Below are 72089 nucleotides of genomic sequence, written 5' to 3'. Positions count from 1 at the left end.
CTAAAAATACAAGATGAGCCTAAAGTCTCATACAGTAACAGGAAGAAAGGAAGTGCTAATATGTGGTAAGATCCACTGAAGAAAGCTGAAATTGGTGGGCAAAGCTTCAGAGAGAATAAGTATTTGTATGGTCTCAATATAGCTTGCTCAAAGTATTTGTTAATTACTATGGTAGTTTTAAAACATGTCCACAAATTATCTGATATTCTTCCCTTCAGGAGATAAAGCTTGATTCCTCTCCACTCAAGTGGTGGCTGGATTTAGCAGCTTTCTTCTAATGAATATAATATGAAAGGGAAAAAGTAGTAACTGCAGGGAAGAAACCTGGAAATACCATCTTAACCAAGTGATTAAGGCTAAAAATCAGCAAAAGTGATTCAAGTAGATACTATGTACTCATAACATAAAGTGATAAGGCCACTTCATCTCTGTGGTATTCTTCCGTAAAACCCATAACCCACCTAATTATGAGACGCATTAGACAAATCCACACTGAGAGACATTCTACCATACAAGTATGCTTCCAAAGTGTCAAGGTCCAAAAAACAACCAAAGATTGACAAACAATCACAGATTGAAGACTAAGGAATTATGTGAATCAAGGTAGCCTATATCGAATCCTGGATCAAAAAAAAAGGATATTAGTGAAAACACTTTTAAAATACAAGTCTGAATTTAAGTTAGTTAACAGTATTTTGCCAATGTTAATTTCTTGATTTGATATTTGCCAATGTTAATTTCTACATTTGATAAATGTACGAAATCATATGAATTGTGAACTTTAGATATGGATGGATGCAGGGCATATGGGAACTCTCTCTACTATCTTGGCAACTATTCATCAATCATTTCAAAACAAGCAGTAAAAAAAAACAAGTTCCTCTCTACCAGTAATTGTCGTCTGAAGTTCAACTTACTTGTATTTTGTTTTCTGCCTTATTTCATAGTGTTTCCATTTTTCTAGAATATAACTGCATTTGACAAACCTTTCCTTTAGGTTTCTTTATAAAACTTCTGACTTCTAGAAATTGACTGGCAAAGTTCAAAAAAAACTTATTCCCTGATCATTTCTCTATGCTGCCAATGTCACTCACATCCAAGAACTTTGACCTACAATTCTTCTAACTAAATTTCTACAGTGTTGACTGTCATTCAAAGAAACATAAATACCATCCTGTGGGAACTGTATGTGCTGTACAGAGAGAAATGCTATCTTTCAAATGATTCAGTTTGTTTTAAATTCATCATAAAATAAGTATACGGAAAAACAGTCTGAAATTCAGGCTGAGATAATATACTTATTGCGTCAATACAAGTCACACATATGACCACATCATTTAGTGTTCATTGCATACAAAGCAGTAGACATAATGCGGCAAAACTAGAAAAGTAAAAATGGCCATCCTAAATTATAGGATTAGATAGTATATAAGTACCATTGCAATTTTAATATGCCAGAAGTCTATGTATCCTGGCACAAAATGACTTCTAGTAATCCTATCAAAGGATGCTTTAAGTGCACTTGACAATTAACGCCAGTTGTTTCCAATGACTGGCCAGAGTACTGAAAAGAACTGGAATAGTTGTGACTTTCATATGATTAAGTTTCTGCTGATAATCACTCTTATCCCTGATCTATACACTAAGCATATGAATGAATCCCTGACTCGGACAATTCCATCCCCAAATGCTCACTCATACCCTCTGTTTACATAGAAAAGAAAATTACCAATGAAATGAATTGGCCTTACAGACTCATCCAGAATAGCTGTTTCTATCTTAATTCTATTTTGATGTTTCTTTATTATGTATCATATTATCTAAGAGTGAGGTATAAGCCTTATTTCTGGGCCAGAGGCAGTGATAGGTTAAGTATGAAAGGATAAAATCCAGAACCAGAAAAAACAAGATAGACATAGGGAAGAAGTAGTAATAAATAGCAAGCCAATGGGATGGTACAGATTATGAAGTTTGAAAAAAGTAGAGGTCAAGAAGGAAATATTGCTAAAAAACTGTCTAGCAATCAGATATCAGAAAGTATGCCCAAGCTGGAATCAATTGGTCAGTCAGATAAGGTTTTGGACATGAGAATCAGATATAGCACACAAGAGATTAGAGGACCTTTGGTTCAGGTAAAATCTAACCTCAGACATACACAGAATTTTCTATATCCTGCTCAAATAAGAGCATTACTGAGTATGGCTAATCAGGGTAACCAAAGTTCAGACTGCTGAACTCAAGTAATTCTCTTTTCCAAACCAATACTCTGAAATATATGAAGTTAAACTCATATTCATTCACAGAGTGCAATTTGTCTGTGCTTTTAGGGTTTTTTTTTCCTTTGGCAAAGCTACCAAAAAATAGCCAATCATCTGTACTTAAATCCACAAAATTCTTTTAATTCCTCACACCCTTCCACAGTAAATATATAAGGGATCTGCTCACAAATATCTTTGGCATTTATCCCCTTTCCTTTATGTTAGTTTCACCTCTCATCTTGTCTCACAGGAAATTTCAATAACCTCTTAAATGTTGTCCTTGTTAAATATCTTTTCTATATTTAAGTAATTCCCACAAAGCCTGGTAAAATCATATGAACCACAGCCCAAGAATCTCTGACTGCTTATAGAACGGGCTTAATCTTTAGAATGAAATTGTAGATCCTCCCTAAACAGGCTGTAACATATATTTTCTAGAAAATGTGCTGTTCATGCAGACTTTGTTGACCTATATTGGACCACTTAATCTTCCCAACACTAAACATTTCCCCATATCTACACAATTATTTACCTTGCTACTGCTCTAAGTAATTCTGTTCCCATCTCCACTTGTGAAAATCATCACCATCCTTTACAGTTCAAATGCCACCATGTCTATCATTTAATATCTCCTATCATATACTTTTTTCTCAGCTTCTATGTTACTATGCATAATATTATATTCTTACATGACACTAATCCTATTGGTTTTCTTCATCAATTGATTATCAGCCATCAAGGTAAGGAGCCTCTCTGGTTTTAAGCTTTGTATAAATTCAACAGCTATCTGGATTGAATAATTGCTCAACAATCAGGTTGAACAATTTGGAAGGACATTTTAATTGAAAGAGGAGCAAGAGACAAACAGAATAAGGACTGAATGTAAAATTTTATAGAGAGAGAACAACCTTTAGAATAGATAATTTCCTAAAAGACACCTAACCTTAACAAATAAAACTAATTGTGAATAGATAAAACTGATTTCAAGCATCTGACACTGAAAAAAATGTGTGTTCCCTCTTGTTGCTCAAATGGTGCTTCTCCTTGGACTAGCCAAAGATTCTTTGTATTTAACCCTCAATAAAAGTTATAAACTATCATTAGCCTGTGTATACCAAAAGCTACGTAGAGGTGGCTGCTCTTAACAAATTTCCTAAATGAATCATGCACTTTCATATATTTTCGTATGTAGGTACCAAAGTAACCAAGAAAGGAAAAATATAAATGTTCTATGCCTTTTACAGCTTTTTATTTTGAGATTATTTTCATCTAAGGGTACTAAGTACGAGATCCAAACTAACTCATCTCTACTATCATAGGCAATCACATTGGAATAATGTGAACCAACCCACCTGACTTTCATTCCCATGGACTTGACCTACACAGTTTTTGCTATCTGACTCACCTTGTGTTTATGGGGCTATATGCCCAACGCTAAGAGAAAAAACTGCTTGCTTTAACCTCACCCTTATGTAACTACAATCCTAAAAATTCTAGAGATAATTTTTCCAGGAAAGCAAACAGGAACAGAAAAAAAGGCCCATTCAGAGGGAGGAGAAAAGAAAGAAAAAGCATCTTCTAAAAACTTGTTCTTTCAGGAGAGTGAAGCTGTATGGGACATTTCAAAATTCTATTGTTTTTACTACTCTACATAGCCATCCAGCATCTCAACATCTATCTATCTCCTCCCTCTCTAATTAAGAGCAGATAAACCTAACCCTTTATTTCACTTACTGTGGCAGAAACAATGCTGTCAACCGCATATTGCATGTCACTACATTACCCAACATCCCTGAAATTATGTGAGGATTTATGAATAGTTCTAACAAATGGGCTATGATTAATCCATTCTGACTAACAGTGGAACTGACCTCTCCTTGTGATTTCTTTCCTCATCACAGTGAGTAAGGAGTCAATAAGACACAAGCAATGAGGTTCATCAAGTCACTGTATTGAAATCTTGGAAACTAATGGTAATCAGTGAATTTTGCATTTGTGAGAAATGAACTGTTGAGTTCAACTACTTAGATCTTAGGGTTTGTACTGCAGACTATATACTAGCCTACTCTTATACAGTTGCATTATGAGTTTTTAGACAGTAGGGAGACTCAACCTGTACTATTTATACATGGTGCTTATAAATAACTAATCAACATTTTAGAAAAATCTACCCAGCATTTGGAACACATTAAAAATTTTTGTAAAACGCTTCTTTTTTCTATTCCATTGTGTGCACATTTGTATTACATATGCAGTCATCCACAATCCTGGGAATTAAATATTTTAGATAAAGGAATAGGATAGATATGCCAATCTCTCATATCACACCAATGAAAACAGAATGCCTTGTCTGGAGTCTGAGGATCTAGATTTTTCAAAGCTTATATGATTCTAGTTCACAGTGATGGTTAAGTACTACTGTTGTATGGGATAAAGTTACAGTCTTCGGTTTGTTTGCCTTTGGAATAATATACCTTCACTGTAAGTCAAAATTTCAGGAACTTTTACAGTATATGTGTGTGTGTGTATTTTATTATTGTTATTTTTTTAACGTTTATTTTTGAGACAGAGAGAGACAGAGCACGAACGGGGGAGGGTCAGAGAGAGGGAGACACAGAATCTGAAACAGGCTCCAGGCTCCGAGCTGTCAGCACAGAGCCCGAAGTGGGGCTCGAACTCATGGACCGTGAGATCATGACCTGAGCCGAAGTCGGCTGCTTAACCGACTGAGCCACCCAGGCGCCCCTGTGTGTGTGTATTTTAAATAAACGACAATAGGAGCAGTAGCAGCAGTCATATAGGCATAAACATCAACAACTCCCCTTTATTTCTGGAATATTACCTAACTCATGTTTTTAGAAAGAAATTGTCTAAATCCAGTAAACATGCAAATCAGGAGGAAAAAATACAGATTGGGAGTTAAAGAAATCTATGTTTGGAGTCCTTCCCTTACTGTGTGGCCTCAGGCAAATTCCTTAATCTCTTTGATGTCAGATTCTTCTCCTGGAAACATGAGATAATACTTCTCTTATGGCATTGTTCTAGAACTACATGAAATAATTTGCATAAAGCCATAACCACTCTTCTTAAAATCGCTCAACAAAATTAGGTAATCTTATATAAAATAAAGGGTACCAAATTGGTATTATGACTCACGAATACATTTCACACTAGTTTGTCGATGCTGAAACTTCCAAAATTAAAGGCCTATTCTTTTGGTTAAGGATATACTCCTTGCTTGAATTTTATATACACTTCAGAATGGTAACACATTAATCCTGATCAAGAGTCTATTTCCTTCCAGCAGTGCCTCCATGTTCTCTCTAGGATTCCCTTTTGAGAACAGTCCTTGACATAAAAAAAAAAAAAATTGGGAAAAGCAAGTGGTCACTGGCCTCTTGGAAAACAGAGATTAAAAAAGCACTAAAGCAGAGAAATTTTTTAGAAAAAGCCAAGTGTTATCTTTGTTTTAAAAATCGATTTTATAGATATGGCCTACAAAAAAGTGTTCTCAAGGTGATCTGTGCATTTCATATATTATTCGTTCTCTTCAAGCCCTTGGCTCTTTGACAAACCTCCCTTCCATCTGAGACCCTTGTATGGTGCCATATACTGAAACCAAATTGGATTTGAAGAATACCCTGTCTTCAGAGAGCCCTTACTATAATTGGTGGGAGAGGGTCAATATAAAGCTAATCAGTGACAGGAATATGAAGGATTATGAATCGACATTTTAATAGAGGTTATCAGCAATATACTATGAGTAAAGAAAGAAAAATTGATAATGACGTTGATCAATTAAAGGAATGAGTTCCAGCAAGTAAATTTCCATTTCTTTTTACGAGACCTAACCAAATAAGAAAAGTGTTAAAGTGTTATGGGTGAGAAATTAGAGTTGGAAGAAAATATTGTTTTGGCTGCTCCAGATTCTTAATGTTAACATGAAATAGCTGACTCCACAAGATCATGCCAAGACACAGACCACCTGCTCCATTCATGGCAGATGCTCACACTTTTGAAAGAATAAATCAATGAGTAAATTGAATGTTGAGTCACCCAGCACGGGTCTTAGAGCCTGACCAGTAATTATTTGCCCCCAAATCTCCAACAGTTTTGTGGATTTACAGATTGTTCAATTAAACTGGACAGAATCTGCAACACTGGCTCTAGAAAAAAACCTGATAAAATTATGTTCTCAAAATAAAAACATTTATGAAGATAGAAAAAAATTTTGAGAAATATCGCAAAAATAACAAGGGTGAGTTTAAGGCTCCAAACAGGAGGTACTAGAAATTCACACACACACACACACACACACACACACACACACACACACACACGCATGCACGCATATATTCGTGATTCAAATTAAGAAAAGGACTACAAACATTTAAGAAAATGGTTCTTTATGCATTTTACAGAATACACAAACATTTTTTCTAGTCTGTTTCAATGTTTTAAAAAGTTTATGGCGCTCATTACAGAACAGGGTACAAAAATAACATTGCAATTAATATTCTTACAATGTGCCAGGTGGCTTCAAGAGTGCTAGTGAAGGTTGAAGAGATACCTGCAGAAGGAACTGGAGAGATTACTCATTTGGTTTGGTGTACACTTCTTCACACTACAAACGCAGGGAATAAAGGTATTTGTAGCGAAGACATATTTAGGATGCTACATTTATATGCATTTAATTTTTTTATGGAAAACTTTTCTCTAAGAAACTTGAACTGTTGCTTTTTGAGGAAGTCAAGTGATTAAAAGAGCCTAATGAGGAAAAGAATCAATGGCCCAGAAGAACTGGAATTAGAATTAAGAATTAATTGATTTTGAAAAATCAGATTCAAAGGGAATATTAAATGCAATTCCTCTAGAACCATTAAGCTTATAGTAATAAAATGAGTGGGTATTGCTCCTAAAGTGGAATATTTTGATTAGATAAGTTTCAAATTTCAAGAGGCTGGTTTTGAAGAAAGTTTCTCTGAGAGACATCAATAATGTCTCCCTTCATTAGTGAAAATAACATGAAGCCAATGAGGGGAAGCTCCTTCACTCAAGGAAGAGCAAACTCATCATTTGATATAATCACTATTTTCATATAAAAGTGTGCATATTGTCATGTTTTATAGGTACAGATACGTTCTAATTATAAATATAAAATGATTAATTTAGCCTTTCAACCTCTCCTCCCATCTTGTCTTTGCTTTGACATGTAAATTAGATTTCCATATTTTGCTCTTGCATTAAGAATCAGTCAGTTATAATCTAATATACCGCTATTAAAAGACTGAAACAAAGAGCAAAGCTGTTCTGCAAACACTTTCAAATTATTTCCTACTGGAAAGTATAATCTTGCCATTGTGCTCTAAAATCAGAGAATATCCACAATTAATGTTGTTGGGAAATTAGTCATCCTATTATAACCATCTTTACTGTTTATGAAGTATCTTAGATGAGCAGATGTGTTTACGTAATTTGGTTTGGTAATTTACAGAAAATATAAAATTCCATACAAGTACCAAAAAATAATAGGTGCTGCATAGAAGGACTCCAAGGAAGCTTTATGCATAGAAGGACTCCAAGGAAGCTTTTTTGAATTTTATGGATTTATCATTTAAAAGCCAAGGGTATATGATAGGATAAAACTGTAAGCGTTAATAAATGCTAAGAATCCTGACAAGCATACATTCAAAACAGAAAAAATAATCTGTAGAATCTATTTGGATAAGACTGAATACTATGGAGTTCGTTCTCCCTCTCTCCCCATACACACACATACACACGCGCACATTACACACACACACACACACACACACACACACACACACACTGACACGATCACACAAAGTTAGCTGCACAAGAGACTACCTGGGTGCAAGGCTGACTATTTCTAACCAAAATCACTAATGGCATTCAATGAAGTCAGTTCAAGAGTAATTCATGAAAATGAAACTACTATAACAATTAAAATATACAGCTAATATTCTATTTTCTTTTTTCTTATTTTTTTATGTTTTTATTTATTTTTGAGAGAGAGAGAGAACGTGTGTGCATGCGATTGGGGGAGGGGCAGAGAAAGAGGGACACAGAATCTGAAGCAGGCTCCAGGCTCTGAGCTGTCAGCACAGAGCCAGACGCTGGGCTCAAACCCACAAATTCTGAGATCATGACCTGAGCCTAAGTCGGACACTTAACCAACTGAGCCACACAGGCGCCCCAATATTTTCAAATTACATAGTTATATTAAGTCTGAAGGGTATCCAGAATGTAACTCAAGGTTGTATGGCTTTTTTTGAAAGCCCCTCTCTGAACTTTCCACATCTATACTACTCACATGAACACAACCCACTATACTTTATGACATTAAAACGAAGAGTAACACAAGAGACTTTCCTTCCCCACTTAAACAAAACTCTTATCTTATAGTTCACTTAATATGAATGGAAATGCTATGTTTAGAATGTTAATGTTAAGTTGTGTTTATTACAAATTTTATGCAATATGCCACCTGTGGAAACTAATATTTTTAAAATAGCACATTGCTAAACTATAAAATCCTTTCTACATGTTTAAGTAGAACTTCATGATACTGCTTTGCCTCATAGTAACAATTATCTGTAATCAATAACACGGGTCAGTTTTCAGTGAATCAATGTCCTGTATAAAGTAAGCCCAAGCAGTACTATTGCCATATTGAGTCACTAACTGTGCCTGATGGATGCTTCCAGCTAATTTTAAGGAAGAGAAAGATGATGTCAAAGTTTTGGATAAGCATAGTAATTCTGTATACTTTTATTCACAATACCTAAAAATAGGTGCCTATTTGTGTGTGTATTTTTTGTAGAGGCTGAAACTAATTCCTCTATTGTCTGAATTCAAAGGTGTCTTTGGACAATCTCATGTCTTCACATTCATCACTTTGCACTTTAAGTAGCCCAATCTAAAATCTCCCCTGCAAGTGGATGAAACTTTTCACCACTCCCAAAATACCACATGCTCAACCTGTAGTTTTTGCTTTGCTCCAGCTCTTTAACATGCATTGATTAACCTGAAGCCTCCTCTGTTGCCCAAAAATGTTGTACTTTGTGATTATTAACAACAGAAGGTCTTGTGTTAGACTCTGTGTAGTCCCAATCTTGCTGTAACCCTCTGTAACTGAGTGACTTTGGACAATTAGCTTTCTTAAGCCTCAACTTCTGCTTTTGCAAACTGAGAATATTTTTGCTTTATTTCTTGGGTCCTTATAATAGAGAAAAAGCCTTCAATGCCAGTTATTACTATTATCTTCCTTTTCTGGTTCACAATGATCTGTTTCCTTCTCTTAACCTCCATGTTGGTTGTTTCTTGCATCACTTGTCATACAAATATTTACTTGTGTCACGACTAGATTACAGATTTATTGAGAACATTAAATGTACTTTATATTTCACAGGCATTACTCTTAATGACAGTTCCTCCATTGTAAAAAATAATACACAGAATCTTAGCACTTTTTTTGCTAGTATCAACGTGGCTGTAAGAATGGCTTGAATAACTGGCAACAATAACTCTTTTTAACTAAGATATGAAAAGAAGTATGCCAGGCAATTTAAAGTATTTTATCTTATTTAATTCCCACAAAACTTACTATAAACCACACAGCTCACATATTGAAACTAGGGTAGAAATATGTATATCTGGCATTTTAAAACTAAAGTATTGTCTACCTAGATATTACAAAATTAACGTAAGAAAACTTCCTTTTCATTTATAGAATTATATGTCTTAACTCTGACTATGAGAAGTTTAAAGCACATTAGCCATGCCTTACAAGTTAAGACCTATCAGTTAAAAGTTACTATCCAGTGTTCATATTTAAGTCAAAAGAATCAAAGCCTGACTTTTACTTGTTTGTTTGTTTTTAATTTGGTAGAGTGGCTATCAGAGTGAAAGTCTCATTTTCTTTGAAAGCAGTTTAGGATAGATCAAAGAAATTTGAAGTTTAAAATATAGGGTTCATTTCCAAATTATTTATTGGCTGAGACTAAAGGGGTGTTTAAAAAAGAATATGAAGGCCAGTTTTTCACACCCTAGTTATACCTATAATGTCTAAGTGTATTAGTAAAGAAATAAAGAGTTCTTAAAAAAAAAAGAATGCAACCATATACATCTGTTTTGCATCTCTGAAATATATCTACATTAATACTGAATTTAGAAAGCCAACATTTATTGAAAGCATTAGATGCATGGGTTAGATATATTTGTAAGGCAATTTTATATTTGCCCCCAGAGGACAACTGGCTTTGTAACCAACATGATTCATCATAGAATGACAAGATGAGAATGAGCTTCAGGTTCCATCAACTCCATTTTTCCCCCTCAAAATAGAAACCAAACTAATTTATCTAAAGCAGATAAGAGTATTTCAAAGTAACCGAAAGGTTACAATATGGACTGCTACACTCTGTGGACTGCACGATCTTGCTGTTAAAGAATCAACTGGCCATTGATGTCATGACATGAAAAACTGGTTAGTTTAAGAATCCCTTCCTGGGGACCTAAGTCTTCATTCTACACAAGACACCCATCACTGGTGTGATTTAATGCATCAGTTACTCAGCAACTGTTTTTACAATGAAAATCAAAAGCAAAAACAAAAATATCATTGGGCTTCAATGAGCAAAACGAAGTCTCATGGTATCCATGTTTTTACTATATTGCCAATCCATTTTCTGCTCAGACTCACCTTACAAACTTACTCTTTTTTAACCAAAGGAAACCAACAAAAATAAATAAAACAACTATCACTGCATCACCATGCATACACATAGGATCCAGAATGCTCAGGTCAAAAATAATTAGTAAAAACAGACAATAAAAATATGTGCTAAGCCCTGGCCAAAAGCATTACATATTTTAACTGTCAATTTCTTTCAAAGAGATAGAAAATACCTTTATTATATAACAAGTATGCAATGACATGCATTTTATAGAGATTAACAAGAACTAAAATTCCCTGGAAATATTAGATATAAAAATGATGTTGTTTAATAAAGTTTGAGTAATCACATTTCTAATGCCTGTGAATGTGTTTCTATGTAAAAAAGTGACACCCACTTCCAAGTTTTTTTTTCCAAATTTTTACTTTTAAACATAGTTATGGTTATGTTAAATATATAGAAAATTCCGTATTGCATTTTAGGCCATCAAACTTTTTTTTTTAATATTCTCAAGTTAGTTAACATACAGTGTAGTCTTGGCTTCAGGAGTAGAACCCAGTGATTCATCTCGTACACACGACACCCAGTGATCATCCCAAAAAGTCTCTTCCTTAGTGTGTGTCACCTATATAACCCAGACCCAACGCTCAACACCCCATCAAACCCCAGAACCCTTTGTTCTTTGTATTTAAGAGTCTCTTATGGTTTGCCTCCTTGTCTATTTTTATCTTATTTTTTTCCTTCACTTCCCCTATGGTCATCTGTTAAGTTTCTCAAATTCCACATATGAGTGAAATCATATGGTAACTGTCTTTTTCTGATTGACTTATTTTGCTTAGCATAATACCCTCCAGTTCCATCCACGTTGTTGCAAATGGCAAGATTTCATTCCCTTTGATTGCCAAGTAATATTCCATTGTATGTATGTGTATACATATGTATATACACATACATACAACATCTTCTTAATCCATTCATCAGTTGATGGACATTTTAATTTGGGTTCTTTTCATAATTTGGCTATTGTTGATAGAAACACTATAAACATTGGGGTGCATGTGCCCCTTCAAATCAGCATTTTTATGTCTTTTGAATTAATTCCTAGTAGTACGATTGCTGGGTGGTAGGGTAGTTCTATTTTTAACTTTCTGAGGAACCTCCACACTGTTTTCCAGAGTGGTTACAATAAGCCATTAAACTTTTTTTTTTACATTTCCACTCACAATACATTTCTTTATATTTTCCTTAAAATTACATGTCAGGTGTAAAACATAAAAGCCTCTACCACAGCAAATACTGTATTTTCATCTCCAGAAATGTTATTTTCTTTATTTTCCACTAACTTCTTATTTTATCTCTACCTAAAAAATATTAGAGTTCTGGCGCATCTGGGTGGCTCAGCTGATTAAGCACCTGACTCTTGGTTCAGCTCAGGTCATGATCTCATGGTTCATGGGCTTGAGCCTTGCATCAGGCTCTATGCTGACAGCTCAGAGCCTGGATCCTACTTTAGATTCTGTGTCTCTGCCCCTCTCCTACTCACACTCTGTCTCTCTCTCAAAAATAAATAAACATTAAATTAAAAACAAACATATACACGTATATATGTATATATATATACATATGTATATGTATGTGTGTGTATATATGTGTGTGTATATATATATATATATATATATATATATATATATATACACAATTAGAGTTGTGCTTTTAGTTATCAGATCACATTTAGCTCTTAAAATTTCTAAACTTAACTGACTACTAATCATAATAAAATGTTTCTGTACCTGGATGCTTAATAACAACACTGACTATATTGAATTTAATTGCACAGTTTTATTTTATCCATGCATATCTATACATACTGATAAACTTGGCTAGGAAATCAAGGAAGAGGGCATCATAAGGTGGTCCTTCTACCCAAGTCATGAGCACTAGCATGTAGGTCAGATTAACCATCTCTTAAAAATCCCATGAGTGATATTTTTCATAGTAGCATCCCTAAGTCTTGACAGGAGTTAAAGATGTGCAAAATGTAATGATGTGGACATTTAGTTAATCAATCTGCATCTCTTAAATTGCTTTTGCCTCAGGTTTAGATTTCTGGATGGCTCTCTGACTACTATAGCCAGATGAGAAAAACATACATATGGAAGAAATACAATCTTACATTTCACCCCACAAATAGAAGCACATTTGGTATTTCAAATGTTTGGGTAAATTCAGTGCTTTCGGGAAGAAGAAAAAGCCTATGTCCCCCAAATTAGTTATTTCAGTAAGATTTATTTAATTAGAGAAATCCTTACATGGATATTAAGTAACATGAAATAAATTAGGATAAGACATATATCTTAAATAGATTAAGTAGTTTGACTCAATGACAGAAAAGCAAATAAATATTTTCCTTGTGATGTTAAAGATGATGTTGTTCTGGGACTCGAAGCCAAAGAAGTATTCTTACTCCAGATCAAAAACAAATCTAAAATCTGAGTTGTGTTTTTCCTTATCTTGTATCTGTTTTGACCCTGTGTTTTACTGATAAAACAAAATTATATTTATATCCAAGTCAGTTGTTCATGTAACTAGGTTAATATATTGTTAGTCTGTGTAGGTGTGTGTTTTTAATATACAGAGGAGATCTAATGAACTTATTTTTCTCAGAGAAGCTCAGATTTTGACTCTCAATTTGGAACAATTTGTAAGAACATCTATTTCCACTGAAGGTCACAACTTTAAATTCCATGGTTACCTAGGGGAATCTAGTGATGAATTGACAGTTTAAACTCTTGATTTTCATTTAGTTACCTCATTTCTATTGATTATTCTCTGCAAAAACCTTCATTTCTGCATTCCACTTTCACTCTCATGCTAATATGTAATCACTTTTGCCTGCTTCCAAGGAAAGTATGGGCTTGCCAAGAAAGAGTTTAGGAAATTTAATTTTGAAAATAGTGTTCCCAAAGTAACAATGTTCTTAATGCTGACTATTTTACTAGACAGATTGACATCTACGTATTCAATTTACTGACCTAGACAGAGCTATAAATTATAGTGAGAAATACTAGCAGTATGATGGCTAAATTTTTGGCCTTATCTCTATGTTGTCAAATAGAAGAATTACAATGTTTATTCCGAAAAATATTCTCATGTGGATTATTTTTTGCTTCCATCTCTTAATCTACAAAACACAATTATTTTTGTAGTTAGTTAATGCATTCATTGATTGCAAGGGGAACATAACACTAGATTCTTAGAAAATTATAATCATGTTTGTATTTTTGACATGAATTAACAACCTCTCATACATGATACTAGGTGTCACATGCTTCCCCTGTGCTTCAGCTAACACCCTGAACCAGTTTTCCCAATAAATACAAAACAAAATAAAATATAAGGTAAAAATCTTTCCGATTCAGAATAAAACTGATCTGTGTAAATACCAAATCATATATTCCTTTTGGAAACATGAAATTTTGCAAGTAAGGCTAAGTTGTAAAACTAAACTAAATACTGTCTATTCAATACTCATGGATCACTTTTTAAAAAGCTAGATGACAATAACTTGTGATTTTAAAATAAGTTTTAGCATAGCAACCTATTTTTCAGGTTTGACATCATCTACTTCAAAAGTTTTCCTTTATATGTATGTTCTCATTCAACTTAAAAATGTAATGAAAAAATTAACAGTGTGTTTCTACCCACTCACTCACAAATCTTCCAAAAAAGAAGTATTAAAGCCTTAAGAAGATTTTATTGTACCTCCTAGATATCAGTGGAAAATGGATGGATTTTTCTTCGTTTCACTCATTCACACAAAATCAAAGATTTATGTTTGCTGTGATACATAAATGTTAAAATAGGAAGTGACGTCATGTGTTGTCAAAGGAGATGGAACATCTGAAACCATAGCTTAGGAAGCGGTGGGAGCTTTCAAGTTGGAATTGTTTCCCTTCTGAGTGTTTCGCGATGAATGGCCAACTAGACCAAAAGTTCACAAACAGAACTTAAATTTAATTAGCCAATGAAAAGTCTAAGTGCTGCCATCATTTTTCATGACTACGGTTAGTTCCTAATTTATACCATAGTTATGGGAAGGAGACCTTTACTCACGTATAAATTAACCTGCAGTGTTTTAAGGGCAAAAAGTTTCATATTTTAAAGACCGTTTCTCGACATAAAACAAATTTGTGATGATTCTTACTTCATGCGTCTTGAATCCATCCATTCTATGTCCAGCTAATAAAGTTTCAGTTTTAGTTCCACCCTGCGTTTAGGAAAAGCCCAAGAGTTTCAAAACAGCAACACACCTCTACGTGACCTAGGCCCGGCATTCATCTCTCACCACTCTAAAGTGGTCCTGCAATATCAAAATACAGGTCGTTTTCACACACTGGGCTCTTCTTACTTCAATGCTGCACCTCCCACGGTGTTCCTCCACTGAGGCCATCTTCAGTTTCTTGTTCCCTTGATTAATTCTTAGTCACACAGTCAGGCTCAGCTAAAATTCACCTAGAGTAAACCCTCCCTGATACTTCTAAACTGGAGCATTCTAACTGGTGTTATCTTCTTGCCAGCCACAGAATTTAGGCACATTTCTAATTTGGCATTATCATCATTTCTCTATTCACAACACACCATGAATTAAATGAAAGCATAAATAATTCATCTCCCTTACTGAGTTTACTCTGGTTATGTACACATAGTGGCTAAGTAAATACACACACACACACACATATATATACATATATACATATATACACACACATTTATATGCATGTATAATATACATAGTATATATTACACTATGTATACACTATATATATTACACATATTAAAAGGAAATATATACCATCTGTGTAATCAAAAATACTCGGTGGGGGGCACCTGGGTGGCTCCGTCAGTTAAGCATCCGACTTCAGCTGAGGTCATGACTCATGATTTGTGAGTTTGAGCCCCACGTTGGGCTCTGTGCTGACAGCTCGGAGCCTGGAGCCTGCTTCAGATTCTGTCTCCCTCTCTCTCTTCCCCTCTGCCACTCATGCTGTCTCTCTTTCTCTCTCTCAAAAATAAACATTAAAAAATTTTTAAAAAAATACTAGGGGAAAAAAGAAAGCACTGTATGCCTTTCACACACACAAAATTAATTCTAAATGAAATCATTTAAATGAAATCACATAGTTTTAGGAATCAAGGAAAACCACCAGTTAGGTCACTGCTACCTGCAGAAGTAAGGCAGATAACTTTCCAGATAACCAGATAGGATATGTGTCTATGAATGCTCATGAGTATGCTTGCCACTGTTAGAAGTTACAATAGTGTGAAATGTGCCTTTTTTTTTCTGCCTTCCAAGTCTCAAACGAATACCTGGCAGAATCTAACCTAGATTGTTTTAGTAAGGACACGGAGAACATAGCTCCTCATCTTTCACTTCTTATGATAATGTAGGGAGCTCAGAATAGAGACAATGTTGCAGAGCTGTTAACAATCAAGACATTCCACCACCTTAGCTATTAGCATCCCTACAGCTTCTATCCATGTTTACATCCCAAATAACAATAATTGCATCCACATTTTTCACTATTATCATGTAACCACCCTTAAGCAAAATATCCTTAAACAAAGGAAGACATGCTAACCTTGACAAATCCCAAATTGAACAGTACGTTAACCTGTGGTTCTTAAGCAACTGAGCTACTATCATGCTCTTGTCTAAAGGGATAAAGGAATGGAGTGCTCACTGCAGTGACCTTGAGTACAGGGAACATTTGGCATGAGGAAATCTTAAAGGGAGAGTTCTGGAACACAAATACACCAAATTCACTCTCAGATTCTTTTCAAGGTCTCCTCTGATAGTTGCAACAAACTAGAAATCAGAGACTGCTGACATGGTTTATACCATTTATCATCCTAGAACAAAGCGAAGAGTGGAGATGGTAAAGAGTAGATTGGAAGGAGCAAATGAAGATCTGCTTTAAACTAATTAAGGTTAATTACTGATGTCATTATAATGGTACTGGAGTACATTGTGCCTCCACATTGGTTCAGTATCATAAGAAATCAAGTGGCAGTCTCAGCATGCAATTTGGTGAAAACATTGTTAATCTTAGTGGAACTATTATTCTTTGAAGACTAAAATCTTTAGACCAGCAGTATTTAATCATATGGAGATAGGAAGCAACAATGGTGATTGGTTATTAGAATCAATTCAGAACCACTCTCATGTTTATCCTTGGTTTCTGAACTTATATTTTTCAGTTAGAGGAGAAAGAAAACCATTTATTGACTACTGGATCACACCATTTACTGCATTTTGCAGGACATCCCTCCACTCTTAGTAAGCACATTAATAAGGTCTTTAAAAAGCCAGTACACTATCCCATGAAGCCTACAATTTCTGCTTGATGTGGTATATGGTAGGAAAACCTCTGACACTTAGAGAGCATACCAATTGCTTAATTTTCCTCTACAATTACTTTCTTGGTTGGGAGTAATACCGTATGGCATACCATTATCTTGGTCCTATACCTGAAGCTTAGTTTTACAGAAAACGAGGAACACGTTTCTTAGAATCGTACGTAATAACTCATGGGATTTACTGGGTCCTAGTGCCTTCATCAGAAGACTAATGTCTAGTTTATACTGCAGGCCAGTGAATTGTCTGTCAAGGTATGTGTATGCTGCCCAGAAAAAAGTTCAATAGTAGTCTTAGGGTATCTAATCAGATTTTTTTTTCCAACGTTTATTTATTTTTGGGACAGAGAGAGACAGAGCATGAACGGGGGAGGGGCAGAGAGAGAGGGAGACACAGAATCGGAAACAGGCTCCAGGCTCCAAGCCATCAGCCCAGAGCCCGAGGCGGGGCTCAAACTCCCGGACCGCGAGATCGTGACCTGGCTGAAGTCGGACGCTTAACCGACTGCGCCACCCAGGCGCCCCCAAATATTTGATTTTTAAAATTAAGTAAAAACATCTGGTGAAAAACATAGCAACCAAAAAAAAAAAAAAAAAAAAAAAACACCACCCAAATATTAATTGGAATATTCCAGTAGTTCATTATAGCAGAAGTTACCAAAATGGGTCAAATTGGTTTGATTGCTAACATATGCCTTTGCAAAACCAGGATAGCTATAATATTTTTTTTTAACTAGGTAGATAAAAAAGCTACACAGGCTTTATTCTCTAGTTGTTACTCATGATTCCTATATTGATCCCATTCTCAAAAAATGCTTCATAAAAAGATTATTAAATTGTTATCATTAAGTAGTTATGATGGTGCTAAAAGTAAACTTGCAAAAGTTGGGTATGCTAACCAGTAGAAATCTGCGATTCAGAAGAGGAAGAGGTCAGCTTCTGGCAGAAGTCGAGCAGCTGAAGACATGCCTTTACCTCTGCTTGTTTCTAATACTCTAATAAAACACAGTACAGGTGTAAAGTGCAAACCCAAAAGGGTAAAGGCAAGAGATGAGAGTCAATAAAAGTTGTCTGTTTTTATCCCTTGCCTTTCGGAAAGACTGAACATAGGTATATGAGAAATCACTGCTTTTTCAGAACAAATAACTTCTCTGAACTTTAGAGAATACTTAAGTTCCTACATGGGCATAAACTGATAGGAAGTAAACAAATTTTCTTGCAGAATCCCAGAGATGTTCAGGAGTGTAAGAACCAGAAACCACAGAAAGTGATAGTGAGTCATAAGGTTAAAATCCAGATTTTGACTAGTATGTGGAAAGGAAGTTAACCTTCCACCCACATTCCATATACTGTTTCTCTCTCACCAAGCAGACAATTTGAATTTTGCACTGTAATAACATGTAAAAAAACTGGGGTCTGCTAGCCATACCCATCCCACCACTGATTTTGTAAATTACTAATGCAACACAGTCACATCTATTTCTTTACATATTGTCTATGGCTGCTTTTGTGTGGAGTTGAGGAGCCATAACAGAGATTGTATGCCCCACAAGGCCAAAAATATGTATCATTTGCCTCTTTACAGAAAATGTTTGCCAACTTTCACTCAACAAGTCAACTAGAGGAACCCAAACTGGGGTTCACCTAAAAGAGGGATGAAAACAAAGACTGAAAGTAGGGAGATAAAGTTTAATTCTACACACTATACCATCGTTTCCAAACCTTCCAAAACTGTCCTCTACAGAAAACACCATTCCAGGCTAACATACCTACACAGGGAAATACGTATGTATGGATTTGTTTCTGACAAAATGAGTACTTCAGGTTTTTTGTTTGTTTGTTTGTTTTAAGTTCACTTATTTTCTTGAGGGAGAGAGAAAGCATGTTCATAAGGAGGGGAGGGGTCAGAGAGTGACTCCCAAGCAGGCCTGTGCAGTCAGCAAGGCACAGAGCTAAATCCCACAAATCGTTACATCATGACCTGAGGTGAAATCAAGAGTCCAACGCTTACTTCAGGTTTTATTTTTTAACAAATTAGTCCAACAATTCCAAGGCACAAAATTAACCAGTTTTAAACTGATTAATGATTAAAGCTCACAAATCAACCCCTCCTCAGGGGAATTGTCTCCCTAATGCCCTCTTTGGTCACAGTGCAGATTCTGAGTGCTCCTGTTGTACACATGCCCCTCCACTGCAGAAAGGAAGAGCTCTTTCACCAGCCACAAGGCTCTCAGTTTGGATACTTAGAACATACTCCATGTTTTGTATATTCTTAAAACGAATTTGTTTGTCAAGCAGGGGCTGTAACAATGGCGCTTGCTAAGCCTCCATCTTTGATGGAATCTGTATGCTAGGACCCTTGTTGGAGGATATTTGAGATCAAGAAAGATACACAAGTAAATTATACCCTGTTGGAAATACTCTGATTCTTGATCTGGGATTTTCCACAGATAGAAACCTTCCAAACCTTCCAAAACTGTCCTCTACAGAAAACACCATTCCAGTCTTCCACAGGAACATCTACTGCTACTGTCAGATGAGTAGCAGATGAAGTGAGCTAGGTCACGAATAGAACAACTTGTTCCCTAAGTCAGGTCACTTGTCCTTGGACTCTAATTACCATGATTTAAGGATGTCCAATTTAGCCAATGAAAAGTGACCTTATAGGGAGATGACACAGACTTCAATGAAGAGAAACAGATGCCTCCAGACAACTACCAATGTTAATCACCAAATTCATGAGTGAATAAGACTTCAACCCTTCTAGTTGAGACCAGACACAGTGGAGCAGAGAGAAGCCATCTCCTGGGGCCTCTGTCCACATTCCTTGCCCATAGAAGTCCTAAGTATAATAATGGATGTTTTATACCATAACTTTGGGGGTTATATTTTCATTGTAATTGGAGCAGGTGATCACCTTATAACAACTTAAGTCATCCTAACAGGTTCATGCATTTTTCCATTGATGTTACACTTTTTCAGAATAAAATATTTTTTAAATTAAGTCTTTAATCATGTGCTTTTTTTTCCATTTTATTGCATTAGATATGCTGCTTTCTCTTTAACATCTGGCACTTCCAGGGCAGCAAAACTTGTTTCAAAGCACATTAGTAAAGTTGATAGATTCCACAGATTTAACTCTAAAAATCTCCACCTTCCCATTTCCACTGCTCACATAATTAATATATCTATTTTTACATGTTGACTAGACACAACCTCAACAATTATATTTCCTATATCCACTCGAATCCATATTTATACACTATTATGTTATTTTTTCAAATCACAGCACAGATCTTATCACTTCCCTGAATCAAAACAAAAGGTATTAATTTATGATCTAAGAAGGCAAATGAGGGGCACCTGGGTAGTTTAGTTAGTTAAGTATCAGGCTCTTGGTTTCAGCTCAGGTCATGATCTCATGGTTTGTGAGTTTGAGCCCTGCAACAGGCTTTGTGCCAACAATGCAGAACCTGCTTGGGATTCTCTGTATCCCTCTCTCTCTGCCTCTCCCCAGTTCATGATCTCTCTTTATCTCTCTCTCTCAAAAATAAGTAAACACTAAAGAATTTAAATATTATAAAAGAAGGCAAATCAAGCACATATGTTTATTACAATCTGTCCCACTTAAGAATATACTAAGAGGAAAACAGAAGAATATATTCCTCAATCAGTAAAGAGTATATAACACAGGATATGAATGGCTAAGAAATGCTAAAACTTATCTGTAAGGCAAAAAATAGTTGAAGATGAATGTATCAATAAAAAAAGTTTAAAAAATGTAAAAGTAGCAGAAGACACAGCTGAATGGTGTTGAACACCAACAGATGTTGAAGTTCAGAAATACAGTAACAGGAAGAGGTATGTGCGAGACGTAGAAGTAGGAAATGGAGGTATTGAGTACATGTAGGTTCCACCAAGCTCTTCTAATCCTATTACAGAAAAAAAAAAAAACATACAGATAAAAAAAAAGTCATCTCTAAAGAGTTTGAATGGATAGTCTTAAAAGGCACAAGATAACAGGATGTCTGTACCATACAGTTGCAGAGTCTCCACACATTTTGTTATTATGGGCTTAGGGATACCCTATGTAATAGCTAAATTTCTGCAGGCTCATTCTTAGCTTAAGTCTACCAGCCTAAAAGTCCCACCCACCATTAGAAACGACCTAAAAGTCCCACTTACCATATCATTACTGGCACAAAAACAGACATTCAGATCAATGGAATACTACAGAAAACCCAGAAATGGACCCACAACTATATGGGCAACTAATTTTTGACAAAGCAGGAAAGAATATCCAGTGGAATAAAGACAGTCTCTTCAGCAAATGGTGTTGGGAAAACTAGACAGTGACATGCAGAAGAATGAACCTGGACCATTTTCTGACACCATACACTAAAATTCAAAATGGATGAGAGACCTAAATATGAGACAGGAAACAGGCAAACTCCTAGAGGAAAACACAGGCAGCAACCTCTTTGACCTTGGCCAGAGCAACTTCTTCACATGTCACCAGAGGCAAGGGAAACAAATGCAAACATGAATTATTGGGACTTCATCAAGATAAAAATCTTCCACACAGAAAGAAAACAATCAAAAACAAACAAACAAACAAACAAACAAAACACACACAAAAAACCTAAAAGACAACCTATGGAATAGGAGAAAATATTTGCAATGACATATCCAATAAAGAGTATCCAAAATCTGTTGTAAAGAACTTACCAAACTCAACACCTAAAATATAAATAATCCAGTTAAGAAATGAGCAGAAAATACGAACATTTTTTTCCAAAGAAGACATCCACATGGCCAACACACATGAAAAGATGCTCAACATCACTCATCCTTAGGGAAATACAAATCAAAACCACAGTTAGATTCCACCTCACACCTGTCAGAATGGCTAAAATTAACAACACAGGAAACAACAGATGTTGGTGAGGATGTGGAAAAAGGGGAACCCTCTTACACTGTTGGTGGGAATGAAAACTGGTGCAGCCACTCTGGAAAACAGTGTGGAGTTTCCTCAAAAAGTTAAAAACAGAACTACCCTCAGACATAGCAATTGCAGTACTAGGTATTTATTTACCCACAGGATACAAAAATACTGATTTGAAGGGGCACATGCACCCTGATGTTTATGGCAATATTATCAACAATAGCCAAACAATGGGAAGAGTCCCAGCATCTATTATAATATTAATTATGACTTACTTTGTGGTGAGCCATATGTACGTCATCATAATACAGGAAAAGTAAGCCTGGTACTAAACACCTTTCAAAATCATTTTTTTTCCTGATGGTGCTAGATCCTCTCTACGAATTTATTCTCAAGGAAAATTACACAGCCATTCATTGATGCATAGTAAACGTTAATCTTAGTCTGTTAAAAAAAAATGTATCCCCTTTGACGAATGTCCTCTCACAACAGTGTCATTGAGCTTGCTTAAATTGTTTATTCATTATCACTGTGAGTAAAATACAAAGTCAAAGAGCTTCATCCACAGGTGTATCCGCACTACTGTGAGTTACAATCTCTCTGAAATCTCTCTTGATTTGCAGCCAATAGATTGTATTTTCTTGCTTGCGCCTTTACACCTCAATACACTTTGTTTCACCTCTCTAATGATATAATTATTCAGTTACATACTACAAATATTTAGTTACTTATTTCATCCTTCCCATGAGATTGAATAGTTTTAAGGAGCAGGCAGAGACATTCTCACTCCTATATTTAGCACCTTGACCACAATAGGGGTTTGTTAAATATGTCCTGAATTGAATGACTCAGACCAAATCACCTTAAGCGATGCCTCTGTGTAAGTCACGGGTAGAGGGCTGTTAAGCTGAATGTTCCAAGGAGAGCTTCACACAAAGCTTATCAGAGATTCCTTCCCTACTTACTTAATAAAAATGAACATTTATAATGCTAGATTGTAGCTTTTATTAGGTCACCTCCAATTCAAACCCTTCTCGGGCTCCCACTGTCTACTGCATCCATTAACAACACAGACAAATATATAAAGCTTTTCTCGGATCATAAGGTTCATTCAGAGCCTTCATTTTTGATAATTATATAACTTAAATTTGCACTCAATAACTATTGGTTAAAAGTATGATTTAATAAATTCATGAAGTATTTTGGAGTAGGAGATCTAAGCCTACTACCTTTTAGTTTACACAGTCATTGATATGCCATGGAGAAAGCACCCGGAAGTTAAAGCTCTTGTTTCACTTTAAAAAAAAATCCATAAAAGAGAAATAAAATTCCTGCCACCCTCACTCAGTAGGATACCACAAAGATTAATGAGGTAATGTAATAAAAAGTGCTTTGAGCTATTCATATGAATGGTGCTTTACAGAGGTACTTTATTGTAATTATTCTCTGCATTTACCTTTAATGCCATATCTAAAGGATTTTGGACTAGAAAAGAAAGTAACTTTCCAGTATACAAAAGTTGTTTCAAAGTCATCTGTTCCAATCTTGACTGTTAGCTATTTTTTCCTAAGTTAATTAAAATCCTCACCTTACACAATTTGTATTGTAGATTACTGGCATGAATTAAGTGAGATAATGTATTTAAAATCTCTGGTTCTTGGCAAGACCCTAGTACATGCTTGTTTTTATTGTTGTTATTGTTTTCGGTCAAAGTAGTTATAGTAGGAATTGTTTTGGAAGTTATATTAATACAATTTGCAGAAGGATCTGGAAAAAGAGGGCAGTTCAGGGAAGCCAATTAAAGTTGGAATGTTGGCATTTCATAGGCTATTAGGAATACAGTAAATGAATGGAGATTATACTCTTGTATGGTGGCTGCCTGCTTGTTTGTGTGCTGTTGAGGGACCTATATTGTTCCATCATATCACATTTTAAAGTGAACTTTCAAGAACAGTTCACAATGATGGCCTAGTTGAGATGAAGTTGTTCAAGAAGCAACTCATCACTAAGTGATCATTATTGAAGTATTTTCTTTTCTGGAACGCAGGAGGTATAACCCAGAGGCAGACTACTTTCAATGCAGTGATAAAATGGATTTTAATAGCCACTGGTAAATAACATACACTGAACAAAAGACATGGTGATAAACCTATATGCATCATACTAAACCTACAGGCACCAGTATTCTTAATTCCAAAATATATTAAAGAGCTATAATAATCAAGACAGTATGGAACTGTCATAAAACATACATCTGGGTCCATCAAAGAAATAGAGAGCTCAAAAATACCACCTCCCCCCAAGCCTCCCCCCGCCCCCACACACAAAGTCAACTGATCTTTTGCAAGGGCGCCAAGAATACACGATGGGGAAAGAAGTCTCTGCAGTAAACGGTAATGAGAAAATGAATAGTCACACAGAGAAGAAAGAAACGGTACCACTCACAAAAATTTAAATGAAATGGATTAAAGATTTTTTTAGAGTTAAGGCTTTTTTTTTTCAATATATGAAATTTATTGTCAAATTGGTTTCCATACAACACCCAGTGCTCATCCCAAAAGGTGCCCTCCTCAATACCCATCACCCACCCTCCCCGCCCTCCCACCCCCCATCAACCCTCAGTTTGTTCTCAGTTTTTAAGAGTCTCTTATGCTTTGGCTCTCTCCTACTCTAACCTCTTTTTTTTTTTCCTTCCCCTCCCCCATGGGTTTCTGTTAAGTTTCTCAGGATCCACCTAAGAGTGAAAACATATGGTATCTGTCTTTCTCTGTATGGCTTATTTCACTTAGCATAACACTCTCGAGTTCCATCCATGTTGCTACAAAGGGCCATATTTCATTCTTTCTCATTGCCACGTAGTACTCCATTGTGTATATAAACCACAAATTCTTTATCCAGAAATGGATTAAAGATTTAAACATATGATGAGAAACCAACTAAAAAGCTTCAATTCAGCACAAGAAACAATCAATGAAATGGAAAGGCAATCTATGGAATGGCAGAAAATATTTGCAAACCACATATGTGAAAAGAGGTTAATATTCACACTATGTAGAACTCACACGACTCAACACCAAAAAATAATCTCATTATACAGTGGGCAAAGGACCTGAATGTACATTTTTTAAAGAAGACAGAAATATAGTCAACAGGAACATAAAAGGTGCTCTACATTACCAATCATCAGGAAATGCAAATCAAAACCATAATGAGATATAACATCACAAATGTCAGACTGGCTAATACCAAAAAATCAAGAGATAAAAGCTGGTGACAATATAAATAAAAGGTAACCCTAGTTCACTGTTGGTATGAATGTAAACTAGCATAGCTACTATGGAAACAGTATGGAGGTTCACAAAAAATTAGAAGAGAAATACCATATGATCTAGCGATTCCATTTCTGGGTACATATCCCAAAGAAATTAAACCATTATCTTGAAGATACATTTGCACTCCCATTTTCACTGCAGCATTATTCACAATCGCCAAGACATGGAAACAACCTACATACCCACCAAAGAACTAATGGATAAAGAAAACGTACATATACAATGAAACATTATGCAACCATAAAAAAGAAGGAAATTCTGCCACTTGCAATAACACGGATGGCCTCGGCATTATGCTAAAGTGAAGTAAGTAAAAGAAAGAGTAATACTGTATGATCTCACTTATGTGCGGAAAACAAAAGAATTTATGGAAATAGAGAGCAGATTGGTGGTTGTCAACAGTGAGGGTGTGTACGTATGTGTGACAGGGTAGGATAGATGGGTACAGGTGGCCAAAGGGGGCAAACTTCCAGTTTAAAGAGGAGTAAGTTCTAGGTATATAATATATGGCATGATGACTATGGTTCACAACACCACACTGTGTATTTGAGAGTTGTTTAGAAAGTAAATCTTGTAAGTTCTGATCATGAAAACAAAAATTCTAACTGTGTGAGGTGGTGGGTGTGTTAACTAACTGTATTATGATCACTTCACAATACCCACTTATATCAAATCATCATGTAGCACACTTTCAATATGTCAATTTTATCTCAGTAGAGCTGGAAATTTTGATTAAAAATAGAAAACAAAAAATAAATAAATCTAAGGAGACCCGTGATAGACAGATATCTGAAACAGTCCCCAGGGATGTCTGCCTCCAGGTACTTCTCTTCTTCTCTACTCAACACTTAGGCTTTGAGTGTTTTATTACATAATTTCCCAAATAGTCTTTCTCTTTTGACCCTATCACTAGCATTTTTTTTTGCTTTCTTCTTTTTTTTAGAATTCACCATCTCTCTGCTTCTATTACCCATCTGCTCTTATAGCCTATCTACTCTATCCATTAGAACCTTTACCATATTAATCATAGTTTTGTTTTAGCCTTTGTTTTATAATTCCCAGTTGGATTATTCCCACGTAGCTGCTATGTCTAGTTCTGTCTCTTCACTTTTTTTTTTTTTTTTTTTGCCTTTTGGTATGTTTTATTACTTTGTCTCGATAGTCAGATATGATATACTGAGTGAAAGGAACTGCTGTAAATATGCTTTTAGTAATGTGGTGGTGAAGGGTCTGGAGAGGAGAAGCATTCTATATGATTAGGTTTCAGTCTTTTAGGGAGCCTATGCCACTTCACAATTGTTTAATATTTTTCTCCCTCCTTTGGTGTGACAAGATGGCTAGAGTGGGCTGGAGTTGTTTATTTCCCTCTGCAGGCCAGTTAGTTTCTGATACTATCCCAGCCTGTTAGACTCGGGTTAATTTCCCCTGAAGGCAGGCCTTACTTCTTTTTCCTCTTTTGTAAATAAACGTTTATTCTTTTTTGAGAGAAAGTGCAAATAGGGGAGGGGAAGTGGGGGGGGGGGCAAAGGATCTGAAGCAGGCTCTGCACTGACAGCAGTGAGCCCAACGCGGGGCTCGAACTCATGAACCGAATCGTGAGATCATGACCTGAACTGAAGCTGGACGTTCAACCAACTGAGCCACCCAGGCAGAAGGCAGACCTTACTGAAAAGAGCAGAATGCTCTGACATATTCCAAATCGGTTTCTTTTACCTTTCCCCAGCAGGAAGAAAGACGGGATTTTTTTCTCTGATGTTTACCACAGCAATCTCACTGAGCTCCTAGAGGTAAACCTCACCATATTTTGGGGGGCCCCTGTCACCGGATCCCCACAGATTTTTTAAACTCAGATTTGTCCACACCTAATTTTCAGCAATTCATCAATTACATTCTGGTTTTCTTATCCAGCCACTGGTTCCTGCAGCAGCCTCTGCCCAGCAGCCTCTGCTCTGGGAGCCCAACTTCTTTATTTGCTCACCTGTCTCCAACCTTGAGGTGCTTGCCTTGTCCTCCCCTCTCTTATGGACGAAAGTAATAGGACCAAAGAGTTATTGATTTTTCCGTCTCTTTAGCTTCTTATTTGTTGTTGGGGTAGAGTGGAGAGTTTTGGAGTGCAAGCGGAAGTGTTCAATACCCACTCTATATTTTTATATTCATTTACTCCCAGGCTACTCCTCCATTTTCCTGAAGGGCAAGGAATTTCACGGACTTCTTTTTCCCCATTGCTTTTGTTATTAAATTAGGCATTATCGACAATAATGTGGTGATGACCCTAAATTTCAGTCACACAATTACTTGCCCTCCACAACTCAAATAATAATACCACCACCCTATTTCTTAAGCAACATTCTCTCATGATGACATTCTAGACCTTCCCACTGCTTGTTAGTGGTCTACCTAAGAAGCTTTAATTAGCTCCATCTAATATAAATATCTGAGCTGCCTCCTTTCTTCCCATTAAACTCATCACCTTTTTATTTTACTCTTCGGTTCCTTTCCACTTCATTTCATTTTAACCCTTATACTACCACTAAGCCTCACATGTTTGCTAGATGTAATATATTCTATTATTCTTCCCAGTTATCCACTCTCTTCCCAACAGAGTTTCATACATCTTAGATTTGCCAAGCCTCTCTCTATAATGTGTATAGGACCCCATGTTCTGCTTGACCGTGTGATATGGCTTGCTTTGTTCTAGGAGACGTCTGTGGGCATGACAAGTGCAGTGTAGAGAAGACTCTTCTAAGAAGACAAACAAGGTACAACACAGCCAAACCAATGCTGACCTGTCCATCTGTCAGCAATCATGCATGTGTGTTGCTATCATCTACTAAAACTTTAGGGTTGTTTGTTGCCATGGATAAAGCTGACTCCTTCCCAAAATGAGCCCCACGGCTGAGTATCTCTCACCAACGTCCTCTGTTCCACCTTCATTTTCGCCTCACATACAAACAAGACAAAACAAAACAAACTCAAAAAGGTCTCCCTTCTAAAAACATGGTTTCACGTTGTAACAGCTTGTGATACAAAATACATAAATGTTTACTTTGTTGCCATTATACATTCTCAATTTCCAAACGTAGCAAACTCTGAAGGCAATTGATCAGTCTTTTTAGTTATGCTTGATCAACAACTTCTATTCTCTATTGCTATTCCAGACCTCCTCCTCTCAAGTGTCTCAGGCAGCCAGCACACCCTTCTTTCTCAGCAAACTGCCTTGCGTCCCACTTCGCATATTTATTGATCTTTATTCGGGCACTTATTTACATCTGCCGCCATTTTCCTCCCCTTTTCTTCCCATCGCTAGATCCGGTATCACTTTTTCAGTTCAAAAGTAATACCATTACTCATGTTTTACCTAGTGACTACCTCATCTTACATCTTCTTGGAGTTGATAAAACTATTATCTTCTTTCTCTCCTGAGTTACAAATGTATCATCTTTGTTGTTTTTCCATCCTGCAAAACAAAAAACTCCAAACCTGACTTTGTGGGTCCTTCTACCTAATCTGTCTCTATGACACCCAAACTTTTGAGTGTGGTTTATAACTGTTCCTCTCAAACACACCTCAGGCCTCTTTCATCTGATTTTTATCTCCACCGTTACATATACACTACTTTGATAAACTTGTCATTACCTGCAATTTTTCTTTATGCTTAATTTTTTTGTCATTGTACTGCTCTATCCTATATTTTTTATATAAAAAATTTGTTTATGTTTATTTTGAGAGAGTTACAGAGCATGAGTGAGGGAAGGACAAAGAGAAAGGGGGACACAGAATACGAAGCAGGCTCCAGGCTGTAAGCTGTCAGCACAGAGCCCAAGGCAGGACTTGAACTCACAAACCGTGAGATCATGACCTGAGCTAAGGATGCTTCACCGAGTGAGCCACCCAGGTGCCCCTATGCTGCAGTTTTTGTCACTTTGAAAACAGGTTTTTTGAGTTTTTTTCCCCCACTTATCCCAATGCAGCCTTCTTCCTTGGATTCTTTTAATTTCCTTTCTTTCCTTTATCTGTGATGAATAAATGAATTTTTTAAAACATTTTTTGCTATTATTTGTATTACTAACATAAATGTATCTCATGGTTATTAATAAGTTTAGTTAAAGTGCTTTTCTTAGGAAACTATGTTTATAATGCACAATTTGATTAGGAATAATTAATTTTGCCTTAAGCCATTAAAGAAATTTTCCCTAAGAATGAAATGCTTGTAATGAGTCTTAGAGAATAACATTAAATAGCAGACAAAGAAGAGCACTTCATGAAGTAGGAGAAAATATGGGTAAAAATATATTCTGTAATGGAGAATTCATTGTGGCTAAAGAACCCAGGAGTATAGTAAGGATGTAGCAAATCATGAGATAAGAAGATGTCAGGTCAGGATAGATTTGACCACCAAAGAGCTTGCCAATGTTTTAGGTGGTACCTGTTGTAAGTTGGAAGGCACTGTAAAAATTTTTGAAGGTATTTTTCATGAATGAGGGTTTTATTTGTTTTTTTTTAATGGAAAGGACTCTCCATAGATGAAGCATGTAGGATTAACCATAAAGAAATGAACTTGAGTATATACACAATGGAATACTAAGTGGCAATGAGAAAGAAAGAAATATGGCCTTTTGTAGCAACGTGGATGGAACTGGAAAGTGTTATGCTAAGTGAAATAAGTCATACAGAGAAAGAAAGATACCATATGTTTTCACTCTTATGTGGATCCTGAGAAACTTAACAGAGGACCATGGGGGAGGGGAAGAAAAAAAAAAGTTAGAGGGAGGGAACCAAAACATAAGAGACTTAAAAACTGAGAACAAACTGAGGGTTAATGGGGGGTAGGAGGGAGGGGAGGGTGGGTGATGGGTATTGAGGAGGGCACCTGTTGGGATGAGGACTGGGTGTTGTATGGAAACCAATTTGACAATAAATTTCATATTAAAAAAAAAAATGAACTTCATAGTAGTGAGGTGACAGGATATTTGCTGCAATACCGTGGAAAGGCTCCCTCCACCCCTGAGAAGTAAAAACAAAAAAGAAAAACTCAATATATGTAATACATAATATGTAATATATAATATATAAATTTGTTATATTATGTAATATTATACATGTATGGTTATATATAATGAAATAACGTGTATGTATACATATGTTTTCAAACTGAAGGAAATGATGTTGACTTTAGGTCCTACATCACTACAGTATGTAATACAAAGGAGTCAACAAAGGCAAAGTCCTAACAAAATTAAATGTTTCAGGGGAACCTGGGTGGCTTGGTCAGTTAAGTGTCCAACTCTTGATCTCAGCTCAGGTCTTGAACTCACAGTCATGAGTTCAAACCCCATGTTAGGCTCCATGTTGGGTATGAAGCCTACTTAAAAAAAAAAAAAAACCAATTTCTGATTTCCTTTATTATACAATGTTGATATTGGGTATATGTTCCTTTTCCTATACTAAATAATATTCAAAATAACCAAAAATAACTCAGCTACTTGTTTTGCAAAATACATATTCTTGGAAAACTATGAAGCAACTGAACTTACTTATAAGACTAACTTTTAACAGCTTGCTCAAAGTTACTTGTTCTCCAATCCAAAGCTATTATGTCATGAACTCTGCCCAATACCAACTAGTTTCTAGACTTAGCGGATTCACCATGTAATCATCTAGCCCAGGCCTCAAGATCCTGTAAATATCTTCTCCTGAATTCCCTGAGACCCTACTTAAACAATGTCAAGATGGCGTTCTACCTTACTTTAAGTGTAATAAACTTAGATGTAATCCATGGATATGTTTTTTAGGTGCTCTTCTGGGGAGTTCATCATACAGTTAATGTACTGATGCCAGTGGTATATTTCACAGTATTATTATTTATTTATATTCAATTCATGCTAGGAAATATTCACAAGACATATTAAGATTTCAAATTGAAGCACACTGCCCTGGAATTATTGATTTTTAGGACACTGGAGGCTGAACAGAAGGATATGGCTTGGAGAAAGATCTACCTTTTCTACTAGTGAGCTCTGTGAGGGATGGCTCTGTGTGTTTTGTATACACTGCTATAATTTCAGGATCTCATGTTCTGATTGGCATATAGTAGGAAATGAATAAGTTGAATTAAAAAAAAGGTACCATTGAAGTCACTGCCATCTTAATGTGTGAATTTAACTAGGATTCCATTGGAAATGTTCCCATATACTTGCAGTGGAAAGGAAATTGATTTCAGGATGATAATTAACTATACGATATTTGGTTAGGGACCAACTAATGACAAATTGCTGAGTGGTTACCAGGCCCTCATATGGCTTTTTGAGATTTTATTTTATTTTAGAGAGTGAGAGAGTGCAAGCAGGGGGGGAGGGGGAGGGGGGTGGGGAGAGGTAGAGAGATTCTTAAGTAGGCTCCATGTTCAATGTGAAGCCAAGTGGGGTGATACCACAACCTGAGTCTCTGCTCAAGAGACTGGACCACCTAGGCTCCCCCAGGCTCTCATATTCTTAGGGGAAGATATGACCTTGGAAAACTGGATTGTATATGGGCAAAAAAATTCCACCTATTATTGTTAAATGAACTGTACTCTTTCTAATTTATTAGTCATTTTAAGTAGGCTTTTATAAACTAAGCATGGTATCAGAGAAATAAGTAAAACCTCTAATACTTTATAAGTACTTAGAGTATTAAAAAACAGAACAATAATTTGCCTTTAGGGTTAACTTTCCTTGTTAGGAAACATCTTGGAAAGAGAAATTCAAACAAACAACCTCTTTGATGGAGAAAAAGAGTTCCTGGCAGGGTCTAAATGGAAAGGGGAAGAATGAAGGGAGGATTAAATCCCTTTGCATCAGAAATATAGAGCCATTTTGTTTGTTTCTGTAGTGATTTCTCCAAAATGAAAAGGGACAAGAGGAAAGGAAGGAAAAATAATCAAAAAGTGTCATAAGAACATACATTATTTGAGCAGACATGACAGGTGAATAATTTACTAGTGAAGACTTGATGAAGTAGAAAAAAAAAAACAATACAACTAATTTTACAGAACAATGAAAGCTATCAGGTAGTCTTAAAAGGACTCTATTTTGGGGATGTTGATTGTTACCCTTTACTAAATTGTTCAGTAAATTACCCAGTGCCCACAAATATTGTGTGGTTTCATGAATGGATAGCTTTACATCTAAGTGTGTGTAGAATGGAAAGTATGGGTAGGATGTGGACTTGATTCATGAAATTTATGAATCTATTGAAGGAGAAGCTATTAATCAGAGATAATTATGATAATGTAAACCACAAAAGTATTTACTCAAATCTTGAGGTAGATTATATTGTCATTAAATTTATGCACACTGTACAATGTAGATTTGAGTTAACATCATAGATAACTTAAAGGCAAAGTGACACAAGAGCTAAACTAATACAGAATGAAAACAAAATTCCAAAACAAAAGCAACCACAAAAATAATTCCGTATATGGAACATACTAAAAAGAAGTATTTCTGTGTATTTATTTGTAGTTAACATGCATAAATATTTTTTTCCACATCCTATACAATCTTAGGCAAAATTGGAGAACTTGAATACAGTATAGTGCATAGATATAGTACATCATTAGTTATCCTTTTGATAATTCTGTATTGTAAAATATAGTCCCTGAATAATCCAATTTCAGGTTTTCCCATTAATACTGTTTTTTTCATAGATAATAGAATGTTTGAGGGGATGCAAAATTTGATGGAAGAATGTAAAATGATAAATTGCACATTGAAATCACCACATTCAATTAGGATGTGAGCTTGAAAATTTTACCAGCTTTGAACTTATAACTCCACCATTAAACATGATTTTCAACACCATCAACTAAAATTTGTTCAGTACTCTAATTTGTTATGTCCTTAAGTACTTCAGGAGTATAATTTATTGACATTAACCTGTTTCTAAGTATGTTTAAATTCTATTTGAACAGCCATTAGGATATATGCCATCTAGTCTCCTCCAAAAAATGAAGCAATAATGGAAAAGTCAAAAGCATAATATGCTGATTTTCTTTTCCTTCATGAAAGAAACAAAGAGGAAGAAAGAAGGAAGGGAGGAAGTTGGGGAAGGGAAAGAGGGAGAGCAGTTGTGAGTACTGAACACTGAGGAAGTGAGAGGGTTGGACACAATTTGACTGTATCATCCCACCAGTTTATATTATAAATTAAAATATGACCTCTGAGGTTCATTTTGAAGTCATTTGGAATTTTATGCCATCCATCTGTAAGACTCTGGATTATTTATAAGCCTGAAATGGCCAATAACAATTCATTTTCAATTTTAGAGCTATTTTATCTTTCTTCTTCTTATTTTTAAGAGACTGAAAGAGCATGTGCACAAACAGGGGAGACAGGCAGAGGAAAAAAGAGAAAGAAAATCTCAAGCAGGCTCCATGCCAACCAGAGCCCAGCCCAACCCTGGGATCATGTCCTGAGCCAAAACCAAGAGTCAGACACTCAACCAATTGAGCTACCCAGGTGCACCTTTTATCTATATTTTGAAGAGAAAAACAGGTTGGGGGGGGGGGTGGAATTCAAAATCAAACTAATAACCCTGGATTTACCCACTTAAAAACCATTGCAAGGTTTTTGTTGTTGTTGTTGTTGTTGTTAAGCACTTCTCTTCTAACATTCTTCATGTAGAAATAAGGAACTCTCTGTGCCACAGTGTACATGACCTGATTCTTTAAACAGAATGCATCCACAGGATCACTGAATAGCCCCATCATATAGATGCTCTTTAAAGGCAAAAGCCCTTGAGAGATTCTTGGTACCTAACCATCCTCTGAACTCAGCAACAGTTTAAAAGCAAGGTAGGGATAAAACTGGTCATTGGCTACACAAGAACCTCTCGGGTTCTCCTCAAAATACCTTGGAATTTCCATGCCACTCATTTGTACAGATGTTTTATGTATTTTTAAATTAAATTCTAATGGGAAATATTTACCAAAGAAGGAGGAGAAAAGCCAATTCATTCGCCTTAGGGGTGGAGAAATCAAACTTCCAAAAGTATGAAAAGAGAGAAAATACTATTTGTATATTTTTATTTACCTTTTATATGTTTAAAGGCTGAAAAATTAACAGTCATAAGAAACAAGATTAAACTTTTCTATTAATGTAATTTATTTCCATAGGATAATACTAAAGCAAATAGCTTTGTGACATTAAAAACTGTATTTGATTTAATGAACAGAAAGATTGGTAGTTATTTTAGCTGGGGATAAGACAAAGTCCTTTATGTTTACAAATTCTGAAATAACTAGATGTTGAGCTGGGGAAAATTTACCCTTTTATTCTGGTGGTTTATTGTAATTAAATGTATTCTAACAACTAGCTTAGCTTTTCATTAAGTTTCTGAAATCCTTCTATCTGGGAATCCAAGGGTTCCCACCGTGATGAAAAGCTTATGACTATTCCTTAAGCTACCATAGTTCAACCAATAAAAAGAATTATGATCAGTTTAAATCTGGGTGGCATTCATCAAATGGTAACCCAAGGGTGAAAGGTCCTATATCCCATTTTCAATTCTTTGAACCATCTACTGAACTAATATATTTTTGTCTTTAAATGTCCTAAAAGATTTAAGATGTCCTCATGCTTATAGGATTTTGAAATTTTATTTTAAGGAATGAAAAGAAATTTGCTCTGTGAGCAGGTTTTTCAGTTTGGCCCGAGGCCTTTGATTCAGGGAACAAGCAATCTCCAACTCTCTCTACAGGAGAGATGTCCCCTTTCAACCTGTCTCTTGGTCCAATCCAAATCAATGAACTCAAGACCCAATATACCAGGTCTTAAAAATCCATTTAGAAAACAATTGCTCCATTCAAAGTTCATCTCCTTCCTTTATCAGAAATTGCTGGAAATGTAATTTTGCAGCAAGCATTTCATTTCTTGTCTTGAAATAGATTGAGGTAAATGTAAAGCCAGTGATTGGATAAATATAATGTCTTGGGTTGATGCCACAATGCAATATTTGGTGGTGTGGTCAGTACTGATGGATGTTCTGTATAGTTACTCAGTTGTATCATGGGACAAATTCCCATGACTCTATTTAAAACACCATGTGGCTCTTCTCAATCACTATTACCCCAAGTACTTTGGCACAAATACAAAACCATGAGGGATTAGCGCTGAGCACACAAGTCCAATTCATCTTTGCTCTGCATAGATTCTCCTTCATACAATCAACTGTATTTGTGCACAATTTATTTACCAAGCTGCACTGCATGCTGTAAATAACACAACAAAGATTAGCCCTCCTTCAGAAATCACTTCTAGGAGGTTATAAATAGAAGCCTGTGCTCACTAATCTCCAATAGTACACTTAAGGATTAAACCTGATGAAGTTAACACATACATGGACACACACAGAAGCACTACAGCCACAGCAACACAACGTTTAATGAAAGTCTCTTCATTTTAATGTCACGAAAACATATTTATCTTCTTTAGTACCTGCTATCAAGGTACATACCATTCAATATAAAAGAGGGGGAAAACAAAGAGGATTTTCTTTGCAAAATAGTAAAAAACAAAATATCAGTAATGCCTTTAGAAAATATCTTTGGGGTGCCAGGGTAGCTCAGTCAGTTAAGCATCCTACTTTGGCTCAGGTCATGATCTCACAGCTCGTGAGTTAGAGCCCCACATAGGGTTCTGGGCTGACAGCTTAGAGCCTGGACCCTGCTTCAGATTCTGTCTCCCTCTCTCTCTGCCCCTCCTCTGCTCATGCTTTGTTTCTCTCCCTCTCTTTCTCTCAAAAATAAATAAACATTAAAAGAAAAAAAGAAAATACCTTTTGGAAATGTAGAGGTTACATTTTCTGGCACACTGATACCGAGACGGCATAACATAGGAATGAATCAAATGATATAATAAGTAACTTGCTTATCAAGAACAATATCCAGTCACTATCATGTACTTCAAATTGATAAGTTTCCACTTCTTTAAAAATGAAAGCGTTATTATTTTCTAAAACATCTAACACTTAAACAATTGTCAATACACCAACATTTTTTTTTCTAGTGTCCTCAGTTCCTGGGCTGGATAGTTAGTGATTTAGAAACTTTGTTGTCTCTACTACTCAAGTAAAGAATATGTGATCAGTATTTTTAACACCTAAATAAATTTTATGGCCATTTTTTTATTAGTAGTATTCATATTAATCACAATCCTATAGTAACTCACTTCAGTAGGACAAATACTACAATTAGAATGATACAAAGGTTTATCATGTTCCCGGCACAAGGATGACATACACATTTCTTAAGTATTCCACAAATGCATGCCCAGGCAGACACCCACACACACATACACACATGCCACTATATATCTTCTTCCATAAAATAAAAAAATCTTGATACATTGTTAAAGCATATGCTTATGACCATAACTTACAAACACAGATATATTTTGAAATTTTTGTAATTTTCCAATTTTTTCAGTTTGCAATCATTCTTTGTAAGTAACTTTAAGTTTTTTTTAATGTTTATTTATTTTTGAGTGGGAGAGAGACAGAGTGCGAGTGGGGGAGGGGCAGAGAGAGAGGGAGACGCAGAATCCAAAGCAGGCTCCAGGCTCTGAGCTGTCAGCACAGAGCCCGCCCCATGCAGGGCTCAAACTCACAAACCAGGAGATCATGATGTGATCTGAAGTCAAATGCTTAACCGACTGAACCACCCAGGTGCCCCTGTAAGTAACTTTTTAAAAATTTCTCCAGAAATACTTAATTTTTTTTTCTGTATTGCTGTTACTCTATAAACACACAATCCTGTATTTTAGGATATTATTCTTTTCTCTCTCTGAAAGCTTTTCTTCTTATTTCTATTTCTAGTGTTACAACATAGCTTGATAAAGTATACTTTAGGTGGGACTTCAAATTCACTGGGCTGGTACTCGGTGACTGCCTTTGCCTTTCTAGGGACTCTTATGAATTATTTCTGTGTTAATTTTTCCTCATTTCATTTTTCTCTGATATCCTAGGACTTCCATTAAAAAAATTTAAACATCTGGATCTTGTTTCCCCTATTTTTCATCTCTTTGCCTTCTTTCCTGGTTTTCCGATTTTCTCTCCTTTCTCTTCCAAACTTTCTAGATTTTTTTTCAAGAGCCTCCAAGTCTATTGTTTTGGATGCAATTAACACCTCTTTTCTTCTCCAGGATATGAGTTACGGGGTTTTTGCCTTTTTGTTTTCTCTTATTTTCATCCCCTCAGTTTCTCCTGGGTTGTTTTGTTTCGTGTATTTGTTTTATTCTTTGCTTTTCTTGGTGGAGGCTTCACTAAATGTGACAGTTTCAACTACTAAAGAATTCACAGGACTCGCAATTACAAAGCTTAAGAATCTACCAGTTATTTCAAGAAAAGGACAAAAATGGCAGCAGCATTGAAGTAAGGAACTGCATCACAACGCAAGCTGCCTCACGGAACAAATCAGAAGCCGCGAGCTAGCTCTTAATTGTCCCCCATCTGCAGGACTGTAGCTAATGTACTCTTACTCAAACCACAAACCACCAAGATAGGTACAGAGTACCTGGGAACCAGGCTACCTAATGTAAGCATATTACTATGAAGTAACCAGACCCAATGGCAGAGTCGGGGTGGGGGGAGGGGGGGAGGGTCACCTAACCCAGGTGTAGACCATCATCTCACCATTATCAAACAATTTTCATTAAGCCCGTAAAAACCACCAGCAACTCATCTGTCCTGTGGTTGAAAAGCAACACTATTAATCTTTACAAGTCATGCCTTGTCTACAGTCAATACTGTCTTGGTACATATCTTACTTCAGCACAACAGCTCAGACTAATTCTAGGGATGCTGGAATTAACCCTCACCACACAGAGGCTTTCCGTAAATCCAAGTGTGAACGAAAATCTTAAGTGAAACTCTGGGTAGACGTGCATGGCTTACCTTCACATCTCGGTGAACAGGCATTTGCACTGGAGACCGCTAGGACTGGGAATCTGGGAGTTTCATCACCTCAGTTTATTCAGATTCTCTGAGGCAAGTTGGGATCTGGGAGAAGTCGGTAGTGGCCTGACTTCCAGCTGGGCAACCTCTGGCGGGACAGTGGGAAGGCAGCCTGGGGATGTTGTCCCACCTGGCTCTGGACCCCTGCGGCAGAAACACCGCCAGTCTACCAGCCCTCCAGCCCTTTGCAACTGTGCTTTTCCCCCCCCTTTACTTTCAAAAGCCTTACCTGATTGGCCGTTGCTGGAGAAGCTCTTTTAATTGTTGCTTCTGACACTGGATTGAGTGAAGGGTTTTCAATTCACACCCGGCATGGCCCCAGTTGTAACAAATTAACAGACAAAGCAGTCGTTGAATGTAGCAGTTTTCATGGAGACTGCTTTACCCTGGCAAAGATTATTAAGGCAAGACTAAAAATGTACAAGCGTGATAATATTAAGGCCAGAACTATGGGGCCACTGCCGCTATGCCTTCTACAATCCTCTATTCAGGTTGTTTCTTTCCATACTACGTTTATAACATCATCAGGGTGAAGAAGTAAAAGGTGCGGGCAGTATATAGCTTTGATCCCAGGGAGTCTGTTGGTTTGCAACTCTGGTATTTCCCCAGAGCGATTTCAAAACTGGCCCATGTATATGAGACGGCAAAGAGACACTGAAGAGGCAGACAATTCCAGATTGGTAGGTGGCAGTTTCAACAAACAAGAGGAAATTTGCAACTTCTAACCTTTGTGAGCCCTACTCCTGGGCTCCCAGGGAAGCTATACTTTAACATTTATCAAGGTCAAAATGACTCAGCAAAATCCAAAAGCACAGGCTGTATTTCTGCCCCGAGCACATATTGAATGTCTGCTTTTTAAAAATAAATAAAAAAAATAATGAAAAAGGAGCATTCTGAACACAAGATAAGAAAAGGAAAGAAACTTCCCTGGTCCCCACAAGATTAAAGTCATAAGGCTTTCACATATTAAAACATAAGATAAAGTCTATAACTTTCTGGAATGTCCTTCATCACGATGATTTGTAACTCTTTATGTAAAAAACATACATGACCCGGTACCAAATGTTCCTTTCCAGAGCACTCTCTTCTCTGTGAATATTGTGTATCCTAGCAGGTGTCCTAACTTGGCCTCAAATAAAACTCTTTTCCTTTCTTGTTAAAAATTTTAAAAAAGGTTTGTTCATTTGGGAGCACCTGGGTGGGTCAGTCGGTTAAGCATCCAGATTGGGCTCAGGTCACAATTTCACCATTTGTGATTTCGAGCCCCACATCGGGCTCTCTGCTGTCAGCATAGAGTCTGCTTCAGATACTCTGTCCCCCTCTCTCTCTGCCCCTCTCCACCCCTCTCCCTCAAAAATAAATAAACATGAAAAAAAAAAGTCTGTTAACTTCATGTTGACTAAGGGAATTTACAAACCAGACTTGTTTTGAGTGGTGGTAAGAGGAATAGATCTGTGCATCCCCCTGCCAGAATCCTAGGAGATTAGAGGCCATAACAGGGTTCAGGCACATGTATGTAGTCCAGATGGTCTCAATACCACAGTACTCTCTCAAGGCGGAGGCCTGAAGTATCTCCAAGTGTGGGAAGAGTGTAGAACATACATTTTAAGAATAGGAGAGGGAATAAGGAGCCTCTGATAACTGGGTCCAACTCAGTGTCAGCCAGCCGTCACATCCTCTGGATGACCCCCTCCAACACTCCACCCTTCCTGACCAGCTCTTGCAATCTAACACGTCTCTCCACCTTGGCCCATGTACCCTGGGTGCTTGGGAGGCTTGGTAGCATGAGAAGTTCACTTGGCAGCTATCCAGCTGCAGGGTAGGCAGATAATGGAGCAACAATATTAGCACATGCAAGAGAAAATACAGATTAAGATAGTGATTCCCCAAATCAGTAACAATTTTGTTTTCCACCAAGAGCTCCATGACCCAAATCACTGATTATTAAGTCCCATGGGCTGGGGTCAAATCATTCAGAGGATCCATTTGTGTCCTTGTGATCTAGTAAAGATGATATAACATTAGTGTAAATTAGTGTAAATAAATAAATAGTTGGCCAAGCCAAGGTGGTTTTACTTGTTAGTAATCTAATCTGATGCTTTAATATTTCATTCTTCCTTTCTACAAATCCTCCTGCTTGTGTGCTATAGGGGAGATGGAACCTCCATTCAGTGTCATGGTTTTTGTTTTGTTTTCTTTGTTTTGCCCACTCATGTTCATTACCTTTGAAATGTGATCCCCATCACTGTCCATTCAACAAAGTTATCTGTAATTAGTAGTATGCTTCTCTAATTCCCTAATGGTGGCAGCCTGGTTTGTGTGGCAATAGGAGAAACTTGGGTTAGGTCAGACATGTGTCCACACAAATCAAGGCATATTTAGAACCCTCACTAGGAAGGAGGGGACCAATATAATCAATCCCTCATCAGTTGGGAACTCCTGTGGATGACCTCAGACTCCTTTGGCAGTTACCTTGGGCATTGTTTAGAACACATGGATCATATTATTACTGCATTAACCAAGTCACTATATTTTAAGGGCAATCTAGCTTCCTTGGCAACATGCCTTCCCTCTCAGGCACTACAGTGGTTGTTCTTTCTGTGCACCCAATCTGCTATATCTACTGAAATGTCAAGTTGTTACGACTGGTACCCGACCTAGGGCATCAGCTTCCCGATTTCCAGGGAGTGTGAGCACTTTATAAGCCAGGATGTGGAAGACAGTGAGGACAGCTCCAGGCTCTTGCAGGTGAACCCAAATATTCTTCCACATATTCTGACCCCGCAAGGGCTTATTCATGATCATCCACACCTCAGATCCCCATTATTCTCAGCTTTAGAACAGCCCAACTCTCAGTGTAAAGGGTTATGAGGGATCACCATCCAAGCCACTCTTGAGTTCAGCCCACTGGCTACTACAGTTCATTCCTGTTTCCATCCAAAGGTGTCATTATTGGGCTCAATAGCGACTACAATCCAAGTAGGTTGGTTGCCCTGACTAGACCCATCTGTATACCAGGCAACAGCAGGAATTTTCCCCATTCCCTCTCTACAGGCCACAAAGGCCACCACAGGAATAAGGGTGAGGGCATTTGAAGGATCAACATACTCTACAGGGCTTAGTAATGTCCATATTTCTAGAGACAGTTGGTTGGTAGACAAGGAACTTCAAGGTACAAATAGGCTTGCTATTTAGTCAAAGTGGGAGTTTTGAGCCCTGGCAAAGGTAGATCAATGGAACACAGTCTCAATCCACCCCTTTATTAGCAAGATAAGTTCTTACCATGATATGCTGTTCCTTTGTGAAAGGCTCTACCTCTACCTGAAGAGGCACAACGTATACTGGGAGGAGCTGTCATTCTATGGGGGTATATATTGAGTTTCTGCCCCCTTCTAGAGATGGGACCAAAATCCTAAGGGTACTCTCTCCTTTTGTTGTCTCAGCCACAGTGCCCAACCCATACCTTCCAGAGTCACAAATACATCTAACTCAAATGATAGCCCTGATTGGGAGCGGCCCAGAGCTTTCATCTCCTTCACTAACATTTTTGCCTTCCCGAAGGCAGCTTGTTGCTCTGGTCCTCTACATGTCTTTTCTTTACCAGGTGGTATAAGGGACAGAGGCACTGTGCCAAGTGGCAAATAAGAGTCTTCCAAATCCTCAAAATATCTACAAGAGCTGGCTCCTCTTTCACATTCTTCAGAGTTGGATAGGCTGCACCTTGGTGATAACAGTCTCAGGGACAATGCAGGTCTTACCTGACCATATGACTCCACAAAACTTGGCAGTGTCTGGGCCTTGAATTGTCTGCATTTTCCTCTCATCCTGTCCCTCACAGATATTCCAGCAAAGTCTGCACAGTGTCCTGTAGCAGAGACAAGGTTTCACATGTCCACATGAGATTGTCAGTGTAAGGGGCCCATTTTATTGATGTGGGGAAGGAGAACAGTTCTTGGTCTACCATCCCATGATAAATCACAGAGCTGTGTAGGTAGCCTTGGGAAGCACTTGAAAGGTACATTGTTGTCCCTTCCACTTGAAGGAAAATTGATCTTATGACTCAGTGGCCAAGGGTATACTGGAAAACAACAACAACAACAACAACAACAACAACAACAACAACAACATCAACAAACCTTTTGCTAAGTCCAGTTCAGCACAATAGCTCGTAAGACCATGGCCAAGAGATCTACGATGGTGGCAGTGTTGGGCACAGTTGCATCAATGGGAGGCACTACCTTGTTCAGCTATCAGTAGCCCACAGTCATCTCCCATGAGCCATCTGGTTTTTCCACTGGCTATCCCAGGGTGTTAAAAGCACTACGCACAGGATGTACAATATCCACTCCATGAAGTTCTTAGTTTCTCCTGTTTCCTTATGCTCCCCAGGCAGCTTACTTTGTTTAACAAGTATCACTCTTCCAGGAGTGGTACTGGTTCCCAGTTGGCATTTCTCCTCAGCATTGGTTTGATTACTCTAGCCCAAAGGTGAAATTCACTGATAGAGGTTTGCAGAATTTGACCTTTTAGGATATCATTACTCAATATGTTCTCTAGCATTGGAGAAATAAAACTTCTTGTTCTAGGTGGGGAGAATGCCCAATTTTCAGTGTCAAAAGGATGTTCCTGACTCCTGACCATAACCCCGGCCCTAGGAATATTAGGGATACTTATTCCCTGCAGGTGGTATACCTACTTTTGAAATCAGTGATATTGATATCACATATACCAAAATATGTTTATGTAAACATGATGTATGGACAAAATGTTCTTAGCAGCATTATTTATAATGTTGGAAAAATCCAAATCTTTATTTTCATTAAAGTGAATAAGTGAATCACTGTGCATTCATAAATTTAATGCAAAACTGTGATACTGACACATTATTTTATTCACTTATATATTTGACTGGTTTCAAAAATAAGCTTAGGCAACACAAAACATGCAGTAAAGCAAAACAAACAATAAAGGAAGAAAAGCAAAATAAGGGTAATAGATCTATATAGAAGCCATTAATAAAGTGGCTAATGTTCACATAGGCTATTTAGATATCAAACTTCTGAAATTTGCATGAATTTAGTTTTGTTTTCACAACATTACAAGGTTTATGTTCTTACAGATATGTCTAACAATTTCTCAGTTATCATTACATTTGGGAGACCATATATAAGGTTCAGCATAGTCATGGCCTATAGTCCATTGTTATAAATGTAATTTAATTATGTGTCTGGAATAGGATGTCAGCTCCCTATGAGCGTTTTAAAAGAAAGTAATTTGTTTTTCTCTCAGTAATGTTTCTTTGAATTTTAGATTAAAATGACATTAGGATAATCTATACCCAATGCTTCCTTTTGTCAAGGAAAAGATGATTTTCCTTCTTTCTACTCCTGATAACCTTTTCTTTGGACTTTATTCTTTCCAGCCTTCCGTCTGAGATCTTGCCCACTTAATTATACCCTCTCTTTTCAACAACTACAATCTCCTCTGGCTTCTCTATCTAAAACACAAGCTGGATTCTCCTATTAAAAATAAAGACAAAAAGAAAAACAAAATGCCCCTTTGATCCTTTATTTTGTCTCTCTGTTCCCTTCTCTTCCAACTTTCTAAATGTTCATTGGCTTCTCCACAAAATTTTTTTTAATGTTTATTTGTTTTTGAGAGAGAGAGAGAGAAAGAGACAGATAGTGAGTGGGGTAGGGCCAGAGAGAGAGGGAGACACAGAATCCAAAGCAGGCCCCAGGATCTGAGCTGTCAGCACAGAGAGTGACATGGGGTTTGAACTCATGAACTGTGAGATCATGACCTGAGTCAAAGTCAGAGGCTTCACTGACTGAGCTACCCAGGCACCCCAGCATCTCCACAAATTAAATTGAGAGTGAATACTTTATATCCCTTAAACTCTTTCCTAGACTTCTGTTATAACTTTTTTTTTTTACATTTTCTTACGATTTTGATGATTTCTCCCCCAAAGTGATTCCCTCCTATTCCTATAATTCAGGACATAATTTCTAAACCACTAACTCCCAAATCTAAATGATCTCTTCTCATTTTCTCAGGCCAAAGACTGGCATTCATCATTTCATTCTAGAATGACATCTCTACATGTATCACACAAACACATTAAACATGTGCCTAAGTCAACTGTTTCATCTTCTTTTTTTTAAGTTTATTTATTTATTTCGGGAGTGAGGCAGGGGCATAGAGAGAGGAGACAGAGAATCCCAAGCAGGCTCCATGCTGTGAGAACAAAGCCCAATGGTGGGCTCAATCTCATGAACCCTGAGATCATGACCTGAGCAGAAATTGTCAAAATTTAACTGAGCCACTCAGGCAATTCTCATCTTCTTCTAAAACTCCATTTTTCTATAATATGTGCATTGCCAAAAATTCTATGTTCCAGGGCACTTGGATGGCTCAGTCAGTTAAGTGTCCAGCTTCAGCTCAGGTCATAATCTCACGGTTCATGGATTTGAGCCCGCGTTGGGCTCTGTGCTGACAGCTCAGAGCCTCGAGCTTGCTTCAGATTCTGTGTCTCCATCTCTCTCTGCCCCTCCTCTCCTTGCACTTTCTTACTCTCTCTCTCTCAAAAATAAATAAACATTAAAAAAGTAATAAATAAAAAATTCTATGTTCCACACAAAAAGTCTGATTTTTTTCTCATCAATTATTTCCTGTTTTCCTTTCTTACCCCCTACCCATATACACACATACTCTCTCCATTAGTAGGACCTGAAATTTCTACCTTCAGTATATCTCAGAATACATAACTTGTGTGTTATATTCAAAACTCTATCTTATTGCCTAGTACAATGAATAGCCCATAGTAGACTCACTTTAAATGAATTATTTTGAGTGAATGAATTAAATATTATACTCCCCACCCCCTGCAAATCCATTGGCACTGCTTAAATTCGGGCTTTCAGAGCCCCTTCTCTATACATAACCATAAACCTTTGAAATTGGTCTGCCCCCATTGTAGTCAATGCTCTGCACTTTGTCAAGATTACTTTTCATGGGGCACCTGGGTGGCTCAGTCGGTTGAGAGTCTGACTTTGGCTCAGGTCATGATGTTACGGCTTATGAGTTCTAGCCCCACGTTGTGCTCTTGTGCTGACACCTCAGAGCCTGGAGCCTGCTTCAGATATTGTCTCTGTCTCTCTCCACCCGCCCTCTGCTCATGTGCACGCGCTCTCTCTCTCTCTCTCTCAAATATAAACATTAAGAAAATTTTTAAAAAGATTACTTTTCACATATATGTACACATTACATTACTATTTATGCATAATATCCATTCTATGAAGAGTTTTCCTAAATCCTAAGGGCTCATGGGGAAAAATAACATACAATGTGACATGCCATAGAGACTCATCTTTAGATCTCAACCTACCTTGGCACTTTCATCCCCTTCATGTTTGGCCACTGCCTCCCACATTTTCCATACTTAACTGGCTCAATGTTCACACAAATGAAATTACTCAGTTTCTCTGATAAGCTCTTCTTAGCTATAGTTGTAGAACTACAGTTCTGTAGAACTTCTGCAATATTCTTCCTCTTTCCCTAGCCTTGAAAACTGCTATTTATCCCTGACATCTAGGTGCATTGACAGCAAACAGAATATCTTTCTGGATTCCTGCAAGCAGAATTTGTCATGCCTTTACTATAAATTCCCAAAGCATTTTTCCTTGGAACATTGTATCATTCATCATTTTGTGGCAGAATTATCTAATTATATGTGTATATCTCTTACAAAAATACTAGTATAAATCTCTATTTTTTTTACTACCTTTTACGTTGTCTGGCATTATTGTAGGCACTTAATACATAGTTATGGAATAAACTGTACTTCAAAAATGTTTTTCACTATTTAACCCATTATCAAGACTTCATATTTTAGAGTACATGATACAAACCATGTTGATATTGCCTTATACACAGAAATCAGGGAAATGTCTGTTAACATAGTCCTTGATTTCTAAATCTTCAAAAATATAGAGAAAATAGATTTTAGGAGAAAAAGAAGTACTGGGGAGTAACATTTCTATATATTAAGTACATATCATATTATGTTGAAGTTTTACATTGAAGTTTTATTAACAAATTATATTGATATAAACCATTGATTGCACTGCAATTTTTTTTCTAAGCAAGAGGCAATGAACTTAAAACACTGTTGTTCCCCAAAGCCCTAAAAAATATCTATAATGTAGATTTTAGCAACATAATATTCTTTAAGTGATAAATGTGCATTATGATTATTTCATGAATTAGTATTCAGCATAAAGTAAAATTGATCATAGTATGTCAGGGCTTGGAGGCTCTCTACATGTGTATACATGTATACGTGTGAAAGAATTGAGTCAAAGAGGAGCTTCAAGTTAATACTAACATGTGGAGTCTGTGATTTTTTTTTTTTAAAGTCATCCAGTGCCATCTTAAATGATGTTCAAAAGCTCCCAGTTTCAGGCTCACCTCTAATAATTCTGAGGTCTAGGGCCAAAGTACAAATCAACATGCATGTTCCAAACACTTAATGTATAAATCCAGCCACATCCATGATCTAGCTGTCATTTTTACCAAGGAGCCCCCACCCAACCCATTCAGCAATGATGTATTCCACTTCAGACTATGGCTAAGGATTTCATGGAGCAGGGCTGGATAGGGCATTGTATAAAGTGATGCTAAGCCCGGAATTCCTGGACAGTGGTTGAACCCACTCCCAGTCCGGATGTTGACTGACTTCATCAAGCTTCCCAATGAGCCAGGTGAACCAGGTTCCTCCCACCAGCTTCACTTCTCCAACTTAGAATTGGCAGTTTTAAGTGCTTCTGTAAACTAACTCCACAAAGAATAAGTAGTACAAACCTGGGAAACACTTTGGGCGTCTTAAGGCAGCAATTTTTAATGAAAGCAACCACCCTCTCGTAGGTTTTCTACTTTACCTTCAGTTGGAGTCAAGTGGGCATTTACAAACTCATCTTCTTGCCTGCGGACTCCAGTCTGGTTTGAGCAACTCTTTAAGATAATTGCAGTTTGTTAGGAAACATTCAAAAGTTTCCATACAAGCGTAATGGAAAAATAAATTCTGTTTAAGTATTTGTGAATTGCAGACACTAAAGTATATTGCTCCTGATGCATGGAACTAAAATGGTATTGTCCTAATTTCTAAAATTGGCAGTCTGGAAATACATTTTTCTAACAAAGATAATAATGAAGGCTTTTGACATGCATATGTGGTTCACACTGATTTTAGACTGGGTATAATCAGCTGAGAACATGGACAAGGTAAATTAAGGTTTTGTAAATTTTTTGAGCACATGAATATCTGCCAGAAAGATTTGCATATGTAAATAGTGATGTTCTCCCCCAGCCACTGAAAAATCACATTAAAATAACTGCAATAATTATAAAATTACTTATAAATCGCTATAAAATATAAGTATGAAAATACTTATAAAGCAATTTCTCCATCATATTTTTTATATTGTGGTACTATAGACGTGTAAGAAAAAAGAGATCCTTTGTAGCTCAGTATACAAATTGTAGTGTGCACGTGAATCCTTTGGCTGAGATTAAGTTTCCATTGCTAATGACTATAATTACCATAAAATTCATTACATTTGGGCTAATTATTTTAAAGTAAAAATAAAGACACATTGTTCTTTCAAATCCTAAAGGCTGGAATTAGAATAACTATTTCTAGACTTAGTCCCAGTTATGCTAATATTATTAGGTTGTCTGTCCTTGAAATTTAGATTCAATTTCATCTGCTGTTTAAATCTGATTTTACAAATCAAACTCAAGTAAGGAAACAAATGGAAATGCATCTTTCAGCAGCATCGTCTGACAGTATATGATAAACAGCATCATTTACAGGACACTACATCATACCATTTACATTTAGAAGGAAGAAAAATGCTGATTAAGCTTCCATTTGGCCCAGGATTTCCAATACATAGCGTGTTAAGCAATTCAATCTTTTCAGTTTTAAAGCCACACACATCTCTAATCATAACACGCCAGAAGCAATAAAACTACCAGAATGAGTGGGGGGTGTTTACTTCTTACACATTATAACATCTCTGAGCCAGCAGTATTCCAAAAACATGTGTTACTATGATCTCTGGATTGACAGCTCAGCACCCAAGGGTCTCTTCCTCTCCCCAAGGTTTGTTTTTAAAGCTCACAAAGGGCTCCCTTAAAATAAGAGTAAAATTGCATTTCCCATTCAATGACTCACCACTTGTTTCAAAGGGGAAAAAAAATCATCTGACCCTTTTTGCAATTAAATAATAATCATGTTTGGAGCAGAGTTAAACAAAACACGAAAATTGCTAAACATTGTTGAGTTTTTGTTATTCTACTTGGTGGAAGTTGTGTATGCATTAAAACTGCTTTTTTTATTTTTGGACATACTAGAGATGGTGATGCTTCTAAAGGAATACCAAAAATTTATAATACAAAGATAAAAATGCAAAGAGGAAACCTTTATAACTTTAAACCTTTGTAACTTCACATGATCAAATAAATGTCTTAGTTGGCTCTGACCTTTTTATTAATTATGAAGAAAAATTTCTCCATGGAAAGCATTGATAGTAAAAAAAGAAAATTGTAGATAGACTATTAGATCTAAATAGTCTGTTATTTAGATAACTGTTTTTAAGCACACTTTCATATTTCAAATTTTCTTACCAATCTGTCTACTTATAAATCATGCTTATCTGTTCCTAAAAGCAATTTCCAATATGTAGTCCTGACATCAATTTTTGTTACTGAATGTAGTTAGAATAACTAAAGTATATACATTTGAAATAGTTTTCCATTTAAACTGGCCTTCTTTTCTACAAGTCCAATGTACTGAGATATATATATATATATTTTTAATTTTAGAAACTCTTGTTTGGAAGCTAATATTCTTTATTATGCCCCATTTACATTAATTATCCTTGCAAAAAAAAACAAACTAAAGGGGAAAAAGGAGGATACTTGTGTCTTAAATAATCCCTTATTAAAATTCAGAAAGAAGACAATGTGGGTGATCAGTTCTCATACATAAAGTTTGTAAAATAGGGAATTAGAAATTATATCTGAGGATAAGTATTTTATATCAGTAAAATTCCAAATTATCTGAAAAAATATTTTAGTTACAGTACATTAGACTTCATGGCTGAGTTGTGATAAATATGGTGCATGTGTGCATGTGTACGTATACATAGAGAGAAAGACGGACAGACAGACAGACTGATCTAACCTAGGTTCCCTTTAAAGTCATTACTGAGGGGTGCCTGGGTGGCGCAGTCGGTTAAGCGTCCGACTTCAGCCAGGTCACGATCTCGCGCTCTGTGAGTTCGAGCCCCGCGTCGGGCTCTGGGCTGATGGCTCGGAGCCTGGAGCCTGTTTCCGATTCTGTGTCTCCCTCTCTCTCTGCCCCTCCCCCGTTCATGCTCTGTCTCTCTCTGTCCCAAAAATAAAAATAAAAATAAACGTTAAAGTCATTACTGAGATAATATCCAAAGCCTAAGTCTTTGTCCTGATCTGAACAAATCATGGCTCAAGTCTAAACTTGGACCACTTCTGGACATTGATTTTTTTTTAACTACAGTTATTATTGAATGTGCACTTATCAGACAATGCCTTGTGGGCTATGTGCATGTGCATGTGTGTGAGTACTCTGCCTACTTAATATCTTTTCCCCTATGCATTCCTCTGTCAAGTATAAGCTTAAATACCACTTCCTCTTTAAAGCCTACTGAGATCACTCCCAAACGAAGTCAGATACATTAATTTTATTTTTTATAGTTTTTTTAATGTTTATTTATTTTTGAGATGGAGTGATCACATGAGCAGGGGAGGGTAACAGAGAGACGGGGACAGAGGATCCGAAGCGGTCTCTGAGATGGCAGCAGCAAGCCAGATGTGGGGCTCAAACCCACAAACTGTGAGATCATGACCTGAGTCAAAGTCGGACATTCACACAATGACCTAGCACAATGCATGGTCATACGTTGGGAGTGGATTCATGATGAATGAATATAATAATGAACAAATACATGAATGAATAATGTTGAGGATCTTTCAGAATCATAGAATAAGTTTCTTCTTCTTCTTTTCTTCCTTTCTTTCTTTCTCTCTCTCTCTTTTTTTTTAAATCTGAGTGCATATTCCTTAGAATTACTACTAGAAAAGAGTTCCAAAACCTTTGCTAGGAAATGAATAAGGTATCTCCCCTAATAGACCTATGGTTTAGTGAAGAGAAAGAGGTTAATCAAGAAACTACATAAATGAATACAAAACAACACTGTAATAACTGTGTGATAATAAAGGAAAGGTATATGATATTGTGGTAGATGGAGCAATGAAAATGTATACTAGGCTGATTTCCCTCAATCAAGAGGAAATCATGCCAGGCTTTTCTGCAGCATTTAAAATAGAGGTGAAATAGGAAACAAGCTTTGGGTAAGGTTGATTTGATATTATCACGTTTCTGATAATCAAAGTAGGTCCTAAAAATGTTTATAAATTTGCCATATGTGCAGCTAATTTGTGTTACGGGGTTGCTTTGTTCTTGGCCCAGATGCACCAAAGAATTGGAGACCTGAGACCAGAATGCGGAGATCGAGTTTATTAAGTAGGTAAGTATAGTACACTTTCAAGAGTGAACGCAGGCCTCTGCTCTGCCAGAACAAGAGTGGCAATGGCCCCAAGAACCTCTAGCTGCGTCCTTTTAAGGCTGCTTTGGGTACAGGTAAATTTGGCTTTGATGGACACTTTTGACTGACCACTGGTGGTTATATAACCTTTTGGTCTCTGCGCATGCACTCTCCCATGATGCATTCTATTATAACTGTATTTTTTATGTATTGTATATTTATGAATGTCTAAAGAGCTTTTGTTGTGACCTTAAAGGTAGTTAAGGACAAGTTTCACCCTTTGTGCACATGCTCAGCTCTTACAAGTCCCCTTGTGGCTTTTGAGCCAGCTCTGAGGCTAGGCCTTTCTAGTATCATTAGCCCTGAGAGGTGGCTCTGAAGGTGTGGCTGTTAACACTTGGGGATGGCACTGAGGGTGTGGCCAGCACCTGCTTTATCCCTCCTTGCTCATGCCTAACTAACAGTCTAGCAATTTGTACAGAGGTCAACACTAGATTTCAGGGGGAATTAAAAGTAACATTTATTGAGGCACTATCAATTGTTAGAAACTGCTTTAAAGATCACTTGTTTTTACCTCATATATTCTCTCTCTCTCTCTCAGGAATTTTAGTTCACTTTATTCTACTTCTTGCATTCCCCATAGAGAAAAAGAACTAATAATCTGAATAATCAGCAAATAAATGGTCTACATTCACTACTAATTATGAACACCATTGTCTAAAAAACAAATTCATACTAATTTATGGGTGATCTCTTTTATACTTTCTCTGGGCATGTAGCTGTCTCAGTAAAGTACACTGTAGCCAGTTCTGTAGCTGGAGCTGCTCCATTCCACCCATCCCTACTCCATTCAGTATGGTGGTTTAGTGGGTGCCCACCTGTCTTCAGGAGCCATGACAGCATTCTTTATCTCTGAATGATTGCCACTGTTTCTATTTCTTGTGGCATGAGACTGGGAGTAAAACAATAATATCAAAGAGTCAGATTCTTTCAGCGTAGATAAAAAAAGAAACTCTTATTTAGGCCTATAGGCTTATTTACATGATTCAATCAGATAGATCCATGGTTCTGCATTGGCAATTGCTCAACTTCTATCTTCCTAAAAATCAAAAACCTATAGGGTATTTGATTCCCCACACGACCACTACTACTGTGTATATTCTTCTAGGAGACTTCTTGAGAAGTAGTGGATATGATATTTATGGCAAGATTTAGTAGTCACCCTTGATTTCTTGACTCTAATATCACCTAATCCAGGGGGTTAGCATCTGATGGTTCATGAGCCAAATTCTATTTGGTGCCTGTTTTGTAGATAAAGGTTTACTGGAATATAGCCATGACCATTCATTTGTGTATAATTTCTGGCTGCTTTCATACTGTATGGAAGAGTGGAAGTTGTCAAAGATTATATGGTCTGCAAAGCTGAAAATATTTACTGCTTGATCCTTTACAGAAAGGAGACCTTTATCTAAGCTAATCTTTATTTCTTATGATAAGTACTGATTACTTAATACTTCTTACCCCCAAAAACCTAGATTGAATCATCTCATAGAGGTACTGAAGATTTATCGTAATGTAACGTTTTGGCAAGAGTAAATTATATGGTTAATGGGGCGCCTGGGTGGCTCAGTCGGTTGAGCGTCCAACTTCAGCTCAGGTCATGATCTCGTGGTCTGTGAGTTCGAGCCCGGCTTTGGGCTCTGTGCTGACAACTCAGAGCCTGGAGCCTGCTTCGGATTCTGTGTCTCCCTCTCTCTCTGCCCCTCCCCTTTCATGCTCTGTCTCTCTCTCTGTCAAAAATAAATAAACATTAAAAAAAAATTTAAAAAGAAGAAATTATATGGTTAAGTTAACAATTCTTGCCAATAACCGATACATATAGGAAGAAGTAAAGGGCTCAGAGATACTTTAATTTCCCTCTGCAATGAGTTAAAGACCTGAGGTATACAAAGGAACTCCTGGAGCCCTTATGTTTCACATTTTTATACATAAACCATATTGTGATTGATTTATTCCCTTGAATGTCTCCTTAGGATTTATTTCAACTAGATTTCCCCTGTACTCTTAAAGTTGATTCTGGGCCTCACTCTACCCTAGGGAGGTTTTGCCTGAGGGCCTTGATAAATAGCATTTTCTGGAGCTGATGATAAAGAAAATGTTCTGCAGCATGTATGTAAGAAGATCAAGGATGATTTGACTAGTTGGCTCTGCCAACTGCAGTCATCTAGACTAAGTGCTGACAGAATATTAGGAAATGACATGTCAAAACAAAACAAAACAAAACAAACACCAGAGATATATTTTTAAAATACTCTATGAATCAAAGATTTTTCATGCTGACATTTTCAAATTAGATTAATGGAACCATCATGCAGTATGATATGTTTATGAAATAGTCCAGGATATTTCTGGAGAGATAACCTCTTCAACTTTCTGTGAAAGCAATCTGAATTAAAATTTAACTAAGCCCCTATTTTTATTTGGTGTAAGAGAATTAAAAAAAATTATAATTGGACGTCTCTGCTAAGCATATGACAGTACTAAAAGATTTTCTTATCATCATGATTATTTGCCAGTAGAAATTCCTCCGGCAAGTCATTAACTTCCAAGGGTCTCATTTAGTTCTCCTCTCAACATTGATCGAATGATATGTAACATTTAAATTACTTACAGTTGATCTAAATAGATTATATTTCTATCCTGTGGTATGTCAAGTATTCTCAGAACATTCATGCAAGGAATATAAGACTGCACAAAATTGTGTTTATTTTACAGGCAGGTGGAGAAACCAGGAAGGTTCAAATATGGGCAAAAATGTACCTTTAGCTCAGTTGATTATTAAGGATACAAGTTTAGAATTAAAATGCAACACGGGCTATCAGCACTACAGGTACTCCTCTGGGAGAATGTCAAATTTATGGGAACTTGATGCTATTTCTTTTGATTTCGTTTGTATTTCTAGCTAATAGTTGCATGTAGTTTAAAGGCTCAAATAATACTGTAGGACTTTTGGCAAAAATTAGCAGTGTCTTAATCCCCACTTCAATTTACCATTCCCCAGAGGCAAACACTTTCATCTCTTGTAATTTATTCTTTTGATACATAGCTCCATATATCTAACTAAATTCTTTCATTACTATTTTTAAATTGTTGGCTCTAGGCATTCTCTGTTGACATCCCTCCACGGAAGATGAGGATCTAGACGTCCCCTTTGTACACTGCCACCTCCCGCTCACCACCCCTCGCCCACACTCATACACACTTACTAAAACCCTCATTCTCCCAATACAGTGATACTGTGATTGTCATTTGGGCTACATCAGTGTTCCCTATATACCATTCATGAATATGTAAATGCTGTTGACAGCCGAGTACTGCCTCACAACAGATAAAGGAGGTCCAGGTTTAAATATGAAACTTGCAACGGCCTCTTCAATTTTGATTTCACATTTTTGCCCACTTCAAAAGGCACTTGATGTCCCTTTTAAGTGTTCCATAGTATAACAGATTTTTTAAATCATCTTTGCTCACTGTCAGGTAGAAATTATCTTTCTTAGGTTTCTAAAGGCCTTTTTCATGTGCATTAGTCAGAGTTCTCCAGAGAAACAGAATGAGAGAGACAGAGAAAGAGAGAGAGAGAGAGAGACCGATTATAAGGAATTGGCTCATACTTTTACAGAGGCTGAAAAGTGCCATGATGTGCCATCTGCAAGCTGGAAACCCAGGAAAGCCAGTGGTATAGTTACAGTCTGAGTTCAAAGGCTTGACAACTAGGAGTGTAGATGGCATAAGTCTCAGTCCAAGCAGAAGACCAGTGTCCCAGCTCAAGCAATCATAGGGAATTCTCCTTTCCTTCACCTTTTTGTTCAGGTCCTCAGCAGACTGGATGATGCTCACCCACATTGGAAAGGGCAGTCTGCTTTACTCAGTCCACCAATTCAAATGCTAATTTATTCTAAAGGAGCCCTCACAGACACACTCAGAAATAATGATTGATCAGATAACTGGGCATCCCATGGCCCAGCCAAGCTGACACATTAAATTAGCCATCACACCATGTATACATCTGGTTCCCACTTTTCTTAACATTGCATTATTATATTCTATCATCTTTGCCTTCTTTGGCTTAAGTCTTTTTTTAAATACATTCCTTTATTATAAGTTTATTGATATTTCAAGGGGGAATGGAAGATCATGTGTGTGACCAATCCACCACCTTTAACTGTATACCCCTAATATTTATTTAAATCTTCATTAGTTGAAACTCTATTAGATGGAGAACATGCAGACTACTCACTCCTTGGAGGTACTCTTCTATTTACACTTATATTAAATGAAAGAACCAGCCCATCTCCAGAGGAAAGACTCAGAGGAATGTAGTATCTGACTTATAATGGTTGTTAAGTATTCTGAATTACTGAATATTTTTAATTCCTAGGAAATCATCAACTGAGTAGTGTGAGAAAACTTGTGAGGCCACAGATGGAAGGAAGGGGAATATTTTAGCACAATGCTGATACCAAAGAAAGGTGAAAATCCTTATATCCATTAATATGTACCAAACACTGTGTCATCCATAAATTCCTTACACAGGTCCTTATGAATATCATACCACACAGATAAATATGGATTTCCCTGCATTTTCACATGCAGTACCTTCTAAGAACTTCATCACTTTGCTCATATAACTATTAATAGTCTTTTAAAACTCAGATATAATGTCATCTTTTTTTCCAAATATATCTTCATCAGCTTTTACTTGGTAACTCTCTTCTGTACTGCCATAACACCCAGAAAATATCTGTATGTTAGTTGTACATAGGTAGGTATGTAGACTTGCCCCAAACATTTGTTATCCAGGGCAAGAATACAAAGGGAGTTACCCTGCTCAGATTCCATGTTCTTTAGCTTTCTACCCTATCTCTATCCTACCTCCTTCCCTCCCAGGGTGCTTATGCAGATATTGCTTCCAAAATTGAGTCACTTTCTACAAAAACCAATCCCTTACGCACCTTTCAGGCAGAGGGGGAATACATAGTAGTAGGACAATCTTCTAGAAAACAATAATCTAGACGAAGTTCACACGGGCCCTCAGCCATTTGGAAAGCTAATATTATTCCAGAATATCCAGAGTGGGCACTATGACATCTGGGCTCTGGAGACAACTTACCCTGTTGGGAGGAGTTAACAAAAGACCAGAGTGGATATATCTAAAGTATCAGAGCCATTGGTACCGTATATATCCCTTAAAATTGATTTGTTTTCTTCTGTCTCCCCCACTCCAGTATGACCTCCATAGATACAAGAACTATGTATTTTTAATCTCCGCGTGTGGCAAACTAACATAATGTTCTTCCCATGGAAGTGTTCAATTAATACTTAAATAAATGGAAACAAAATATTTTACAAATGCCAATTGTGTCAAGTTCTGTTTTAATTTTTTTTACTTCATTTTCTTTTATTTTTGAGAGAGAGTGTGTGTGCATGCGTGTGTGTGTGTGTGTGTGTGTGTGTGTGTGTGTGTGAGCGGAGGAGAGGAACAGAGGTACTGGCACAAAAACACACATATAGATCAGTGGAACAGAATAGAAAACCTAGAAATGGACCCCCAACTATATGGTCAGCTAATCAACTAACTGACAGAGCAAGAAAGAATATCCAGTGGAAAAAAGACAGTTTCTTCAACAAATGTTGCTGGGAAAACTGGACAGCAACATGCAGAAGAACAAAACTAGACCACTTTCTTACACCATACACAAAAATGAATTTGAAATAGATAAAAGGCCAAAGTCCAGTTTTGAAAACTGTTGTTAATTTGCTAAGATTCAGAATTGATTCTGGTCACTGGTGTACTTTGAATATATTGATTAAGCTTTCACTAATTTGGGATGAATGTTTTTCAAAACTGATAAATTATAATTGGGGCACCTGAAAAACATTAAATGTGTTACAAATCAAGGCTAACATAAGCAAAGCACTTGATTAGAAGTCCAGAAAGCTGAACCATATTGATCTGCTAATAACCTTGGGCAAGAGAACTGAATTTCTTATCTTGAGGTCACTAACAGTTCTTCCATTTTGAAGTCCAAATGGTTCTATCAGAAATATATATTGATATAGTTTTATGACATCATTTAAACAAAGGAGACTTTGTATAATTGGAATATAGGTTTTCACTTCCACAGAACTGAATGTGATGTTGTGTTCCCAAGTGTAGCAATTGCACAGATGTCTTACAGGACTATTGGAATTCACAAAACTTTCATGTGGATTGGCTTTCTGAGGAATTCAGAGTCCAGGTTGGCAAATGAGCCAACAAGAAATTCAACATAAGAGTTAAATATATACTTAAATTGATGTAAATAGGGAAAAGATCAGATAAAATGTATGAAACATTTTCATATAATCTAAACACATTTCTTAACCTCCCACACTAAGGAAATGAATGAACAAAACAAGGAGGGATGGGTATTATGACTCTTCTCAAAAACATCTTCATGAACTCGGTACTGCCTCTGTTAACCTTGGGTTAAGAGCCAGACCCATTACTGAGGCCAGGATCAAGTGCATTTGACAATTACAATATGTCAATGACATATTTGCTATGGAATTGTAGAGTCTAGATTTTAACTTATTTGTAAAGCTAGGGAAAAGGTATTAGGAAAGATCTCTTTCTAAGCTCAGTGTATCATTCAGGTTGGGATGGGGAAGAGGTAGAGAGTAAGGTAGAGAACTACTATATTTGAAAAAATTAAGGGACAGAAAAAAAATGGAGTACCCCCTTGAAATGCCGTGTTCTGATGTAATCTGAGCAATTGTTGTTTTTAACTTCCCCTCAGTTAAGTATGCTGCCATCATGCTATCTGTACAAAACAATGATTTGTTTCACTGTTGTTGTTGGCAAAGCTTTTCAAATCCTCCAGGGGACTGTTGAAGTATTCCCTACCCCCAGTTGAAGATTAATTTAAATTACAGCCTCTCCCTCTTTGGCGGGCTTCCATGTATGAGCTAGAAAGTAGTCCTCCATCTGGAATTCTCAGTGATGCAACCTTAGCAAGCCCTTGGGGAAGGGGGAAACTTAAAAATCAGGACTCTGCCACTAACAGTATTGAGAGTGTTGAAACTGTGTATGATAATGTACATATAATGAACCTATCTTTCGCAACTAAAGCACTAATTGCTGGTACCAATAGATACACATGCACCTACCATTCTTCAACTCAAAATCACAAATGTGAAGGAGGGACAAGGACATGTATGAATTGGAAGGAGTCCTAACCTGTCCTGGATCCTTTGGTGTTTCATACATGGCTCCTAAAAATCACTTGGAGACCTGCTTTAGTTTTCACATAGCTCCAAGAAGAATGTATGAATCATACAAAATGCTCAAAAAGCCAATACATGGAGATAGGTCAACAGTCACAGTTACCACCCCTTTATGTTTGTCATCTAAGAAGAGAATTAAAAGCTTCTACCCATGAGAAGAAGTCATCTGCAAACAAAGAAGTACATGATACATCCATTCTCCTTTAAATAAATGGACAAACACTACATCATTGATTATAAAACACACATACTCATTTAAACATTTCTGATGTTGAGAAGTATCAGACAATCAATATATGCACTTAATGTAATGTTTCCTTATGTTTTGTCAGCATGATATAACTAAAAAGATGGGGTGTCATAATCATTGGCATCTTCAAATGAAGAAAGAATGGTATATGGGAACAATCACCTTGACAATAGATTGAGTAGGTAGATAGTGACATCATTCCTGTACGTTCTCAAGAGCTGAGGAGAAACTAATTTTGGCAAACTGTGATAATTCTGGCCCAGGGTCACAAATATTTAAAAGGTCAAAATATAAAGATTATGTGGCTTCTTTCTTAAATTATTTCCTATAGTATTCAATAATCAAATGTTATAAATGGAAAGTCTTCCTAATTGGTGAGGTATGAAACTGATGCATGTACCTTGAATGAATTATTTGTGTGCCATAATGTGCATCTAATTGGCCTGAATAAGCAGGAGCCCTCAGCTTGTTATCTCTGTAGCATTCATTTCTTAGTTCACCTAAACACAAACCCAGTTTTATGCATGTGCCATGTTATAGAAAGTTGGGGAGTCGTGTACATAAGAGGGAAAGATGGGAAAAATATTAAAAGTTCATTATATCTGTTTTATGAAGTACCTGGTATTGCAGACCACATGTAATGAAGTCCAAAATCAACTTCTTAGTCTTCCTCAAAAAGTCAAGTGGATAAACAAGTTGCAAGAAGCCTTCAATGACTGCTGACATGCTATAAGTGTCTGGTTGGAAATAAGCCAAAAGTATATTAACACACAGGAACTAAAGACAGAAATTAAACTATATTTTATAATAAATCATAAATCAAGGACATTTCAAAAAATTTTTAACATTTATTTATTACTGAGAGACAGAGAGACACAGAGCATGAGCAGGAGAGGAGTAGAGAGAGAGGGAGACACAGAATCTGAAGAGGGCTCCAGGCTCTGAGCTGTCAGCACAGAGCCCGATGCGGGGCTCAAACTCACAAACTGTGAGATCATGACCCGGTCCGAAGTAGGTCACCCAACTGACTGAGCCACCCAGGTGCCCCAATAAATCAAGGATATTTTAGCCCTGACACTAATGGCACTAACAAATGAAAAAGTCATAGGGAAACAAAGCAGGAACTGGTATGAAAGTGAATGTATAGGCTCACAATGGATTGGTTAGACAGTCAAGAAACTGTGGGAGGTTGTCTAGTTTTCCCAACATAATTTGTTGAATCACTGTATTGTACACTTGAAACTAAGAGCACACTGTATGTTAACTACTGGAATTAAAATAAAGTAAAATTAATTAATTAATTGATTAACTAAAAAAAAAATTAAAAAAGAAAGAAAAAGAAACTGTGGTAGGGCCTTAAAAGAAATTTTCCCTGGGGCACTGGGAATGTATTAGATCTGAAAGGGAAATTCTACATCAGGGCCTTGGTAAGACTGTACTTAGGCTTTACAAAGATTACTGTGCTAATTAAGCTACTAGAAGAGGAGGACTGAAAATGAAGGATCCAGTTAACATATAATTTCAACAGCCTTACAAAGAAATAATAACAGGAAGAGGAAGATGGCAATGAATATAAGGGGCTGATGAAAGCAGGTTACTGCATGTGGACAGCAAGGAAGAGGAAAGAGAATTAGAAACAATACACAGTTGTCATGCTTGAATGACTCAGAAGATGGCAGTGGAAATATGAGAGGAAAAACAGATATGAGGATAAAGTGGTAAAATCAGTTTTAGAAATATGTGTTTTAGAGGTGCTAATGGAATATGCAGCTGGAAATTATTAACAGGTACTGATAATCAATAGCAAAAATCTACATTCAGAAAGATACGGGTTTAAACACATTTCCTTGTGTGGTTAGCTCTCTGTGTTTGTCTTCTCATTAATAGCTGAGATTACTTTTCCTTTTTAAAAAATCTACGTTGCTCATGATGTGTCATTGCTACTGTAACAGAAGTGATTAATACAGTATTCATAGAGTAGATGTACATACTAGGGGATAATATATGTCAGTGCATAATAAAATGACCTGTGATTAGTAAGCAACTGAAATTAGTTTCTGTCCTTGGGAAGTAAGAGAAAAGGCTCTCAGATATGATTTAGGGAATTATTTGCATGACACTCCATGGAGGAAAGTGAGAGACATAAAAGAGACAAGACATAGACTTGAGAGAAATTATCTTAGAGAGGACGAACAAATGTGGAGGGAAAGGACAAATTATGTAGATTTTTAGAGGAGAAACACTAAAACTCAAAACAACAAAATAAAGACAAAAAATATTAAAAAGCAACCATATCAAAGAAGGAGAAATAGTAGTAATTTTTTTCAGAGGTACACTGAAGGACAGAAAGAAATGAAAGGACCGTTGAATTTTACTATTAAGAAGTTCCACCAATGATCATCTGAAAGGAAATTCAATGGAAAGGCAGAGACATATCACACTTTCAGAGCTAACGACTGTGGGTACCAAGACATAAACTACACGTTGTATTCATTTGCTAGGGCTACTATAACGAATTACTATAGACTGGGTAGCTAAAACAACAGAATTTCTTCTTTTATCATGTTTCTGGAGGCTGGAAATCCAGGTTCAAAATGTTGGCAGGTTTGGTTTCTCCTGCTGCTTCTCTCCTTGGCTTTCAGATGGCGACTTTCTGTCTGTGACCTCACATGGCCTTTTCTACATGTACTCTCACTGCTGGTATCTCTTCCTGTTCTTATAAGGATCCCAGCCTTCTTGGATTAGAGCCCCACTCTTAAGTTCTCACTTATTAAAGGCCCTACTTTCAAGTACAGTGTCATATCGAGTATTAGGGCTTCAACATATGAATTTGGGGGGAATATAATTCAATACAGAACACGTGTATCCTTTCATTGTGTGTGTGTGTGTGTGTGTATATATATATATATATATATATATATATATATATATATATAAAATTTTCACTTTGATCCTGTTTACCATATTGTTATATTTTATTATATTACAGATACACCTAAGAAGTGATCAAAATATAGTGAGCACCAGCATGGCCACATCATAGTTTAAGGAAAAAAAAAACCATTTTTCAAACAGCCGAATCTTTTGTATACCCATCTGTCATGACTCAGAATTATCCTGCATCCTGAATATAGTATTATCCTTATTATCCTTATTATTATCTTTAAATGATCTATAATACAATTTGCCTGGAGCTAAATTTTATATAAATAACATCAGCAGCAATTTATCTTTTTGTGTGGTATTTGTGTTTGATAGATGCAGCTCCAGTTCATTCATTTTCACTGCAGCCCACTCTTTTGTTGCATGAATAAGGCATAGATTTCCCCTGTCTTGTTAATGAATATTCAAGTGATTTGCCATTATTTACACTATTACAGAAAAACTGTAGTGAATATTCTTGTGCATGTTTTCAGGTGCAGATGAGTGACTTTCCCTGCGGTAATTTATTTCAAAATGGAATTACTAGTTTATAGGAATGTACATCTCCAACTTTAGCTGAATTGCTTTCCAAAGGTTCTATCAATTTACATACCCACTAGTCATGTGTAAGAACCACTTTTGAGCCAAATCTTACTAACAAGACTTTCGTCAGGCTTTTAATTTTCTCAATCTGTATGCCACATGGTATCGAATTCTGATCTCAACTTGCATGTAGTAACAATACATGATTCCTCTTCTTTCTCCTGCTCTGGGCTTCAGGAGTCTCACGCTTATGGATGGCATTGTTGCATTCCTTGCTATCTGGCTTCTGGTTGAGTTTGTCCAATAAAAGGAATAGGAGATCACCGGGATGAAGGTAAGAAAGAGATTACTACCCCCCCCCCCCTTTCCTCTGCTTTGGCACAGGGATTCTGTCAGTTGCTGTGTCCCACTACAATTACAGATCTGATCAGATGGTCCTCTAAGAAAGTCCCTATCGTATCGTATCGTATCGTATCGTATCGTATCCTATCGTATCGTATCGTATCCTATCGTATCCTATCGTATCCTATCCTGTTTCCTCCTCTTTTCCATGGATAGCAGGTAATAATGGCTTCTCACTGTTACTAATCTCTTTGTGCCTCAACTTCTCATGTTAATTTCTTCAGCCTTGCCTAATACTTAGGTAAAACCTCTTCATTAAAAATATCTTCAATTTAAGCATCTATTTGAATTTGCTTTCCTGACATAACCTTGAATGATAGAAAGATATATTATGAAAACTCTCTACGGAATCCTGTTCCCCCAATTCCTATTGCCTGCTGTTAATATCTTTTTGCTAGTGCTATCTCCCAGAGATTTTTAGACCTATTGAAACAATTTAAATGTGTGTTCTCATCCTTTTTTTTAATCACAAATGGTAGCATACACAGTCACTGTTCCTCTCTCTCTCTCTCTCTCTCTCTCTCTCTCTCTCTCTCTCTCTATATATATATATATATATATATTTTAGTTAGTAATGTACTAAGGTGGTAATCCTTTCAGTACATAGGGAGCTTCCTCATTGTGATTTTTAACACATGCATAGTAATCCATTTTATGGATATATCTTATTTTATTCAGCCATCTAATAACTGGATATTTAGATTATTTATATCATACTATCACTAGAAATCTTTCCAAAAATAACTTAATGGATAAATAAATGCTCATGTAGATTTTCTACTTCAAAGTTATATAAATCTGCCAAATTGAATTGTTTTGTTTTGTTTTTTAAGTTTTTATTTAAATTCTAGTTAGCATACAATGCAATATTGGTTTCAGGAGTAGAATTTAGTGATTCATCACTTACATACAACATCCAATGCTCATCACACCAAGTGCCTTTCTTAATGTCCATCATGCATTTAGCCAAGCCCCACCCACCTCCCCTCCAGCAAACCTCAGTTTGTTCTCTATAGTTCTCTTATGTTTTGCCTCACTCTCTTTCTCCTCCTGCTATGTTCATCTACATATGGGTGAAATCATATGGGTGAAATCATATGGTATTTGTCTTTCCTTGACTTACTTTGCTTAGCATAATATATTTTTGCTCCATCCACATCATTGCAAATGGCAAGATTTAATCCTTTTTGATAGTTTAGTAATATTCCATTGTGTGTGTATGTGTATATATATATATACATACACACACACACACACACACACACACACACACACACCTTCTTTATCTATTCATCAGTCAATGGACATTTGAGCTCTTTCCACACTTTGGCTATTGTTGATAATGCTGCCATAAACATTGGGGTGCATGTGCCCCTTCAAATCAGTATTTTTGTATCCTTTGGGTAAATAGCTAGTAGTGTAATTGCTGGGTCATAGAGCAGTTCTATTTTTAACTTTTTGAGGAACCTCCATGCTGTTTTCCAGAATGGCTATACCAGGTTGCATTCCCACCATCAGTGTAAGAGAGTTCCCCTTTCTCCACATCCTTACCAACATCTGTTGTTTCCAGTGTTATTAATTTTTGCCATTATGACAGGTGTGAACTGGTATCTCATCATGGTTTTGATTTGTATTTGCCTGATGGTAAGTGATGTTGAGCATCTTTGCATGTGATTGTTAGCCATCTGGATGCCTTCTCTGGAAAATGTCTGTTCATGTCTTCTGACAATTTCTTAACTGGATTATTTGTTTTTTGAGTGCTGAATTTGATAACTTCTTTATAAATTTTGGGTATTAACCCTTTATCAAACATGTCATTTCCAAATATCTTCTCCCATTCCATTGGTTACCTTTTAGTTTTGTTGATTGTTTCTTTCACTGGGCAGAAGTTTTTTTTTTCTTGATGAAGTCCCAATAGTTCATTTTTGCTTTTGTTTGTCAAATTGCATTCTTTAAGGATTGCAGCCTTTTGCGTAGCCATTTGCAGTTCTATTTGCAATGTGTGATAGGGTGTGTGTATCATCCTATAGTCTAAATAGTATGGTGTATCATACAGATGTCTACAATTTTAATATTTTGATATAAGATACATTTCCTATTTTTAATTTGCATTGCCTATATATTGATCCAAAGGAATGCCTTTTCCTATTTGATAGGAATTTGTACTTCTATTTCTTTTTTAAAATATGTTTAATGTTTATTTATTTTTGAGAGAGAGAGAGAGAGAGAGACAGAGTGTGAGTGTGGGAGGGGCAGAGAGAGAGAGGGAGACACAGAATCTGAAGCAGGCTCCAGGCTCTGAGCTGTCAGCCCAGAGCCCAATGAGGGGCTTGAACCTACCAACCATGAGATCATGACCTGAACTGAAGTCAGATGCTTAATCAACTGAGCCACCAAGGCTCCCTTGTACTTCCATTTCTGACAATTACATGTTCATTTCCTATACTCATATTTAATTTTAGTCTTTTTTCTTTTCAATTTGCAGGCATTTTTAATTTTTTTTTTTTTTGAGAAAGAGAGAGTGAGTAGGGGAGGGACAGAGAGAGAAGAACAGAGTTTCCAAAATGGGCTCAAACTCAGGAACCAAAAGATCATGACCTGAGCAGAAACTGATTGCTTAATTGACTAAGCCACCCAGGCATCCCATAGACATTCTTTATTAATATGGGGGGGGGGGCAGGTTAATCTTTCTGTAATATGAGTTTTAATTTTCCCCCATTTTGTTATTTTGCTTTTCATTTTGTTGTTGTTGTATGCTACCATGTAGAAATTTTCTATTTTCTATAGAGGAATTTTTCAGCCTTTTTTTCTCTATAAAATCTTCCACGATTCCTTCTAATACTTTCATCATGTCTTATTTTACATTGAAACCTTTGTTCCTGTTGGAATATTTTTCTGCTACACATGAAGTGTGGATGCAGCTTTTTTTTTCTTTTTGAATAATTTGAGTAGTGTTTTCAAAATGTCTTTTTATTTACTCAGCTATTTTATTTAGATCTTTTAAGCACACTTAGCTTCTACTCTATTTCCAAATTTTCAGTGTATGTAGTTTTTGGAGCTCTTCATTTTGCTTCTTGTTATTTCTACCAATTCTTAATTCTGGGGCTTGTTTATTTCTACTTTTGGAAATTTTGTATTGTGAGCTCAGTTTTGGCAGGGTTTTACGTGTGGGAATCTATGTGCCCTGAATTGAGGCTGAATCCCTTCAGAGAATATTTATATTCTTTTCTGCTAGGCACCACGAGGCAATAACAACTTTTAAATTAATGTTTCAACTTAGAATTTCCTGGACCATATAAGTAATATAAATAACAAATTTCAATCCCCAGTGAAAGAAGAAAGATCTGCACATGTGAAATCTCAGGAAAGATGTTATTTTCCCTAGATCCTAAGTTAATAAGATCTGCAAACAGCCTAAGGCACCTGTGGTTTCAGCATAATAACAAACGTGTTGTCTACTTCATCACTTCCACTACCTGTAGCCTTCACTTACTTTCTTAAGAGCACAAAGTTTGTGGTTATATTTTACTTAGCATTTTTCAGATGTCCACATTGGGAGGAGAATTTTTTCTGGGATATCTAGTCAACTATCTTGCTGGCAATAATACTATAAGATGATTTGTGGTATAAACAAAGATAGTGAAATAAAGTGAGAAGAGTATTTAGGGTGCATTTACTTGGGGACAAAAATATTGTGACCATGTCTTTAGGCAAGAATGTACCATGTAAAACTTCAGGGAAAATGGGGTATTTCCAGCAAACAACATCACTTAAAAGGCATTCTGGACAAAAAGAACAGAAAGAACACATATAAGGGCCAAAAGGATAGAGCATGCTACAGTAAAATGAAAAGTCATATTTAATATTAGAAACATAGTTTGTCCAGATTATGGGGAGTTTGGAATATGATGCTCAAGTTTGTAACATCTGATCTGAATCTAAATAAGAATCTTAGCAAATGCTGGCATCACAGAGAGCTGAGCTTTAGTAATCTTGTTTGGCACCTCATTATTAGACTCTATATTCATTTCATTCTAAGCTGTGGCCATTTGAAATGTTCAGTTCTTTCCCTAGGACCAGAGTGACCTGCGACAGGGAGTTCTCACGTGACAAAATAATCTTAGGTTGTTTTTTCCATCCGGATGTGCCTGCATGCTTATATTGTTGATGTACTCTCTCAGTATTCAGACATGACTTGAAAATGAGTTTATATTGAAGAGTCCCCAGCAAACATTCAGTAACTTACATAACTATTTTGTATAATGACTTGAATCACATAAATGTGCACCTAAGAGTGCCAAAGAGGGGCGTCTGGGTGGCTCAGTCAGTTGAGTGGCTGACTTCAGCTCAGGTCATGATTTTGAGGTTCGTGAGTTAAAGCCCTGTGTCGGGCTCTGTGCTGACAGCTCAGAGCCGTGAGCCCGTTTTGGATTCTGTGTCTCCTTCTCTCACTGCCCCTCCCCCGCTCACACTCTTTCTCCCTCTCTCTGTCTCTGCCTCCCTCTCAAAAATAAGTAAACATTAAAGAATTTTTTTAACGGTGTCAAAGAAACTCTGGGGTTGCTCACTGAATAAGATAAAAGAGAGATACGTGGGTTTGTTAGAAAAATTAGAGAAAAAAATTATAAAGAGTCCAAACATTGTGTGGACTGATTCCATTTAGAATGGGGTGAGAAGTGACTAACTGCTGATACTTTTCATTAAGTCATCTTGTGAGAGTAGTTTGGATTGTTACTATGGATGTTTGCTGAATATTGTTGATCAGAGACATGGACCTGGGCTCAAATCTGTTTTTCAGTGCAACCCTCTTTTCCCCACTCAACACACAATATGGGTATACTCAGTGCTAGTCAGGGAGCTAGAGCCTCTCAGAGGAATTCTCCTCCTTGTAAGACCTATGGGTTGCTCTAAGGAGCAAAAGGGTCATTTTATTTATGTGCCTATATATTTGTAACTCTACCTGCACTTACATGCAAAGATCTTTGGCTTGGTTGTTTAGATGTCAGTGATAGCTCTTTTGTCACAGATTAGGGAGAAATACAGACCTCTCTGATCCAAACCTAAATTAAAGTAACTACAGCACAGACACTGGAGTCTTAGACTTCGTTATATTCTATCCCATTTCTCATAAGAAACTGTCATTAATGGACCTAAATCCTGTTCCTGCTTGCTAAGGCTGCTGGCATTCATTAGAATAGAACCCTGACTTTGTGCAGTTATCATCTGTTAGATATTTGAATGTTGTGCCTGGAAGCCAATCCCATGCTATGAGTTTACAAACGTCGCAACATATAGTCAGCTTAGATATCAAAATATGTCTGTTTTCTTATCTGCCATATTTGAATACACTGTACACTTGTTGCCAACATGCTTTTGTTCCATGTTAAATGTCTGAGTCAGATCTGTACTGCTTATCAGTCTGGGATTTCTTTTAGCCCAGCTCCTGCACAGGGTTCAACTCTCATTCCAACTTTTGGACATTCTATATTTGTCTTATTAACTTGTAATTAAATGCAGTCTGCCAGTCCACATTTCAAAATATGACAACCTCAACAGTTTTTCATGTTAAGCTTAGAGAAGAATTTGGTGGCAGGAATAGAGCATTGGTTAATCTACTGCTGCCCAGCAAATCATTACAAACTTAGAGGCTTAGAACAACATATACTTACTATCTCACAATTTTCATTGGTCGAAGGTTAGGAGTGATTTAACTGTGTCCTCCACTCAACATCTCACAGGTTGCATTCTTGTTTGCCAGGCTGCTCGCACGGTTGTCAGAAGATCGTGATTTCTAGTGGTTGTAGGATTGTGGTTGCTGCTTTCTTGCTGGCTATTAGCCAGGTGTCACTCTCAGCAACCGGCGGCCCTTGAGGCCCCTTGCCACTTAGCTTTCTCATAACAATGCAGCTTACTTCTTCAAAGCTAGCAGAAGCTCTTACTCCAGTCTGCTAAGGCAGAATATTACGTACTATAACATTATCAAGGGGATGACTTTCCAATTATCTTGGCAGAATTCTATTGGCTAGGAGCAAGTCACAGGTTCAATTCATACTCAGTGGGAGGTGGTTATATGAAGGCATGACTCAATGCAGCTCATTTCAGAATTCAGCCTGCGACAGATACCAATCTGAAAACTGGAGCACAAAGGATTTCACCTGTTACTAACAGCTCTCCTCAAAAAGTAAAAATAAGAAATAATAGCAAACAAAAAGGGAAATGCCTAGTAGTTACATGTAGTAACATGTAGTTACATGTAGTAAATGCCTGTTGTGATGGTTAATTTTATACGTTAGCTTGACAGGGCCATAGGTTGCCCAGGTATTTGGCCAATCATTATTACAGGGGTTTCTGTAAGAGTGTTTTTGGATGCATTAACATTTAAATCAATACCCTGAGTAAAGCAGGTAGCCTTTCCTAATGTGAGTGGGCCTCATCCAATTAGTTGAAGGCCTGAATAAAGCAAAAGGCTGCCCCTCTCTCAAATAAGGGGGAATCCTCCTGCCTGACTACTTTCTAGCTGGTCCATAGGTTATTTCCTGCCTTTGGACTCAAACTGAAACATTAGCTGTACTGAGTCTGAAGTCTGTGGGCCATTAGACTGGAACTACACCATTAGCTCTCCTGGGTCTTCAGCTTATCGACTGTTGATCTTAGTTAGGACTTATACTCCACAATTGCATAAGCCAACTACTTATAACAAATTGAAACTCTCTCTTTCTCTCAGTTCTATTGGACCTGTTTCTCTGGACAGCCCTAACATACCTGTTAATATATTAATTCATCATCAACTAAGCATCACATAACAAATCACTAATTACTAATCAGGCATTATTAAATAATTTCCATTATTTACATGGAAAACTGGTTGTTGTTTTTAAATAAGCATCCTACCATCTTTATGGCTGTCTGTTTTAATAACATAGCCCATCTGAAAATATAAGTCAACACACATGTTTTTATTTATTTTTTAAATGTTTATTTATTTTTGAGAGAGAGAGAGAGAGAGAGAGAGAGAGCGCGCGAGCTCACAAGCAGGGGAGGGGGCAGAGAGTGAGAGAGGGAGACACAGAATCAGAAGCAGGCTCTGGGCTCTGAGCTGTCAGCACAGAGCCCAGTGCAGGGCTTGAACTCATAAACCGTGAGATCATGACCTGAGTTGTTGTCAGACGCTGAACCGACTGAGCCACTCAGGAGCCCCACACAAATGTTTTTATTATAACAAACTGGGCAAAGCTGACTTGGAAAACTTCAAGAGGCCTATGGGATCCTGCTCTCTGCGTAGCTCACTTTGAGCAGACACAGGCTAATGGAATCCAACTTGTTTGACCAAAATAAGTTTTAGATGTTTAAAGGGAAGAATACAGTCATTAAAAAAAGACCCCCAAATTTGTGTTCATCCTTAAAGCAATATGCTGCTGTGCAAATTTATATTATTATCAATTTCATTAAACAGGAACTAATTATTCATGCTTAAGCATTTTGTTTAATGAAGGATAACTGCCTGTGAAGACAGATGATCGGGGTGGTTAGAAATCTAGCCATAGGATGGTCCTACTATGTGTTCCATTAAGGCATCAGTTTTGCAATATCATAAATATGGTAAACAAAAGCAAATTAAATTTTTGTAAGAAGAAATTTATATTTTTAGGAAGTCCAGCTTCATTAATTACAACTATTACTAAAACCATCACACCAAAAAGTATTCAGATAACACTAATATGAGCTCATTCATTGATACATTCATCCAGTAAATATGCATTTTGTTACTTATAGCATTGGGAATGAAAAGAAGAATAGGAGAGACAATCTCTGTCCTTGTAGATTTCCAGTCTAGTGGGAGAGACGAAAAAGGAAACCAACAATTACAGTCAAGTATACTACCTATTAGCGCCTTATGGAATAACTGAACAAGCATACTTAACCTATTAATAATGGATGGTGGGCAAAGGAAGGTTTCATAGTAGAGTGAAAGATGAAGAGACTGCTTGAAGAACTGAGTGTAGAGAAGTGAAAATTCGAGAGGTATAGACTTGAAGGAGGCTTAACATGACAGGAGCATAGAGTTTGGCGTATCTATTGTTGGGGTGGGGAGTGCCAAGAAACGCAATGGGAGTTACATAGAGATCATCATTAAAGCTCCTGTCAAGGCCTTTGAAATTTATCATAAAGACAAGAGGAAGCCACTGGAAAGCATTAAAAAAAAATCAGATTTAAAAAGGTTACACTTTCATTTTAGACAAATTGCGTTGGGTTGGTTTTATTTTTATGTCACCGTTATTGAGAAATGCATTACACACCATAAAGTTCACTCTTTAAAATGTACAATTCACTGTTTGTTAGGAAATTTGCAGAGTTGTTCAACCATCATCACTAATTCCAGAACATTTTCATCATTCTAAAAAAGAAACCTCATGGTCATTAGCACTCATTCTACATTCCTCCAATTCAGCCCCTAACAACCATTGATCTATTTCTGTCTCTATGCCTTTGACTAGTCTGAACATTTTATATGCATTGAGTTATAAAATATGTGGTTTGTTATGACTGGATAATTTCACTTAGTATCATGTTTTCAAGGGTCACCTCTCTTGTAGCAGGTATCAGAACTTCATTCCTTTGTATGGCTGGAAATATACCACATTTGCTAATCCGTTCATCTGTTGATGAACACTTGAGTTGTTTTTACTTCTTGGCTATTCTAACAATGCTGTTTTGAATATTGTGCATAAGATTTTTTCATTTATTGTTGGTATGTACCTAGGAGTGGGTTTTCTGGGTTATATGGAAACTCTAGATTTAACAATTTGAGAAGCAAACTGTTTCAAAGTGGCTGCACCATTTTTACATTTCCACCAACAATCTATGAGAGTTATAATATTCTCCCCAGTCCTGCCAGCCCTGTTATTGTATGTCTGTAAATTTTTAAAAAATCATCTTAAGGGTATGAAGTGGCATCTCACTGTGGTTTTGACTTGCATTCCCCTGATGATGAATGATATTGAGCATCTTTCATGTGCTTATTGATCATTTCTATATTTCCTTTAAGAAATTTCAAGTCTTTGCCCATTTTTAAACTGGGTTATTTGTCTTTTTGTTGAGATAATAGGGTCTACATGTATTCTGGGTACAAGTCTCCTAAGTTTTTACATTCTTGATGATGTCCTTTGAAGAATAAAAGTTTTTAGTTTTGATGAAGTCCAGTTTATGTTTTCTTTTGTCGCTTATTCTTTTTATCATATATAAGAAATCATTGTACAATCCAAGGTCACAAAGATATTCCCCTATGTTTTATCCAAAGAATTTTATAATTTTATTCTTCTATTTAGGTTGTTTATCCATTCTGAATTTATTTTTGTATATG

At 36.8% G+C, this 72089-nt stretch overlaps 1 long non-coding RNA gene across 1 annotated transcript; it reads right to left on the bottom strand.

Moving 5' to 3' along the window:
• Positions 1–40025: 40025 nt before the first annotated feature.
• LOC123386029 lies at positions 40026–69184 on the bottom strand. Its single transcript, XR_006599469.1, has 3 exons — positions 68398–69184; positions 59480–59598; positions 40026–42503 (listed from the first exon to the last, which is right to left on the bottom strand). It is a non-coding gene; the product is annotated as an uncharacterized LOC123386029 (long non-coding RNA).
• Positions 69185–72089: the final 2905 nt, after the last annotated feature.

Source organism: Felis catus, chromosome B3 (assembly GCF_018350175.1).
Source record: "Felis catus isolate Fca126 chromosome B3, F.catus_Fca126_mat1.0, whole genome shotgun sequence".
Lineage (NCBI taxonomy): Eukaryota > Metazoa > Chordata > Mammalia > Carnivora > Felidae > Felis > Felis catus.
Note: the sequence above shows the minus strand (reverse complement) of the source record. Positions and strands in the feature narration are given on the sequence as shown.